Here is a 60,948-nt window from a genome sequence, read left to right on the forward strand (position 1 = left end):
AGACCATGTGCAGAGTAATTTTTTCTATCACCTGATATACACCAACAACTCAATCTTCTGACAGCAGTGCTGCTTTCATTCTCAAAGGGAAAGTAAGTCTCAGTTCTGCAAAGTTTGCCTTCAGCTTGCAGAAAATGTGACAGACCAGACACACTCTTTGTGGGGAAGCATTTGCCATTTATATTTAAAAAATTGGAATTTAACATAAATGGCAAATGCTTGCAAGCTAAATCACCATGCTAGGGGCAAATTTCAATGTTTCCCCCTGTTTTGCCACTGGAGGAGTAGAACTGGTGTCTCTGCAGCTCCAGCAGAGAGAACATTTAAAAGGGGGGCAGGAACACCTCCCACTCCCCTCCCTGGCTGCTGCTCAGTGACCTCCAGCTCTGCTTTGCCCGTGGGCAGCACCCAGCCCTTTCCCACTCTGCTCCTGCATCTCCAGGCCATGTTGGGAGGCAAAATTGCCAAGGCAGGGCTGCTGACCCCTGAGATGAATTACACACAATGTAATGGGGATGGTGCAAGTCCTCTTAGAGGACAAACACCCACGGTGAAAGGCCATCAGGCTGAATGTAGGGCCTTGCTTTGCTCTGCCAGGGAGAGACACTGCTGGCAGCCCTACCTATCATTTCAAAATTACTTGTAGCATTTTCAAATGGATTTTGCAGAAATACTTTTTACTGTGTTAGAAAAAAAAAAGCTGTATATTACACTTTAGGCACTTGAATGTTTGTTAACAAAATCAGAGAGAGGAAGCCTGAAAAATAAACAGATAATGACACGCGGTCACCTTAACTCCAGGGCTCTGGCTCACGAGATCCAGAACATGCGATAAAGATCTCTAACAAGAAAAGAAAATGTGGCTATAGATGTTAGTCATACCTGATTCCTGTTCCTATACCATTACAGATAAATCACAATTTGCATTTATGTCTGACTCAGAAGATCAGCCTAGTCTCAGAGTTCAATCTGTACTCACACCCCTTCTTTCCCTTGATGCTTTTCCTTCTGCCTGGCTCCTGCCTTCTCTTTCTCCTCTGTGCTGTTTTAAGGTAACTCCCAGCTCTTTCTCTTCCACACTGTTTACCCATCTCTCCATTCCTAACTTCTTACACACCTCACACTCTATTTTCATCTCCTAGCTTCCTTGCTTCAGCTGCACATCCAACCTCTTATTTTTTCTTAATTATTTCCTCTGGCATTTTTATCTCCATGATGCTTATTAATCTCCTTACCCATGGCATATTCATACCTTTTCCCATGGCATAGCAGAATCTCTTAATGTAAATATGTATAATCTTTTTTTTCCCTAGTCTTGCAGAACTGCTTCCACAACTGATTTCTGTCCATGAGGTCCTAGGAGAACTATTACTGGTCAGCAGTAGTTGTCTTGGACTCTGCTGTCCTCATCTCCTCCTTCCTCTCACTTTCTGCTCCCTGGTTGCAGGCCTCCTCCCAGACTCTTTCATCTTTGTGACCCATCCTCCTTTTCTCTGCAGGAGAAAGGAAGGTGGTGCAGGCAGGAGAGGCACCCAGCTGTCACAGGAAGGGAGGAGCACCCGTGGAGCACTGCCTTGGGCACAGACTGTGCCCCACTGCTCCCCAAAAGCCCCCGAATGCAGAGCGCGCTCCACCAGCTCGGTGGCCTTTGGAAATCTCAGCAAAATGACAAAAATCAATGGTTCTTAACCAATCACATGCAAACTGAGATTTTCTTTTTTTTTTTTTTTTTTTTGAGTCTTTTAACGTTTTTTACATTTGGATGCACATCTGTGAAACCACAGCAGCAGTGCTGCCAAATTCCAAGTTGATGCTTAAAAGGTGCATGGATGAAAGTAGACCAGTGACGGTGTTCCATTTGAAATTCCTTCTGTAATGGGGATACCAACACTTCTGAATGAAGGAACCAGATTATTATTTTTTAATATGGGCAAAATATTTTTTTAACCTTGTTCTTGAAAATAACTACAGTGGTTTAGCTGGCAACTGCCAAAAATTAAACCTGAGGCAGATGCTTGGCTTGGAAAATACCAGCCCAAACAGTGACAAGCAACTGAAAACAAGATGCAATTATGAGGCACTGGACAAGGTTAAGCAGAGCAGTGGAAGACTTTTAAGTGACCTGCAATGAGTTTCTTAATAAAAACTTTATTGAAGTAAGCAGAATTAAGTCAGATTTCATCTTTTTGGGTGAAGATATTTCCTCTGAAAATAAAAAATGAAAATAAAGGAAAATAATTCCATAGTGTTCTGATGTGAAGAGGGAGAGGGGAATGTGCTCAATTGAGACTGGGAGCAGTATAGTTGAGGACTGGACCATTCTCTCTGGCAACAAAACCAACTTGAAAGATCTACAAAAGTGCAGAAATAAATGATCCAAAAGTATTCTGTGCAGATGAAATTTTACAGAGACAGCAGAGTGAAGGGGGAAAGGAATTGCTTCTGGTGGGATAATGTCAAAGCAACAGAAAGGGATGTCCAAATATTTTGTTAGCTTTGGGGTTCCTAAATATCCTCATCAGTGCAGTTTACCATCACCACATCTCCCACAGCTGACTGTTTGCCCTCTGTGAAAACTGAGGCAGCTCCGGAGTTGCTTCCTGTGTTGAAAGTTGCGATTCAGGGCACGAGAATTGTGAATTGTCATCCCATTCCTCAGCTAGGGACAAAAGTAAGAGGGTCACAGAAGGCCCTTTCCAATGTACAATGAACTGCCTGTTAATTTGCAAGTACAAACAGTTTTTGTCTATAAAATTAATACTTTTAAATACTTCTAGTAGATTTAGTGGGTTCTCTGTCACTTGGCTGTACCATTGCCTAAAAGATACGTTCTTGCTTGAAAATAAATTAATTCAGGAGGTCCTGTGGCCTTTGTTTTGCAGGAAGTCAGAGGAGATGAAAATGTTGGTCCCTGTGGCCATCTCATCTCTATCAGTCTGTTTGTCTGGGATTTTAACAGCAAAATTACACTACTGCTGTAAACTTTCTCTGAAGTAAAAATAGCCTGAAATATCTTGCACAGACTGTGTTTGAAAATTTTTCATTGCATTTAAGCAAAATGCTTCATTTTAATGGTCATGATTATCCAAATTATGGTAAAAATGGTGACCTGTGGTAACACTGGAGGTCAGTATGAAATGAAAACTACTCTAATTTAAAAAAAAATCTGGTTTCATAAACTAAAAGTTGAAAATTTTTGCTAGGTGCTCTTGTTTGGCATACAAATTCTTTTGCCTTTTTAAAATATGCATGTGTTTGTTATGTTTAGATTTCTTTTGGGTTTAATACTAGGCCTGGTCTGGCAGTGTTCAATTCTGGGACCACTGCAGCACTTACACAATGTACCTTACTCTCGAAGGTATCTTATGCTTAGCACATTCTTCCTTCTGATACACTTTCCCCTTTAGAAAAAAAAAAAAACAAAACAAAAAACCCAAAAACCCAGGAAAAATTGAGGTTTAAGGATTGCAGCAAACTTGGCCTGACAACATGATCTAATGATCCACAAAGCAGCTTTCAAAGAGCAAAAGTAGCAGGAAGTTCTTTCATACCGGGTATTAAAAATAGACTGCACCAAGTCCCGGAATGCACACGGCAGTTATGTAATGATTTTTCAGTGACATGCATTAGGAAATATTCTCAGTACATGTTTTTCCTTCCTAGCATCCAGTTTACTTCTCTGAAGTTTGGAAATTCTTCACATGGATGCTTCTAAGAAGTCTAAAATTATAATGTTCATTTGAATAACCTATCAATTAGCCAGCCACATAATGACAACATCTAATGGTACAATTGAAGTATTTGAATTTAATATACCATTTTCATAATGGTACAATATGAAACACATGATGGAATCCAATTTTTTTCCCCCCACAAGTTAGGCTTAATTTATTCCTGGCAATGTAATGATTTTGCACTGGAGACACTAAAAGAGAGAAATCATTTTGGGTACATATCATAAATATTGAGAACACCAGCTCCCTTGGAGCACAGAGAAGTTCCCAAACATTTCAAAAAGGTTTATATGTTTTTGGGTACTTTCTATAAATGGAAAGACTGAGGGGAGACAGAACAGCTCTATCTAGTTTCTACCATGCTGAGGAAACTAAATGGTAAATTATTTTGAAGAATGCCTTCCTCAGACTTCTCCTTAGAGATTTCCCACAGGTCTAGGCTCTGGATCTTTGCAGTATAATTTGAGAAGGTAACAAAGGAGTTGGAAAACAGTTGAAATCTGACTTTTAGGCTTTCACAGTTGTATTGTTTTCTTTAATTTCTCAATGTTCAGAACAATCTGCAACATCCTCTGCCTATAGCAAGAGAATCACGCAAGGAAGGCAGCATTACTTTCTTGTTTGCCAATAACCTTTTCTGCCTTTTCTGTTAAAAACCACAACCCTCCCACAGCCTCTAGCCTTCCATGGCCACCATGAACTTAACCACTAACATTTTTAGTTTCAATTTACACTTCAAACCCAGCAAAATTCCCTAATGGGAAAGCTCACACATCTCTCCCACCTGTGTCACACACAGTGTCAGGATTTCCTAGAATGCCATGTAGCAGGATGTACCCAGAAGCACAATTACATATATTTTTCATCACCCACTTATGTCAGTGATGGACAGTGATAGGAAGCATTATGACAAGTGAAATTTTGTCCAATTTTGCCTCCTACTTACAAGTTTTTCCCAGTTAATGTAGTGGAGATTAAATACCAGGAGATCCTAAATGGTCATTTATGACCATGGTAAAACAGTGAGAGTCTTTTTTTAAGATGAATAGAACTCCAAGTGTTGGGTCTGGCTTTCCTGAGATGTCTTTAAAATATTTTCAGAGCTAAAAATGCTTTTTGTGGAGCAATTGAAGCTCCACGCTGTTCTTTCTGAGAACAGAGAAAAACCTGATCAAAGTACAATCAGATAAAACATCTGATTTATTTTCTCCCTTTAGTGTTCTGGGGAATGACAGAATTAAAATATCCATGTTTGACATGTGAACAAACTGTACCACATCCAAAATACTTCATTTGGGAAAGACATGAAAAACACCCCGAGAACAAGTCAGCATCTTGTAGGGAACCTGTTTGTTTGATAAAATATTAAGAAACATCTTAATTGGCAGTCTGAAATAAAATAAAAAGGGGCATATTGAATTGACATCAAAAATTCATTTTAGAAGAGGTAGGAAGTGAGCACCAGAGCTGAGATGACAAACATGATTTTATAAGATCAAAGTGTCTTTAAGGCCATAAAATGAAAGAAAACCTGGTTATTAACACATTCATTTGCTTCTAAATGCTGTTATACAAATATATTTCTGGGAATCCAGTGCCTAAAAAGTAATTTGTGAATAAGTCAATACTTATTTTTCTGCACTGATACATAGGCAAAGCTCGAGCTGTTTATGAGGGGAGGAACAGGGTTTCATGCATAGTATTCAGCAGTGCTCCCACTTACAGGAAGATTCATCATCCAGCCTGATTAATTTACAGGAACTGAAGCAAACAACAGTCTGTGTTTTCTTACATATTTTATGATTATTTTCATATAAGCAAAAATCAGACTTTGCCCTGGTTATGGAAATTTTAGAGCAAGTAGAGAATTACAGCCTCTTGTTTAATCCAACTCTTCTGGAAGCTTGGCTTCACTCAGTCACTTCTGAATATTTCTGAGTTGTATTTGATATATTAACTTATTTTTCTATGAGATTTGTTGCCACTTAATGTGATATTCAAGGTCAACACTGCAAATGTATTTGTAAATGAAAGTTTCTGGTTTGGCTGAATTTAAAACCTCAAGTGTTTTCTGTCTCCAAGCAAACATGTGAGGCCTCATTTGCATATTTAGAGAAAAAATTATTTCCCCCTCCCCAAATTTGTGTTACTTTGCTTGCAATTTTCCTTTTTTTCACAAACTTTATTCTCTCAATTAAAGTTGCTGATGTGTCTAAATTAACAAGTCTTATTATATTCATAAATGGGGCAAATTTGAGCTCACCTCTGAAACCCAAAGCAAAGCTCTGCCACACCACATTTTCATCTGCTTTCCAGAAAGGCAGGGATTATCCTGTAGCACTGAAGCTCTGCTTTCATGGTGGGAAGGAATTCTGGATTTTACACTGTTTGCTGGCTGTGCACAACAGAAGAATAGACAATACCATCTGAGCTTGGGACAATTAACAGGATGTCTTTAGAATATTTTTATTACGTTAATCTTTTCTTTTGCTTGAGCCAGCATTCCCCTCGAGAGGAAGAGAAATGATGCTGAGACAACTTACTATTGCAAATTAATTGTATGGTCCATTTCCCAAGCATTTAATTTGGCCACAGCAACCTGTTTAACTCAAATGAGTTGTCAAAAAGTGACACAAAAGAGAGGCCAAGTTCTTTAGAGGTGGCCAGTAATTTTAAAGGATGAAGGGAAATGGCTGGCATTATTGCTTTGGTCCAAGTAAAGCCTCTTCTAAACAGGGTGAGGGAAAATCAAGTGATTTGGCCTCACCAAGATTCATGCTACTTGAGACCTTTCAGAATTGCTGAACTTGGACAGGAACAGAAAATAGCAAAACCATAGGAAACATAAAGAAAAAAAGTGTAGCATTTCTTACTTCTCATAACAGATAAGTCTGACAATTAGGATATAAGTTTGGGACAGGAATTGGGATGGGTGCACCTGCTCCAATCTGAGCCACCTACATGCAAGGCAGGTCTCTGTACCTGCATGAGAGCAGAGGTTGACACTTGAGATTTCTTCTGCTTCAAAGTCAGCAAGCTCTGATCTGATCTTTTCCAGCATGGCTTGTGTTTTCATTCTTAGCTCTGGTATTCTAGAAGTATTTCCATGTGTGTAGCCCCTGCCTGAGTCCACCCTTGGTATGTGGACCTCTGTGATTTAGCCATCCTGGATTCCTTAACCCATTGCTTCCAGTTTTCCCAGCCTCCTGCCTGGGTGCCTCTCTCACAGCTGTATGGATTTCAGCTTTTCAAAGTACAGTTTGATTCATTCTCTCAACACAGGAACTTATCTTCAGCATAAATATTTTTGGAACCACAAAGGTATAATTTTATAGTTAAATAATCACATTTTCCTGGGAAAGCTTCGAGGCAGTGGGTAATGCAGATTAGGATTTGGCACTTTGTCAGACTCTCAAGGAATCTCTCTTTCACTGGCAATATTTATTGTTCAGGAAGCAACACTTAAAATTTTCTTTGCCATAGAAGAAGGTGATCTATCACGTCAAAGATGAATTCCACCAGCCTGGTCACTCTCTATTATGATGTATCCCTCTTCCACAAAGCAGATATAACCAAATACCTCTGATAAGGAATTACTCCTTGAGACTAGGACATAGATGCTTCAGTTATAGGGAGTAGAAGACTAATAGACATGAATAAAAATTTGGAATGGATGGAATACTTATAATGCTGCATTTTGAAGATAACCAGTTCCCTTTTTGTTTGCATGTCCTAGAGATGACTTCTTTTCAGATAATTACTTTTCATAAATTTAGATTCCAGAGAAGTATGATTCACAGAAGTGCAGGGATTGCTTTTACTAAGCTGACCTTGAAGAACAGATCTGTTTCATTCTGTGCTTAGTCTCTTCTTTCCTGCCTCCTCTTATCACTTTGGAGCAGCCAGAACCATCAGTGATGTTCCCCCTGCAGGCTCCGTGCTCCTGTAGATGGTGGCCAGGAGCAAAGCTCTTTGCAGGGTCCGGGCACAAACTCCTTCTAAATGTTACTCAAAACCCCTAATCTCATTCTTGGTACCAGATATCCATTCATTTATTAAGAAAAAACACAGCAGACAACTAATGCTGCACTTTTTCTGTTATTCAAACCTGCTGCTAACAATGAGGAAGATGATGTCATTCCCTGGATGTGACAAAGGACTAATATTATATGCAGTAAAAACAATGAGTCAACAGTTTCTATTCCCTTGAGGTCAAACCATTCAGCAGTTTTGAAAGTAGACTGTTCTTTTTTGTGCACAGAGCTTGTAGTCTATTAACACAAAATGTGTAAAATCAAGATATAATTTGAAAAAAAAATTTTTGTCCTTTGAAGGGGAATTTTTCCAACCAAAAGGCAAATTGAAATATCTTACAACATAAACCAACAGATATTTTTTCCCCCCACATATACTAATCGTAATATTGCAAAAGTATTTTCTTTTTTAGGTCAAAGATAGATTATCCATGTTAAGTAATTATTTGTATGATTCTGAGAGGCACTTTGCAGTTCGCAGGTAACAGGAGTATGAACTGTGAGTATGAACGCATAACTAAATAAAATGAAATTTTCTGGAGATATTTTGTAATGGTCTGAAGATAAGAAAGACCTTTAACATGAACAGACAACTGAAAGTAAGGAATGCAACAATGAAAATTTCCCAGATTTTCTGGAACAGATGAGAATTGACCAAATCCTGGCCACCTCTAACCACAGTTGTACCTAGCTCAGGCTGGTGCAAGAAATGTTGTGCTCATACAGGTCCTTCCTTCAGCAACTCTCAAACCTTTGTGGAGGATTATTATCCTGTTCATACAGACCGTGAAACTGCAGCACAGAGAAGTGACAGCTCAAGGTCATTTAAAAGTCAGGAGAGTTTGGAAGAGAATTCAGATTTCTCAATCCCTGTGTCCAGCACTCTGCCCACTGGGCTCCAATGCCTGATAAAGCTCCTCTTTCAAACTGGACAGAACAATTTTGAGGAGTTTCAATTCATAATGTTGTTGCTTTTAATAATTTTATTTGTTGGAAAAATAGACTTGCCTAATTATATGAGGTTCAAGTGCCAGGGAATCCTAGGCCAGCTGCAGTCTCCATTCCTGTGATCCTTGCAGACCAAATCTGGAGACAGGAGAGCAAACTGGATTACATCTAGATGGGCTTTTATGTAGGAAGAAATACCATTTTGCCTGCATTGACACTATCTGACCATGTTTTAGATTAAAATGAGCCTTAGAGTGGAATAAATAATATTCATCATTCTGACAATTAATTGAAATGAAATCTTAGACTCTGAATCCCAAGGAATTTCCTCTGGCATGCTGTCAAAGTGCTGGATAAAGTCTTTTGAGCTTATGCTGACCACTTTAGCATGTCACCTAAAATAACTGCAAATGGCTTCAGGCATAGCCTGTCCAGTAGGTCCCTGGCCCAAGTGATTACTTACCCAAAATGTGGAGGAGTACATCTGGCAGCCCAGCTGGTCAGTGTCCTGACAGATTTATTGGAGAAGATAATGCAGGAGGCGTGGCTCAGTCTGATCTTCAAACTCTCTGTCTTCTGATGCTTAAGGAACTCTTACCTTTTCAAGTATTTAGTATAATATTTAAACCAAATATCTAAGACCTAAAGACATCTCAGTTGTTTTGGGTGTTCTGTTACAGTGCTCAAGTGAGACCAGAAAGCTTGTTAGAGCACTTCAATAGAAACACAGACATTTCCACTAACAATTGCTCTTATAAACTCCAACAAAAATCAGACACATTTCAGAAAAGGCAAAATAAAGAGACTAAAGCAACTTACAGAATTTCCACTGGATGTCTCAAATTAATTGCAAATCCTGTGGCCTGGTATTTTCATTTCCATAGTCACGATTAAAGGCACAGTGATTTTGATGTCATGTAAAGAGGGATGAAATAAATTTCCCATATGAAATTAGAGTCTCCTTTTCAAGTTGTTGTATTTTTGCAGGCAACATGTCTTACTGCCTAATGAAAGCCAAAACCTGAATGTACTACAGGAAGAGTCACACACGCTGCAGCCATGGAGATGTGCTGTTTGACTCCAATGACACACAAAAATATAAATATATTTAAGTTATTATTGTCTATTTAATAGACTTAAGAACTACAAATAAAAATAGAGACTCATATCCTAGTGTGTTCTAAAAAGGATCTTCACCTTATCTTTGTTTTTACAGGTCTCATCCCAGCAATCAGCTGTGAAAACTTGCCTAAGTACTCTCATACGACTGAAGCTGCTCCTTTGTTAAACAGTTAAACAAATTCAAACTAGGGACAGAGATTCCTATTCAGGAAAATAGTGAAGAACTTAATTAAAATTAAATATATCTTAGCATTACTTTGTAAATCAAATCTTAAGCAGGTGATACTTCCAAAAAAGACTGTAACGAGGCTACCCCAATGCAAAGGCATATTAATATCAGGAGGCATCAGCAGGATTATAATTTCAAAATTTTGTAGGTATGACATCTGGAAAAACTACTTCTGTTCAAAGTTAGTTTGACTGTCTGCACAAAAATTTCAGACCAGTAGCATTTAAAATTTATAAAGGAAAATATATTCTCAATGTTAAGTAATAAAGACAGAATACAATAAAAAGTTTTTTCATGAAACTGTGAAACAAATCATTAGGTTTTGCATTAGTTTATGTATGTGCTTGTCACATCTTATCAGATGTTTTTACTAGATCTGTTTTATTATTAGATCTGTTAGTAGGTCAGGCCTCTATTATATGTTGCAGTGCCTGTTTCAAACCTCACCCATAACTGTCACTGCAACAAATCAATGTATACAATATAGCATCAGTACAGCATTGTATTATCGATCTGCAACACTATTACAAATATGAGTATCAATTTAGCTATGGTCCATGGGTCAATATTTTTGATGTATTAATTTCTTTTACAGTTCTACTGTTACTTTCCTCATCTATTAAAGCAGGCAAGAATGTTTCATAATATTAAAAAAAAATCCATTGAGCTGGAAGGCCTTTCTAGAGAAAATACCTGTCTTATTTTCTCTCCCCTGGTAATTTTCTATTATTGGAAGAACAAGAAAGAAACTTAATACTAATTTTAATCTATTTTCCCTGCCAAAACAAAGTAAGAAATAGGCACAGCATGAACAATATGTTACCTGTGTTCTGTCAGTTTGTGCTGTCTGTGGAGAATAAGCTGGCACACAAAATTTGAAATGGTGATTGCATTCCTCTTCTGAACAAATCCATATTCCCCTCCAGGAGGGAACGTGGGTGAGCCCTGGCTGGGTCAGTATTTTCCCTGGGTGCACAGAAAGTCTGAAGCCTACACTTTTCAAGAGAAATGGGGAGAGAGGCTCTGAGAGGGGCCTTGACACACACGGTCTGCAGCTGCAGAGCTGAGGGTCAACCCATATCCCACATCCTGGGAGCAGCAGCAGGAACAGATTCCTCATTCCACACCAAGGGTGGAGGCAATGTGTTCCTCAACAAGGCTGGTTTGGGCATGTAGGATGGAGAACAGACCTGTTCCTGAATCCTAAAGTTAGACAAGGATGCAATTAATCGACATTGTTAGAGCAGCTTCAGCTAAGTGGGTATGGTGGGCCTTCTTATTGAGCTGAAGAAATAGGGCAAGATTTTGCCTGGGATTATTTATTTTCTTGCAGAATACATAATCTGCCTATCAGTTAGATGGAATTATTACCCACTCACAGCAACCCTTACAGCTAGAATGGTATTACTCATTCTCCTTAACAGAAACCTAGCACTGTGGTTTTGGTGGCACACTGAAAACTTATTTTGATCTTCGTTGTGTTTCAGATGGCAATGCATTGTCTCCTTCCTGATCTTGGATTGCAGTTCACACTGAACAAAATAAAATAAAATAAAGAGATTAGAAGTTTAAGTGGATTTATTTGTAAATGCTGGTTGTGGCCTTCCCATAATGAGTCAGCTTTCTCCCTACAAGTCATGCTAAGTACTAGTTAGTAAATTATCTATTTTCCCTTGCAAACGCTGCATTATATACAAGAATAAAATATTGCTTTTTAAACAGGAGTGGATGTTATCACTTCAAATGTGCTTATATGTACTTCCTGTGCTGAGCTCCAGCCCAGCAATAACAATACCACAATTACCAGAATGTATAATCTATAATGTGGCCCTGTGTAAATCAAGCCCCCACTGAGCAGTCACACACATCCTGCAGGATACCACTGCCATCCTCGATTGCTTCCGCTGAGCCCTGCATCTGCAGCAGGATTTCTGAGCCAGCCTCACACCAGCTCCTAACTCACAACACTGCAAGGCACCTCCTCCCAGCAAGGTTCAGACATAAAACTGAAGCAGGTTTTGGTCATGACTGCTTAAATGGGTATCCTGCAGGATACCACTGCCATCCTCGATTGCTTCTGCTGAGCCCTGCATGTGCAGCAGGATTTCTGAGCCAGGAAACTCACAACACTGCAAGGCACATCCTCACAGGAAGGTTCAGACATAAACCTCCTGGAAGCAGGTTTTGGTCATGATTGCTTCAATGGGAAACCAGAAAATCAGGCTTAGGGGAAAAACAGTTTTGATCTTTTGAAAATACTTATGGGATTTCCAATAAAAGCAGAAAATTGTTGCAAATACTGCAAAGGAGAGTGTTCAGGATTTCAACTCGGTTGTTAAATTGCTAAAATAATGCATACCTGAGGTTTCCACACTGTGGAGACTTAGATGTATGATCTTAGATGCTGTCATTCATTCCCTTCAGAATAGAACATTATTTTTCCTCTGTGCAAAATATCTGAAAAGTAAACATTTTTGAAAGAATTGTGCAAAGTCAAAGAAAAAGTAAAGTCCAAACTAAACCAGAAATATGCCAATTTAATTGCAGGACACATTGCAGCCATACATTCAGAACAATCTTACAGGAATACTCTGACAATGTCAGTGTCATGATTCAGTTAGTTCAAGCTAACTCAAAAGACTGACTCAGAAATTAAGTCTATTGACCTGTTCATGACTTTATATTTTTAGTTAGTTCTCAGGTTAGATACTGACTTTTTCAAACAGATATTGGAACCAATACAAAGTTTCAAAATACTGTAAACCACTTTTAAATATAATTTATAGATATGATCCTTAAAAACAAAATAGGTGGCCACTGTGTTATTTGACAACTTTTATAATTGTACTCAATAAGCTTCTAACTCTCATTCTGCTTTGTAACTGGGGGACAAACCATCTTTCCTGGGTATACATAATTTCCACTGAGTCTCTTACTAGCCAGAAGAATTTTAATATGTTTTAAAATAATAATGTAGCAATATAGAGGAAACATTATGCACACCCTGTTATTTTTCTCTTTCTGATACAGGCCTAGCAAAGAGAGATTCTAGCTGGAGGCAGGTCAATGCTTGTCTGAACGGTATTTGAAGGTATCCCTTTTTCTTGCTGATTTTGGTACAAAAATATGTAATGAATAAGAGATTCAAGCTTCATTTGTCCACTGCAGAAGCTGACAGGGAGTATTTCTTGTGCTAGCACAAATACCTGGATTGCAGAGGCCACTGAGGGGAGCAGGGCAGGGGTGCAAGAAGCACCACGTGGCCAAGGGTAGCTGAAGAACTGACACACACCACCTGAGGGCATGGCCAAATCCTGCTGCACTTCTGGGACATAAAAATCAGTGCAGTCATCCAGATCCCTACAAACAACTTTTCCCTGGAAGTTTTATTGTCTTTTCTGTACTGAACACATGATATTCTACATTCCCTGTTACTGCCTTGTACCTTCCCTAGTCTGATCTTTTCTAGAAAGATGCTCAGAAACTTGAGCATCTGTGCAGGTCCCTCTGTAAGCACTTCATACCCTTTGGAATTAATAATCAGCTGTAGATTAGCATAGGACAGGGAGCCTGGCCATCCCTGGCTCTAGAGAAAACTCAGGAAATTCGGGTCTGATGTGCCACAGCCTGTCCAGGGTAGGTAGAAGCTGTCTTGGCTGAAGGTGTGGATGAACTATTCTGCTTGTCAGGATTCAGGCTGATTCCTGCTGAAGTGACCAGATAAAAACATGAGACACATGCCAGTGTTGGCACAGGTAACCCTGCTAGGAAATGCACAGCTCTTCATCAGCCTGTCTGCTAAACCCTGAGCTGCCTCTTCATTTCTGTGCAGGATTTGGGACAGTCACAGGCATGTGGATGCTGCTCTCACTCAGCAGACAGACCCACCTGAGCTCACACAAGGGGTTTAAAAAAAGAGCTGCAAACCTGTGATATTTGGCTTATGAAATGATTATTAATTCTTTCATGATGCAGATACTTTAGTCAGTTACAAAAAGCAGACAGAATTATCAAATTACTTTTGCCTTATTTGTTGCAAACTTCTTAGCTGTGGCACCACCTTGTGGACATTGCTATGTGGAGGGAGAACTCGACTGGTGGCAACAAAAGCAAGCAAACCAGGCATTTTGGAAAAACAGCTGTGGTCACACATGCTTTGCTAAAGGAGAGTAAAATAACTGCATTTTAAAAACTATTCCTCAAAATCCACCTACGAAATAAAATATAAAATAAATATCATCATTAAGGTGCTCAGCTGTCTTTGCAGCTCTTACCAACTCTTCTGCCTGCCTGCTAAGAGGAGAGGCAGCCTTCAGAATTACTTTTGTTCCTTCTCAATTGACTAAGTAGCAGCATCCACAGCCCAGTTCTGTTCTTGCTGTACATGCAGACATGAATTTTACACCTATCCCAAGCAACAAGACTTGCAAAGTCAAAATCATAATACTGAATGCTTGGAGAAAACCTTGGGTCCCACTCCATAAATGTAAAGTCAACAATGAGATTGGTGTCCAAGCTAAGCCAAAAGAAAAACAATCTCTGACAAAGATAAACTGGAGGGTCTTTTAAATGCTTGCTGAAACACAAGCCAAACAAAAATAAATTTAAATTCCACTCTCTTGGCCATTAGATTCTCACAACCATTTGCAGCTGAGGTAACGGGGTTCCTGTTATAAACTCTCTTATCAGCTATGGCAAAGCAGGAAAGCACAGGGGAGCCAGGATTTCTAACACAGATCTCCAAGCTGAGTGCAGCACACATTCTCTCTGGGTGTGTCTATCTGAGTAAACTTGGGCAGCATGAAATAAAACATTGAATTGTACTTTCTACTTCTCTCTCTTCAATAACATACAACCTGGTGCTTGCAATAGAATAAAGTGCAGGAGGAGATGAAGACTTGGAGCAATCTCAGACTTGCTAAAATGAAATACTGAGCACAGCAGCCAGGGAAGCCAACTCATGTCCAGTGGAGCTCATCCCTCACTCTAGAACAGACACTACTCTTGTTGCAGTTGGTGTCCTTCCTCTGCAAACAGCAGCATTGTACCTGTTTTAGGAAAGAACAGAGAGTAAAATGTCATCTTTTTTTCATTATAAAATTATCTTCTAAAATATGACAATGACAGCACTACTTTTACAATTCAGATATTTAAAAAATGGTTTTTAGAAATGCATTTTTATTTTCTCTGTTCTTCATCTCAAAAAGATGAAGGAGTTTATGCTGGTATTTTTTTTTTCCTTTGGCATATTCATACAGTAAGCATTAAAGTTATTTTATTTTTTGTGCTTGGAAATTCCTTTGTATAAGTGCAGTGTTTTGAAAAAAATATAGAGCTTTCAAACTCTTGGTGATTATTCTCAGACATCAACCTTTGTTTTCAATTCAACTTAAATATTTGTTTTGGAAAAAAATCAGGCATTGGCTATCCCTTACTCACAGTGAATGCAGAGATTCTCTTTCTCCTTAGGCACCATTAATGTAATTTTGTTCCCCATTGCAATTAGTTGCATAATGCATTCTCATTAATGACTCTGGATGGTTCTGCATGGAAGTTTTCATCCACAAAATTGCAGAAGCAGTTACTGTAAACATGGGGTGAGTGACACAGAAAAGACTGAACCAAGTTTATTCTTATATAGAACTCAGTTTTAAAAAAGATCTTATTTCTTATTGTTTTCTGAGCACATGAAAATGTCATATTTGTGTCCATCACATTCAGCTTATTTGCTTTCAGAAAAGAAGCTAAGAAACTGAGGCAAAAATAACCTTAAATCTCCAAAATGGTACTTTTCCCACAGACTTGGATCTCCCTTGAATATTTTAGTTATCTCTTTCCTAAAAGCCAACAAAGTAACATGGCACTAGATTAAAATAATTTTCTTTGCATTTCTGCTAGAACTGATTTCTTGCTGAATTAGCATATCAACTCCAAAACCAATTTCCACAGCATCAGTGACCTTATGCCACTTTATGTATTACAGCAGCAAGAGAGAAATGGTTTCAGAGGGCTGTAACAGTTTAAAATTATTCAGTATAAATCCACTTACTGAACTGGTACATGCAGGAGAAAAAGCCCTGAAATTATGTTGCTAACCTGTATGGCCTAAAGTCAGATTTCTGCATTTTTAAAGGCTGCAGCAACTGACACAGAGCTGTGGTGGGTATTATCAGAAAATGGGATGGAACAAGCAGAAATCTGTTCAGGCTGGAAAGTCCTGGGAGAGAGAGAATGAATGAGGAAGCAGCAGCACCCCCAGGATGAGATCATGGGGGACACAGCCCTCTGTGGGAACAAAGGGACAAGTGGAGAAAGGGACCAAACCCTACACACAAACATTTCAGGGGGTCCTTTAATAAGGAGAATTTTCCAGGTGAAATTCAATAAGTCTGCAAAAAAGGATGGATAAACCCAGACTCTCCAAGCTGAAATGCAGAGCCAGCTTGGTCTGCACAAAAACTAAGTGCACAGCTCCCTAGCAATCAAAAGACAAGGTAATATTATTATGTTATTTAATACTTTTTACAGGGAATGAAGGTTGCATAAGCCTCTATGCTTATTAGACATTAGATTTAATTTCCTGTATTACTGAGAAATGGGTGACTTGGAGCTCAGCCAGCTTGGATAGATATAATAGGTTACACATTTATAAAAGGAAACCAGTACAAGTAGGAACTGCTGCTAGAGGTGTCAATTTAAAGTAATACTCTCCCCCCAAAAGCCCCATCCCACACAGGACAGAGGAGACTGAATCAGAAATGTGCTGTAAGAGCATTAAGTCAGGGGAAAGTGGTGCAGAGACAGCAACCAATGACTAAGTACATTTGACCTTCATGTGTTATTTCCTTCTAAAATCTTAATTTTGTGGTTTCACTAAGGGCTTATCCCTAGCAAAATTTGATGTAATAATTATCACAGGTGTTGTTTATACATTTATGCCTTGGTCTGCCAGACCCAATGTGACTCCATATATTGATAATAAAGAAACAGGTTATTTTCTTATTGTTTCACTTGCTGAAGTGCAAAACTAAAATGAAATAAAATGCTTTGTAATCTATTTATTTCCTAATTACTTGTGCAATGTTGGTCAATTTCTTGTTTTCCAGTGTGCTTTCCTTTTTCCTTAGGAGGCAATATAAAAGACAAAGAATTTTCAAAAGAAGGAGAAGCTGGGAATTCTCAGTATTGCAAGTTAGCTCCTTGGCATTTTCATAAAGAAAAACCACAGGTGAATCTTCCTACCACTATTCAGATGATTAAAATAAAATTATCTTTGCCTTTCAGCATAAATCTTGTTTCAACATAAATATTTTTAAACTATGAAAGCTCTTTTTGAATTTCATCTTCCTTCTTATTCTGAAGATAGTGTAAGAATAGTTACAAACTAAGTGCCATAGAATATGCAATGTAATGATATATTTTGATTTTACCTTGCTCAAATTAGGATATTTTCAACTCCTTGAGACATGGTATGTACATGGTATATACATACCATGAATATATTCAGTTTGATATATTACTGAAGTAATATATCAAAATAGATTGCAATTTGTTTATATCAGAACTAGAAAGGAAAGAAAGTGTGGAACAAACAAGCAAATAAATTCTGCACTGTAAAGCACCAAGCATTAATTTCTAGAGTAAAATAGATGTTAAGATTTTACAGAGCAAGATTAAACTAAAATAAACATGTTCAGATAGGGAGAGGTTGTTAGCATCTGCAGTCCAGCTGAAGTGAGGGAACATTATGGGTATTCAGTGTCATTAAGACCCAAGTAATTTCTATTTTGTATTTTCAAGTGAAATATCACTCTGATGAGACATTCTGAGTACTTAGCAGCTCCCATTATGCCTTTTCTGGGCCTCAGCCATCTGGATGAATTTCTGGGGTCACAGCCTTTGCTCTCCTTAGGATTCCTCCACAGCTGAGTTGCAGCTAAAACACTGACAAGGCACAAGCAAACTGCCTCAAATATTCCCAAATATTCTGGAAGCATCTCCAGAGATCACTCAGCCCAAGCACAGCTCCAAGCTGGATCACCCAGGGCAGGGTGCTCGGGACCTTGCTCAGTTGAGTTTGGAATTTCTTCAATGATGTCAAATTCAAACCTCCCTGGGAGCACAGGACAGATGCTCCTCTTGTCCATCCTCATGGCTCTTTCCTGCCCTCCTTCCAGCATGTCCAAGTCCTTCCTGCTGTGGGGAGCCCAGAACTGGGCACAGCTCTCCCACTGAAGCCTCCCCAGTGCTGGGCACAGGGGAATGATCACCTCCTGTGACTTCCTAGCAATGCTCTTCCTAAAGCAGCCCAGGATGCTGCTGGGCCTCTCTGCCAATATAGATGTTTACAGATGTAACAGAATTTTAAGGACATGATGAGTTATGTATTTCCAGGGTCTGCTCTATATCAAGGAAATACAAACTATATTATTTTGCTAATACATGTTTTATGTCAGTATCAGGGATTGTATTTATGTTCTCATTACATGATTTCCTAAATAACTGGCCCATTAAAGCCATTGTTTGGGATGATTACAGAGTGCTTTGTAAAAACATCTGTGCACAGATTTCTAAAGGTAACTCTGAAAATCTCTAAATGCAGACCAGGGTATGTTCACAGGAATGAAGGCATCTTGGAAACTGCAACTCTAGAAGACAGGAATTCTCAATTTCATTGTGTTGTTAGTGTTAAGATCTAAAGATAGCAGATTAATTAGTATTCTATTTAACTCACAGATAACCTTTTGTAGCAGTAACATCCAGCTTATAAACTTCCACAGTTTCCAAAAGCACTCCACACTGTTTCAGAAGCCAAAAATCCAGTTCTCCCTAATGTATTCCTGAGAACCTTCCACTTCCTCTGCAGCTGCCACAGTGTAACTGTGGACAATATACTTATGTATTGACAACACACAAATTTTCTGTGGAAAAAGGTCCATAGACTTTCCAGTGGGTCCTCAGGCAGCCTAAAGCAATGAGATGGTCTATCAGATTTGTTTGTCTTGGCAAGGAAAACAGCAACCTTGTTCTTGAAAAATCTACATTTAGTTCCCCATCTATAAACAATTTTCATCAGTTCTTCCATCTGCAGTATAAGTCTTTGTTTGGCAAACAATTTGCAATGTTTCTTGTTATACATGTCAAATTGTTTCTGTTCTGCATGAGCTATAATGACTTAAAGGACCAAAGTTCCATGTGGTGGAGGGAGTTTGTTCCCTCTGAATCCAGGGGTACCTTTACTGCCCTGGTTGGTCCATGATTTCTTTGCATTTCTTACAGTCTGTGGCTGCAGAAAACAGGAATAAAATTCCTTCTCATTAGTGACATAGCAGTACATGAGCCAACACACAGCCTAGCTAATGTCCTTTTACCTTCTGGAATAGTTTAAAGCAGGATGCAAAATATTCTTGCAAAAATATACAAAGTCCTTTCCATCCACTTTCCTGTAAAGCTATGCCAAAAGCCCTGGGAAAGCCTTTTGACTCCAGTCTACATGCTCAAAAGAAATCTGGGAGACTGGCAAAAACCCACAATATAATTAGGACAATGCTGGGACCCAGATTAACATTATGGAAAGCAAACACCTTTCATACCACTCCCAGCTCTCACATATCCATGCTTAAGGGAGATTAAAATTCAGATGCTCATGAGCAGAGTAGCTCTTCCCAAAACAACACTAGATTGGCCCAGGTGGCCACAACCTGCACAGTTTTTCATGGACTGACTTTCAAACTGCCTCATGGCTGCCTCAGTCTCAGAGATGTTGAATATCTTTCTCAGCTTTTTCCAATGCAGACCAGATGTTCTATTGTGATAATTCTCTCATGGGCCTTTACCATTTTGACTCTCCATCAGCTAGGGATCCAAAGAGACATTACTTGAAAAACAGGAACCATAAAAGAGCCAGGAACTTATAAATTAAAACATAAACATTAATTTGTTTTCCAAAATACAGATGTCTTTTGTCAGTTCAAGCCTTGATCTCTCCACCAGTTAAAGGCAGCAGTTGTTCTGTGGAGGCATGCACTGGAAATTAGCCAACGGGCATTAACTTTTGGTTCTGATTGAACTGAGGAAAATTTGAAACAGAAACACAGAATTAAAAGTTGTGATAGCAATTATTGCCTGATAACATTTTAAAATGCTCATGCCAATACCAGAAGAAGTATCCCGCTATAAGGAACTGTAAATTACAGAACCTTTTTGGATGAGGCTCAGGAGAGATTTGGGGTGTCCTTGGTGACAGCAGGGGTCTGTCCTTCTCCTCTCCTGGATCCATCCCTGGGGAAGGGCATCCTGTGGTGGTGACAATGGGGTCACAGCAATGTGCCACCAGCACAGCTCTGGACAAAGGGACTGGGCTGGAAGAGGAAGGGACACAAGGCAGAGACAGCTTTAAAGGAACAATTTTATACATTACAGACACAAGTGCTCAAGGTTCAACTGCAGAGATTTAGTTTTGTATTGGCATAACACATCCAGCCTTGTTTTCAAATGGCCCCTGAAAATCTGTCTTTTTTAATGCTAAATCACTTGATATATCAGTATTATTACATCTCTTAACATTTTTATCTCAATAAAATTTTGAGAATATTTAAAATAGCAGAAAGGCTACAGGCAACCAAAGAAAACATCTATAAAAATGTGCATAATAAAGAGATAAGGACGAAAAATTACTTTCTTTTTTTAACATGACCTACATGTGAACTAATTTTTTATCTTTAAAAAGTAGCAATTCACAAGTCACACCTCTTCATTCCCTTTGAAATCAATTTTATACACCTACACAATTCTTCTGACGGTGGATTACTGCAGGTTTACACTCAAACTTTGAGTTTCCAGTTCTGCTGTATTTTCTTGAAAAAAATCTATGAGAGATAAACACTACTCTGCAACTTTTAGCAAGGAACCCTCAGCAACTGAACATTTTATTATACCTAAGCAGGGAAGGTACAACAAATTGCTCTTCTTGATGTAATCAGTTCCCTTCCTTCTCATATGGGTATAAACAAACACCTGTAATTTATAATACAATCCAATCCAAGAAGTATCACTGAATGATACCTTTTTCTTCTACTCCTTCAGAGACTTTGCTTTAACCAATAATTACTTTTTCTAGAGCCTTCTGCTCAGAATAAGGCAATAGTCTGTCCTTTACACCAAGACCTGTCCTTCCCCTGTACTACAATGCACTCACCTGGTGGAGCAGGGATTGAGCAGCCCTTATTCCCTCTCTCAACACTGCTGGAATAAATCCTTGCTTTCCAACACCCTTTCAGGACAAGCTTTACATCTTCATTTTCTTTCCCTAGGCTGCAGCTCCTCTAGGTTTCTCACCATACTAATATCTGTCTGTACTCCTCTTGCTGAGTACACCCCTCTTGCTGAACTGTTCCTGCTTTATTATTGAAGTGCAGGGAATTCTAAGTAGCTGTTCCCACTTCATCTGCTCTTCCCTTGAGGGGTCAACCAGCATCTGCTGTTCTCTGTCTCCTGAGGAAGAAAAAACTTGCACAGAAAGGAGCTGCAAAGATCCTTTCATGGCTTCACTTCACACTGAGAAAGATTTTGATTGCACATGCTGGTTCCAGCAGAATTTGCTCTCAGGTAAAAATTGTAGTTCTGTATATTGCTGTTTTTTTAATATTCTCTTCCTTAAGGAGAAGACGGAGGTAAAAATTTGGAATATACATTTTTCTCAAAGGTTTTGCACTGGCTCAGACAATACATCAAAGATACCCTTCATCAAAAATGTTGAATTCTATTCCAAAAGAATATGAGAAGCAAAAGGAGTCAGATATTTCTGTGAATTTTTTAGTAATATACTGATAATGTGCATTTATAGTTGTACCTGTTAGCTTATTAAGGAAGATGATTTTTTCAGATCTATATATGTTACAAATGAGCCATTTATAAAATTCCCAGACTACAGAATGATTCAAATCTAATTATTTCAACATGAAACAAAGTTATTTTAAACTTAACTGTGAAATGGCAGATGTTCACTCATTTCTAAGGATAATTTTAAATAGTAAAATGTATTGCAACTGGTATGTCTTCAAAGTGAAGATTCATCCAGACTACTATTGATAAGGACTAAGAAATTATTTCCTGGCTTTGCAATGACCAAATTCTGAACTTCTGCCTCTGTTAACCCCCTTGCTCAGTCAGACACCCAGATGTAGGAATAGCAACCCCTGTCCTGCTCCCATCCAAGGGGCTGCAGTGGCACCCTGTTCCCATGCCAGAATCTTCTTTACTCTTGGCATCCCTTCCAAATAAACCACTCCAACCAAACTTTCCCTGGATACACCACCTGAAGTGGCCACAGTTTCAGCTGGAGGCACTTCTGCCAACCTTTCCCTAGATGTCGCCACAATTTCTGGCTCCTTCATTACAGCCTTAATTACTACATGGAAAACTATCATGAAGGTTCCTACTTTCTTCATATGGAAGAAACAGAAAACTATCCTAGAGCAACCCAATTTCTTCAGAGCAACAAAAAGACATTATAATTATATGTATGTATTATTCTATTTAATAGAACATATCTACCAAGGTCACACTGAAATCTGAAATTAGCTTTTATCACAGGCTTGTTTTCACACTCTTTTTACTTCCTACTAAGTGTGTTGACTCACTGAGTCTGAAGCTGCTGACCTCATCCAGTGCTGAAACAATCTCCTTAAGGATATTTCCAAAGTTTCCAGATTCAGATTTTCATGCATAGTTTGCTATGCTTTCTCTCTTAACAATTTTTTCAAAGGATGTCCTTCTGCCCTTATATGATTTTGCCACTTAAAGACTCATTTGTACTATCCAAGTTCTACAGGACACTATTTTGGGAATTCAAGGCAGGATTCAGGCTTTTGTTTTAGCTGATTTGGACTTAAAACAGCGCTCTGAGGGCACCATCCTTGGTTCTACCCCAGTGTTAATACCTCTCTGCAATTCTCAATTTCTTCCTGTGGAAATAGTCTTTGGAAAGCACATGTTGATTTCTACACACGAATGAAGTTTCCATATTTTCCAGAAATATGAAGACTCTCCAGTCTGCAAAAATTACCAAAATATACCAGATATTTTCTAAGTATTTCAAATTTCAGTTGTGCTGAAGTAGTCATTGATTGGTTGTCCACAAGATGGGGCTTCTACAACAGAGATCTTTATATACAAATTTAAGATTCTGATGTAAAACCCATGAATGGCACCACAGTTGATAGGAACATACTTTGAAATTTTGGCACAGGAATGGTCCTCACTGCATTCCTCATTTCTCATGTAAAAACAACAGCTCCTCAGGAAATCAAAACAGCAGCAAGTGATTTTATCTTGTCCTTAACCCTTGCATGGTGCTGTGTACAGCTTGTAAGCCCGAGGCAAAATGCTCCACTGCAATCACCCTGTGTCTTGCAGATTCTGTGCAGTCCCCATGTCTAAAGGAGTGTTTGTGGAACAGCACACAGACCAAAACACCAAATGGTGTGCCTGTGGCTTTTGAGATATTTTCTAAGTCAATAAGCCTTCAGAATTTCTGAAGCAGCCTGCAAGTCCACTGCTAAGATGATAATGCCTCCAAATAAAAGTTAAAGTAGCTCCACAGAGTGTGTAATTTTTGTAAACTTAACTGAAAGAGGGAACAGTTTGCTGTCACAAAAGCTAACTGTAGGCATGCACTTCACAATAAATGAAAAGAAAAATAACTTATTCTTAGACACAAAAATTTCTAAACATTACAAAAAATAAAAAAAGAATAGACTTACAGTACCTTTAGCTGTCTTGTTTCACTGTGGTGTTTGTTTAAACAGTATGTTCTGCTAAAAAAAAAAAAAAAGGCCTTTCTCCTCTTTTGTCATGTAAGTAAACAAGCAAGATTTTCATGTCTTATAAGAATCTCCACACAGCCAAAATCAGAACAGACTAAGGAATTGTACAATTACCTTCCTGTATTCCTTTTCATACTGTCAGAGGTTTAATTTATGATAACTTCTGTTTTCTGCATGATATAGTTGTTTTCTAGAATTTTTTTTCAGGAAGCACAGTAGCGTTTCAGCATGCAAAAGCAAATACTGGTACAAATTTCCAGCCTGTCCCTGCAAGAGGAGGCTGTACAAACACAGACTAATCAAAAAGCAAAACTAAATGTTAAGAAGCAACATTTCTGGCCAGAGGATAAAGTGAATTTCCCAAGGGCAGTCATTCACAACCACCTGATACTTTTAATACAAAATCCTCAGTGGCTCCTTCTCACATTCCTTCTGTTCAGTCTCCAGTAACTTGTCTGCTGCAATCCAGCCAGCTAAGCTGTCACAGACCAGAGCTTCAACAGGAAGTGCAAAATAGTACCCTTCAGAATAATCATCTGGAGAAGCAGAAAATAAGAAAATGTGAGTAGGCAGGAATTACATGGAGAAGGATAGGGAGTGACAGGAGCTACAAACTGCAGGCAATAATGTACTGGGAAAAAGGAAGGACACTACATTTGATCAATGGCATTTTTGTACACACTAAGTAATACTCCTTTATTAAACACTGAGGTTTTAATTGGATCACTGTGCAGCTTGGGGTGACATGCTCACTGGAAAAGTGGACCAAAGAATGAGGCTGCAGGACAGTGAAACATCTCAGAGAATTAAAAATCATGATTCATAAGGAAAAACTGAAACAAAGCACTGTAAGAGTTTTCAGATATCTAAAATTGCTTTAGCAATACAAACAGAATACATAATAAAGAGTTTGACTTTCAGCAATATTACAGGAAATTTTGTGGAGCAGCAAGGGATTAGAACACAGTACCTATAGCCATCACTCAGTATCCAGAAAGAGTTTCAACAGTTTTCTGTCAAGGAATGACAAAGACATAGCTGATCTTGGACTTGGGCAGAGTTGCCAACCAGAGTTGACAGGTCATACTCCACAGGTTCTCATGAATCTGTTCAAGTGTCATTTTATCACTATTTTATTAAAGAAGACCTACAGTTACCTACAGGAAGAAAACAGAGATTTTAGGCTATAGGGAAAATGGTGAAAAAGAAAAAAAACCAGGAAGAGTATGGAGAAGGTGAACGAGAGGTGTTTTAAATTTTGCAGCAGAATGCATATTTAACTAAAAATATTAATACCTAAACTCTGTTTCAAAGAATTACCAACACTTTGGATACTACCTTACTGCTGCAGAGAACTGGAGGAACAAGAAGTCTAAAATCTGGCTTCTGGATAACTGTGGATAGAGTTGACTCCTTGCAAATTCAGGAAATACTTGAACACAGCAAAAAGTGAAGCCCCAATTAAAATTTAAAATTAAAATTTAAAACATTGATTTCTGGGTATTGACTAACCAGTCACTTTCAGCACTTGTTGAAAGCCAGCCCAACACTTGTGTCCCAAAGCCTGTCAGGAGGACAAGCTGAATGCCACACGTGCTGAATGTGACATGTCAGCACGTCACACTCTGCTGAAGCACAACAGCTCTCCTGCAGGAATTGGGATTTCTTAGTACTCTGCTATTGGGAACGTCCCCACTCATCCTACTTACCCAATTTTTTACCTACTTTTCTTCCTGGCATTTTCTGAGGATATAAGGAAGAGTGAGAATCAAAATAACACAGCAGTAAAGCATCTGCTGTAAATCACCTGAGAGAAGCAAAACATCATAAACCAGCCAGGAACCTTTTGGGGTTATCTCCATATAATCTACTGCAACTAAAACCATTCCTGAGACATGTGACCTAATCTGCCTTTCAAAGCCTTCAGCAAATGAGATTCCCAGATAATCATTTTCACTGCCAAACTACATTTTCAATTTGAAATAATTTCCTAATATCTACTTTAAATCTCCAAGTCCATCACCTTTTGCCCTAGACCCACTGAACATAAAGAAAAACTGATTCCTTCTCTGTCTGCAGAGAAAAATTTTATATATTTGAAAGATCATTACCATTTTTCCCAACACCCTCCTTTTCTTCAGACTAAACAACCCCAATTCTTTCAATCTTCCCCCTTAGATCATGCTTTATAGGTCTCTGATCATTCTTGAAGTTGAGACTATGGCAACATGTGGTACAAGGAGAAAAAGGAAAATTGATTCCTACACAAAATTCCCCAGGAAGCTGGGTGACAGAGGGTTGGTTTGAACAGGTTACTTTTGTATGATGACTGTCTGCTTTGTTGCTTGGGTGTTTTAGTCCCAAAATACATGTTTTTTCTCTTCTTTGCAGCTCACAGTGTAGGTGTCCCACTACACAGAATAGGCAGGCATTACACTCCTCACTGAAAAAACATTTTGGACCTGGGGAAAACCATTATTATGGAAGGCAAGTTATTCTTGCCAGTCATGGAATACTTCTCCTTACCAAGATGGTATCTTTTGGATAAATTGATATAAGTGGCATTTTTGCGATACCAGGATAATTTAGGCAGAAGTTTAAGTAATTTTTAGAAACATGAGTAAAATCCTGCATCACAAAGTCCATTTCAGGGAAATATATTAGTTCCATAATTGCTTTCTAGTGCTGCATTCACTCTGTCTCAGAAAGCAATATGCAGTTGTAACATACACTGAGAAACGTCTACAGTTCAGCTAAAATCAACAAAACTAAAAATAATCATGTGCATTTTAGAAGATGCCATGTCCTTTATAACCAGATAAATTAATTCCACCATCCTCGTAATCAGATTCACACACATAATGGAAGAATGTAATTTACTTCCATTCTTCAGAGGTATACAAAGTCTTTTTTTTTTTTTTTCCTTCCAGAAAAAGGTTTTAAAATTGCATTGCGTTCTATTCACCAACATTACCCAAGCAAACAGAGTTATCTCTGTACCTCTGGGTATCATGGCATGGAAAGATTGCACTCAGAAGTCAACTGGGCTTCTGGGTATGAATTGGGAAAACAATCCTATCCAGAAGAAAGATAAGACCTAATGAGAGATGATAAGTGCTGGGAAAATAAGCTTGATGGAAGAAAAGGAAGTGAAAAAACTTTTCCATGCTGAGGACAGAAAAGGTCTTTCAAAAACTTTTGTTAAGCATGACATATTAAACATATCCAAAATGTCATCCAACAATAACATGAACATGGACCATGTAAAATGGTGTTATCAAAGGGTCTTTCATCTAAAAATTAGGCAATTTATGACGTTAATTTTGTAGAGGAAACTCCTAACAAGAAGGACTTTTTATGTCCTCAGTGAATTTTAGATTTTCAACTCAAAAGGAAATGAATTTTTCAACAAAACAGTTCATCATCTCTAGCTACCTCATATGAGCCTTAAGAATACATCAATATGTCACTCGCTTCCTCTCATATCAAAAGCCTGTAAAATAAAACATAAACTTTCTCTGCACACTTTAAAACTTTTTTTTCCTTGAATTTCCATTCTGTTTTGAAAGAGAGAAGATGCTAGCTGCCAGAAGGTGGTGAGGACAGACCCACGTGTGACATTGCTGTACCGAGGTGGACCAGAGCAAGAATTCTGTACACTGGCAAACTTCAGAACATGAACATTTCCACCCTGACAACAGACGACAGCCAACTGTTTAAATGTCTAAAGGAGAGAAAAAGGTTCATTGACTTGTGTTGCCAGTTCTGTATTGATATTAGTCTGACACAAATTTTTGTATTTGCATGATCTTTTCCATCTGCAGTATTTGTGCAGCCCTAAACCACAATGAATCTTTCTTCCTCTATAGGAGCATTTGAAGGCTTTAGAAAATCCATTCTGACTATTACTTGTTCCCCAGACTAAGTAGAGGAAGTAAAAACCAGAGAGAACTGAAGTAAGCAGTTAAACTGTCCTATGGTTCTGCTAAAACAAAGAAGCCTTACTCATAAATGCCATCCTCTGAGGGATCCCATCTCTCTGCTTCCTCGTCCCCAACCTGCAAAAAGTGTGGTAGCAAAAGGAGTAGGCTCACAGCTATACCTCAGCAAATGCAGGGATATTAAAAGACATTTATGAACACTAAAATTTTTCCATTTTTTATCTCCTGGACCTTTGTACAACTTTTGAGCCAGTGGTGCAAAGCCACTATTAATGACCTATCTGACAAAACAGGAGTGAATGGCCAGGAAAAGCAGTGAGTGCCTTCAACCACCCCTACTTCAAAGAATCCAGGCATGACTGGTAGCAGCTCTTCCCCTTCAGAGCACTCACAGGTGCAGTCTGTCTTGTTGCAAGGCCAAACACGAACCTCTGCTTCCTCTTTGGTCTCTGTGAGTCCACCATGGTCTCTTCTGGCACTTGACAAGTCTGCATTTTTTTTAAAACATGCCCAGGTTTGGAGCATCCTCTACCTACTAAGGGGAAAGCTGTAACTGGGATTAGCAGCTATTCCTTCTGGAGATCAGCCTCAGGGTAAATAAATGCAACATCTCTACCATGAGATGCAGAGGAAATCCCACCTATGTCCTGACTGCATGTCAGGATGAGACCAGTTTGCACTCTGGTTTCCAAAGAAAGGCTATTTTGGCACGTCAGCCAGCAGGGAGGCACCACAGGTTTCCATAGGACCTCCTCACTGTGGAGGATCAAACTGTGATCACAGCCTCACACACAGCACAGTGTGACCTGTGGTTTTCACTGAACTACATCAACGACACAGGCCTGAGCCTCACAGAGGAAACAAAACGTGACAGAGCAGATAACTCAGTCTTTTAGCTGCCCATAATCTCCTTCCCAATGGTGCCACTGCACAACTGAAAATACCAGTGACAATGCTGGAGTTCCATCACCAGGTTCTCACAGCAGACAGCTCTGACATTGCCTTAACCTTGAAATCACGGCTGGGTGAGGCAGTGGTTCACTGGATCCCCTCCAACAATTGCTTGCCTAATTCTATTAAACCAAGCCAACAGACTCATAGGATAAACACCCAAATGAGCAAGCCATGTACAACAGTCATTATTTACAATGCACCACTGCAAAGCCTCTATCTTGAGCAACAGTCACAATCCTGCCCCATTTTCAGTTTCAGTTTCCTTGTTGGTGAATAGAAAACCCTGAAACCGTGTTAGAACACCATAAATGGCAGCAATCATAGGCTTTACACCAGGGTTGTTTAACTTATGCATTGATAAGCAGCAAAACAAACCACCCTAAACAGTAATAAAATGAAATATACAAGAATGAGCTCATAAGGATAATCAGCAAAAACTCTGATCCCAGACTGAGGTCCACCAGCAAAAGTTGTGGGGCCAAAAATGTCACTGTGAACAACAGGTCTGGAGATACTGTGATCCAAGAGGTGCAAAGCAGGCACGAGCTGTATCAGCAGAGAACTCAGTGATAAGCAGCAGCCACGCTGTACTGCTTTACAGACTGGACTTTGCAGCTGCTCTCTACATTTGCTTCACCTTAAAAACCACTTCACTTTAAAAATTGGATTTCAAAGTATTTTCCATGGTGTGAATCTGAAGGCCAAGGGTGCATTTTGGGGAACCAAAGGACCATAGTATATTCCACTCTGTGCGGGTCAGTGCTAGCACACTAACACAGGGACACAGGAGCATTCACTGTCCTCAAATTTGCATTTATCAGTACTTATCTATACTTATATCCAAGTAAGGATATATTTTTATGAAGGGGAAAAAAAGGAGCTAAATATAGTACCTGCTCATTGCATAAAAAACCTTTAGAAATGCAAAAGCCAAGTGCCTGCTGCTGGTTTTGCTCCACTCTGGATTCACTGCCCTGTGCCTACCCTGACCGTGCCCTCGGGTCACGCCAGAGACCAGCACGGCGAACCCGTTCCCTGCCTGGGGACCCGCCCGCGGGGAACCCTTGGGAAGGTCCCTGGTCCGCACAAGCCCCTCAGCCGGGCTGGGCCGGGTGCTGCGGGGTCCCCGCTGCCGTCCCGCCCCGCCGGGCCCGAGCGGCCGCCGGCTCCGCCATGCCCGGAACACAAACAAACACCGCGCTCGGGGGCGGAGCGAAGCGGCTCCCACCATTTTGGGGCCGGGGGAGCCCAGCAGGCGGCTGGGTCCCCCAGCCCGTCCCGTCCCGCCTCGTTCCGTCGGGGGCGGGCAGGGCTGTCCCCGCGGCGGGGCCGGGGGGCGCGGAGCCCAGCGAGGCCCCGCGGCTGCTCCCCGCGCCCGGCGGGGAGGGGTGAGAGGAGGAGCCAGGGCGGCCCGTGCGACAAAGCCCAGTGCGCAGGGAGCTGGTGACCGGGAAGCAGAACCGCGCCGGGCAGCCGCGGGGCGGGCGGACCCACCGGAGCCCGCTGCCCCACGGGGGGTGGGAGGCCCGTCCTGCCGCCCCCCCGGCTCGGGGGTCGGGGCGGCTGCGGAGCGGAGCGGGAGGCGGCCGGGCTGCAGCTGCTAAGCCGCTTAGGGCCGGGGCTGGCATGAGCCTCCCCGGCGGGGCGGCTGCGGGCTGCGCGCTGCGGCGGGGAGGCTGAGGGCGCGGATCCGGAGCGGGAGGAGGCGGAGGGGGGGCCGCGCTCCCCCCGGGAAGATGGGGAACTGCCTCAAGTCCCCCACCTCGGATGACATCTCGCTGCTCCACGAGTCCCAGTCGGACAGAGCTAGCTACGGAGACGGGGCTGAGCCGGATCAGGAGCCGCCGCCGCCATATCAGGTAGGGGAGGGGGCGACAGCGGGGCCGCGCCGCGGCTGCCGGGGGTCGCGGGGCCGCTCGCCCGGGGGCCGGCCCGCACCGCCCCGGAGGCCGCCGCCTCCCCGCCGCCGCCGCTCCGGCGCTGGGCGGCCCGAACCTCTCCCTTTCCGCCCGCACGTAGCGCAGGGGAAGCCGCTTTGTCTCGGCCGGTGCCGGCGCTCCGGGCGGGCGGGAGGCGCGGTGCCGCCGGCGGGGCGGGGGGCGGAGGGCAGGGGCCGCCCGGCCGGTGCCGCGTCCTTTGTTGCCGCCGGCGGTGACATCACCGTCTGGCGCGGGGACGCTCCGGGACGGGGACCGCGGGCCCTGCCCGGGCTTTGCCCGGGCCCGCTCGCACCGCTCCCGTATTTTTAGCAGCATCTGATCCTCGCTGAGTAACTCCCCCAGCGCAGGGGATCCTGTTTCCCTCCGTCCTGTGGGGCACCGGCGGGGAAGTGTTTCCCATTGTTCGGTGCGTTTTTTGGGTTTTTTTTTCCTGTCTCTGAGAGAATCTGTTAATTTACATCTTGATGACGAATCAAGGGGGAAAGAAGGAAAAGGCCCGGTATTTGCTTTGGTGGCTTTGCTGACAGCGGAGGATAGCGCCGATGTGGAGCGGGGATGGCGATGGTGTGAAAGCCTGCGCTTGGCCGCCTCTGAAGGGATGGACACAGAAAGGGAACCTGAACTTGGGGTTGCACTTGTCTGCCCCCGGAGATCTCCACCCCCACCTACAGAAATGTGTATTGACCTAAACAAGCGGTCTGCAGCGCTCAAAAATGAAAAGGAAAACCATCCCGCGGTAGAACTGCACGTTCTATTCAAGTTTTGAAAGTATTTTCCTGTCTGGGATAATAGCATGCATACATAGCAGAGGCATCTGCAGAAACGGCAGTCGAGACACACATTCTGGGGGGGTGACTTGAGAGCTGTATGTTTTCTAGGATGGGAGTCATTCCCTAATTGCAGACCCTGATATATAATTAACAAAATTGCAGGAAGTATTTAACCGGACAGGCGTGTAATCTATAAATGCTTTAGCGAGTTCAAGAATTCCACCCTGGTAGGAGCCCCGTGAGTGTTGAAGAGAAGCCCTGCACGTAGCAGCTTTTGCTGGTGCCCTGAAGCTGCACTGATGTTTCTTGGCAGTGTGTGCCTGATTGTTTTGTTTGGGTGCAAAAGCTGAATGCCAGAATAAATTCTGTGATGTGAGGAATTTTTGTGTTCTGATTTCTGAACTATGTTTGCTGAAGTCCAGTAAATAGAAAGTGCTTGGTGGCAGATCAAGTTTTTTAAAGGTTGTGTTGTTCTAAATTAAGCCTGAATGGTCCATGAGGTTTAGATGTTCATTGTATTTTTGTCAAATCAGCATAAAAAGTTTGTTTGTGCAATTATTGCATTTATATCTCTGATTCTAAGAGGACTTGAGGAGGTTTTTTGTTTTCTTATTCTTCCCTTTGAAAGCAACCTGTTAGCTCTTGTGAGAGTCACCAATTAGGTTTATACCTTATGCAGGCCTTCTAGTGTGGATGTTGGCATAGATAAGGACTCTTCCTCTGTGGTCAGAGGTTTTTAAAAAATTTTACTTGATGAAAAAAAACTTGTCTGTAAGTGTGGATGGTTGACTGAGAACCCGACAGACAGTAAAATAAATGAACCCACAGGTGTCTATTATGGAGTAAGTGTATTCATAGCAAACCTTGCCTCAGCTGAAGAAGCTGTGCAGCATCAGGTGATGTGCCCACAGGCGCTTGGCTGTGTCAAACATCACTGTCTGTCCTGAAAACTCCTCCACTGATCCTGGCAGCTCCTAAAGCTTCACCTTAGGGTAGCCTTTAGCGTCTCATAGTCAAAATCAAAGCTACTCTCTCCACAGGTTTTGAACCACAATGGATTGTGACTTAAAAAAAAAAAAAAAAGCTAGATAGGCCTTAGCTACAGTATTATGCAGCATTTTGTGCACTTAAGAGGTTGAAGGGATTTATCATTTTAAATTAGTTAATGTTTACAAGCTACACAAAACTCTTAAGTACGAACAATTGCTGATGCTCCAGTGTTACTTTTGTGCTAGAAGTAAGTCACCCATTTTAATTTCAACTTCAACTGCTCAGAGTCGAAGTTACAAATGGGAAAGTTGTGCCCTTCTTCTGGTAATTACTTCTTTCAGTGTCTTAACCAGAGTTAGTGTATAATGTGTAGACATTAGGAATCAAAGCAAGGAAGGGGATAAAACAAGTTTGAAAACTTGTGGCAACTAGCCTTGAGAAACTGGAAGGTGAACAGTTTTGAAGCCAACTGCTGAAATTTCAGCTGCGTATTTTAGAAGAGAGTTAAATCTGATGTGTCTGTTGCTCTTTGGTTTGCAGCAACAGTGTGTCAGCTTCCTGAATAGCTCTTGCAAGGTATGCAAACTAAGGGAAGGAGGTTTGCTGGGGGAAGATAGACAGTTGTAGAAGATGACTTCTGTATTATTTTGACATTTAAAGTACTTTTTTGTGTTCTGAGAGGATTATGCCAGGGGTGTTCATGTGGCACTCTTGTTATGCCTTAGTGTTTATTTACCTATTGAGTTCCAACTGCAAAATATAACCCCAGTAAAAACTGCAGTAGAGCATGTCACATTCCTTTGATCAGTGAGTGCTCTTAAACTGGTTGTGTAAAATTCCTACTTCCAAAAGTCAGGTTGAGAATTGGATTGAACAGTATGGACACAGAATAATGGGGAATAACTTCATTTGAGAGGCTCTGCAAATACCTGTCTCTTGGTTCCTGTGGCAGTACCTGTTACCAGCTGCTGCAGAAAGGCCTCAGAGAGGAAGCATCTTTTTAAACAGGTGTCTGAATTAATAAGAAAGTGGCCCATTAAAGCATCAGATATTTTCCAGTGCATTGAGCTTAACCAGTAACACAAGAAAAAAATGAAAACACACCAAAAAAAAGAATGTGTTTTCATAGCACGGAGGAAGGAAGTGATTTCAAGAGTGGACCAACATTTTCATCGACAGACACTAATTTTGAATGCCTCCATTTTAGAACCCAGAAATTACAATTGCTTTCCTAAGTGTTAAGAACATGCAGCTCCATTTTTAACCAGGGAATCTGTGATTAGGAAGGAGTTAGCTTTGGTTTTGTTTTTTTTTCCTCAAGTCCTCAAAATTGAGTATGCTTTCAACTTTGTTTTCCTTTTTGGTGTACCACTTCTTCACCATCTGTTGGCAATATGCCCTCTGCTGTTTTTCCACACAAGTTCAAGGTTTTTTTTTCAGTTTCTCTTATTCTAGTAGTTCTCCTCAAAGACTTTTTTTTTGCAGAACAGATGTGTCACTTTTCTTAAGTCTCATATTTCTGTTGTTAAATAGTTCCTTAATAGCTGTAGGAAATAATTTGCCGTTTTACTAAATTTTGGAATTTTTATCCAGTAAAGTACAAAATGCTTTGCACCTTTTCTCCCTAAGTTTCTGTAGAGTATTACTGTGGACAAAATACACTGCAGTCTTCTAAAAAGGATGTATGACACTTGCTAAATTACTTAGCTAAAAGCATGAGAAATAAGCACAAGATCTTGGTGTTGATAGTAACCTCATACAAGCTCTTTTGATATGTTGATGTGGCAGATGGACTGATAAAATATTTTACCTGCAGAGCTCCAGAGCACCCTCTGGTACTTTGTACCACCACCATGTGTTGCCTTACAGGCCAAGATAAAATGTTTCAGTAGATGTAGTGGATTTTTTTCTTTTTTTTTTTATTTGGAGGGATTAATTTAAAACCTTTTGGCCTGGATACTCATTTGATTTGGCTGTAGGCACAAAATGAGACGAGAGATCACAAACAGGAGCTTAACCCAATGCTGTGCTCCCATAATCTTCCAAAAGCTGTTGGGGACAGCAGGTTTTGAAAGTGTAATTTAGGATGTCTCATGGCTTCTCCTGAAGCTGAGGTTGCTGCAATAGCCTCCTTGGCCTCCTCTGAGCTGAGTGTCACCTGTACACAGTGTGCATGTCCTCGTCCCTCTGGCTTGCCGTGCTTCACTCCAGCTGCTCCCGGTTCAGGGAGGTGGCACATCAGCCTGTCCTGGCAGTGCCACAGTGAGGAGCACAGCAGGTGCAGCCTGGAGATGCTGAAGGAGTGCCCAGTTTGAACAGTCAGAGAATCTTCCTGAAAGAGCCCACTGCATTTCTGTGTGAACCTTGCCCTCTGGATGGGAGTGTTGGATGTTTTCTGCTCAAGAGAGAAACCAAGCCTTTGTTACTCTCTCCTCATGACTTAAGTAATATGTTGCATTGGTGTTCTGATCCTGTCTTTTCAAAGGCACAGCAATTAATATAATTAAAAATTGCTAGCCAGATGAATTCTGATCTAGGAGTTGCACCTATTTATAGAAAGAGCTGAACAAAAAATTCCCTTGGGCCCTGATGGAAATGATTTCTCATCTGTGACTGCTTGTATTGTACAAGAAAGGAGACTGTGGTAGTGTAACAGGTTATAATCTACCATGGAGTGGCTGTAAAAAATCTGGAACTCTTGATCTATGTTGGAACAGCATAAAAAGGGGAAAGATGCAATGGGAAAATGTTGCATACAGAAAGCTCTCAGTGAAAAAAAGCAAACCAGATAGTAGGGTTACTTTCATATAAGAGAAAGCAGCATATTTAAAAGTTGCCTATGCATGTCTTGCCCTTTTTTCTGCTTGTCCTCCACATCTTGGTGATGGTGTATATGAATTACAGTTGCACTTGTGGATGTCAGCTGAATATCACTCCAGTCCACAATTCCTGAGTCTGATGGAAACTTCAAAGGGCTTCAAACTCTTTGTTTTTGTTGCTGGTTGGTCCCTTCTGGCAGCAGTGCCCAAGGTGAAATTCAGCTGCAATGAGGAGGGAAAGTGATGGAGGAGCTGAAGTTGAGAGTTTGCTGCGTGGATAAGAAATGGTAGAGTAGCCAGTGGTGTTTGGTGCTTCTCCTCAAGGATGACATTGAATTACATAAGGTCTCTCAAGCAATCTCAGAAATGAAGTGTTTTAATAGTTTTCTGGAATAACATTTTATCTGTGAAAGACTGAGCATTAAGTGATAAAGTCACTCCTGATAAATAGTTATGATGTAGTTTAGACCTGCATTCAGAAAAGCTGTATTACATGTTTTATGCAGCAGTTCTGGTAAATTATTTGTATGTGCAATGCAATAAACCTTTTTTTAATATCAGTATAGGGCTATACAGTTCACTTTCCATGCAGAAATGAAATATATGTATTATGAATGTCATTATAGTAGCATTCAAGATTATTTGGTTAGTGAACAATATGCCATGACACTTCTTATTCTTTCACAGCTGAAGAATTTAGCAAGTTGTCTCAAGAATTGTATTGCTGGTAATCAGTTCTAGGTGAAAAGTTTCTTGAGGGTACTAAGTCTAAACTTCCTTTCTAGACAACAGTTAGAAAAAGCCTGCACCTGTATTTCCTGTCTCAATGCATGCTGGTTTCAGCATAGCCTGCCACACTGCCTGATGGGGGATGTCTTTCATTTTGCTGGTGAAAAAAGCTGGTGGGGCAGAGGGAGAAGAGAGGAAGGAAAACAGACCTGAAAGTAAAGGATAGTGGATGGTATCACAGAGTTAGGTAACTTCAGTCTTGAAAGTACCCATTCATGAACAGTTTAAATGAATATTTTAATTAATATTGGTTGAATATTGTAATGCTTTATCTGCTTAAAATGGATTTTAAACTACAGTTGGTTAAAAATGTGTTAGGCATGGCTGGAGGAAGTGGGAAGAGTGTGCTAATGTTTGAGTTCTCTGTGTTACCACCTTTCTTATAAAATTAGAGCTGGTTTCTAGATTCACTGTTGTTGAGTTGGCAGTTGGTAAGGATCTGTTCCTAACCACTCTGTCCAGAAGATCTTCCAAGGGGCATTATGAAAAGAAGATAATATATTCATAATCACATTTAACAGAGTATTGGTTTCTGCTTCACGTGGATTTCTGCAAGAAGTGTCTTAAGTTGGCTCAAGGTGCTCTGCAGAGTCTATCCCCATTGTTGTCCTGTGTCCTTGCTCATCACTTCAACAAAGGAAGGAAGCTCAGCTTGATGAGCACTTCTGCAGACCCTGTTAATGGCTGTAGTCAAACCGGTTGCAGAATGTAAGGGAAGGAAACTAAAAATAGCACCTCTTGCTTGTGGCAGACTTGTGTCTTCCAGTTCTTGTGCTTGTCCTTGTTTCTGCCTCCCCATATGCACAGGGAAACATATTTGTATTTTGGAGAAGTAATAGTCTGTGGAGTAGACTAAAGCAAATCAGCCATGATTCTTCTATGAGAGAATGAAGCAGTTCCTCAGAGACCAAAGAATTACAAAATGAGCAGGTTTTTAGGGATGTCATGGTTGAGCAAGAATGAAAAATTTTTGGGGGAAAAAGCTGAAGAGTCGCTATTCTGTGGACTCTGAAAGGCAAAGCAAGCTTCAGTCTCTGCTTACAGGACAAGAAAAATTGGCCCTAACATTATGAAGGTCTCAGAAGCAAAGATATGTCTTGCTCCCCCCCTGAAGGTAGGATGTGTTTTTGTAGAAGATGTTGTGATGTTCTGCCTGCCTCTTGGGGGACAGCCATAGCAGTGACCTGTCCCAGCAGAGCTAGAGTTGTGTAACTTCTTGCTGGGTAAAACTGCACTTCAACCACAAAAACTCCCAGCCCCAAGACTAAACAAAACAAAATCCACCAAAAACCCCCACTCTAGCAGCCCTAGGGTAAGCCATCATCATCCTTATTTAATGTCTTCTCTTCTGTTTGTAACTTCAGCAGACCACTTAACTGCTCTGTGCTTTAGTTTCTTCACTGTAAAATGAGGAGTGAAGGAGTAATAAAGTTTATCTTTAGTGCAGGCATGCTTAGTAATTTAATTCAAGTTTGTAAAGTGTTCAATGGTAATTTGATTTTAATAAAATAATGTTCCTCTATTACAAAAGGAACCTCTGTGGAAATTTATGACAAAACTGATGCTGGAGAGAGGGAGCTTTATCAGAAGATCTGTTTAAGGCAGTAGATAAGTCTCCTAAAATCTGTTTTGGAATCTGATAGTTCAGCATTTATTTGGCAGCCTGCATTCCAGATGCTTGATTAGTAGGATGAAGAGTCTGTGGAGATGGTAATAAGAAATCTTGCCTAATCAGGGTGATGAATCTTTGCTGTGCTGGGAGATGATGCATTCTTTTGGACAAGCCAACCCAAACATGCAGTACCACCCTCCCTAAAATCTAGGACCACCATACCTTTAGGAAGCTCTTCCCGTCTGTTTCCCGTATGTACCTTGGGTTCAGTGCTGTGATCAGCTGTTGCTGGCTGTACATCTGGAGTCAGTTTCTGACCCACAGAAAATAAACCCACTTTTATGTTTTGGAGAGATAATGATCTGTGGAATGGACTAAAGCAAGTCAGCCGTGACTTTCCTATGAACTAATGAAACAATCTCCAAGAGACCAAACAGTTAGAGAGAGCCATTATTTTATTTACCAGCCCCTCCATAGGAATCTGCCAACCACTCTGTTTCTCATCAGTGAAGGAGAAGGTCAGAATGCTGGTGGCATAAAAGCTGCTGGGCCAGGATCCACACACGGTGACATGGACAAAGAGCAGATGCGTGCGGCGACTGGAGGAGGAGATAAAAGCGCCATCCTTTAACGGCGCTTGCGTCAGCCAAATCACAACCAGCTGGGTTATGGGCTGGGCATTTCTGCTGATCCACCACAACGCTCACATGTTCTCTGTGCACGTTTGCACACCCTCTGTCAAAGGCCAGGCTGGTTTTTGAGCCTTCTCGTCCTCCCTCTGGTTTTAGCCATTGGTTTAGTTGAGGGATGATGTAGAGCTGAGGTGCATGGGGGAGGACTGAAACTGTTGGAAGGATGAGAGAAACTGTGACTCAGGAAATTCAGTTCCTCCCTTAGTCCCAGCATGTGGTGATGAATGTGCAGACTATTATCCTTGCAATACTGAAACCTGTTTCCCTTGGTTGTATTTTTGGACACTGGAGTGGCCTCCATGTCCTCTCATCTGCTCTTTACTCAGAGGGAGCAATCTGTATTTCTAGAGGCAAGGTTCAGGAGCAGTCCTTGCATGTAGTACCTGCACTCCAAGGCCAAAAGCTCATGCAGGGACATCTTCATCTTCACTTAAAAACAAGTCTCAGCTGGCTGACAGGGCTGAGTTTCCCAGAGTTTGGGACTGTAGCTAGCCCACATGCCAGTGGAGTTTGGACTGCTAAGAGAGGTCCTAGAAGCATCAAGGAACAGCCTGGTTTATGACTAATAAAATTTAATGAAGCTGCTTGACTATCCAGTTGTAAGCAAAAAATGAGTCAGTCTGAGCTGGTTTGGACAAAAGCAAGGAATTGACCATCTTGCAACCACGATTAAAACCATTACATCTACCACATGCCACCAGTTTCTAATCTGTGTCATGGCAAAACTGCATTAGAAGAGAAAATCAGACTAGAATATATCCCACAAATATATTATAACATAACTACTGTCCAAGTATAAATAGCTCTGTGGAGACTATAAAGTGTCCCTGTAGTCCTCACCACTTTCACTCTGTGTGGCTCTCTGGATGATTTGTGTACAAGCTCTAGCCAGAAGGAAATGGAGCAATATTTCTCTGTATTTATTCCCGTAAGATGTATCTTGGTAGTAGGGATACAAATCTCTTATGACTCTGTGTGAACACTGCAGAACTGGATGAGGTTGGGTGCTCTTGCCCTTTCTGTTTCAGAGCTGTGGGAGGCTTATCTAAGAGATCAAAGTGCATCAGATTCCATTATTTTGGTATCTATGGGACAGTATAATGCATGAATACTCTGGGCCAATGCCTGTGTCTGACTTTTATTCATCTCTGTAATTAAAGCCAGATCCAGAGCTTGTTCTGTGCACTGAACGTTAATCACAGTGTTTTATTAACACAGTTGTCGAAATCTTTAATTCAGACATCGTGTAATTTTGCAATATAGATTAAGACTAGTATTTATTTTGCCTGAATACATTAATTTTATTTAAAGTTCAGAGAGAGAAGAGATTGCTCTCAGGTTTTGAACAAATGAGTGTAAGCATTGCTTGACTGCAGACATACCAAACTGCTAGACTGGTTTGGTCTGCACTGTTGCTTAACAAAAAGCAGTGGACTGCTGTATTCAGTGGAAAATACATAAAAGGCTCAGCAAACTAGTGCTCTAAATTCAGATTTAGTTAAGACACTGAAATTAATGTTTTAACATCTGTAGACTTTATTTTATGCTCTGTAGTAGTACTTGCTTAATTGCCATTGCCAGTTTCTGATGTTTTGGGATTTCCCTTGGTTGTTTTCTGTTTAAATATTATGATTTGGATTGCAGTTGCATCCATTTATCTTCAATTTAGCTTATGAAATATGAGTAAGACATTGCTTTAGTTTCTGCTTCACAGAGTTCTTTAATGTTGCATCTATATACTTGGAGACCTTGAGGCAGTTGTGGATTGTCCCATGGAGAATGGTGTCCTTTAAAGTGTATAACTCTTCTTGGAAGGGAAGAGAATCAGTTTTAAAATTCAAGCAAATACTTAATGTTAAATTAACTGTTAATTTTTTTCTTGGTTAGTGCTTTTTCACCTTCCAGTTTCTGGCTCTCCAAGTCTCTGTGGGCTGTTTTGATTGTGCTCACAAGAGCTAATGAAGTCCCCTCTGTAGTCACTAAACTGAAATAAAGGCCCACACCTCGACACTTTTTAGGGATCTGCTGATTGGAAGCAGGCGAGGGGCACTGCACAGGTGGTGCTGCACTGAGGTCTCTCCCGAGCTGAGGAAACTTTTCCTGCCCTGGTCACCTCTTCAGGTAGTGGCGCCTTCATGTGCTGCAGTGGCTGAGCTGGCCAGGTACCCCAGGGGCTGGGCTGAGTTACATGGTGGCCCTTGGCCCAAACCTGAGTGAGATGCTTGGTTATTCTCCCACCTGCCCTCAGCTGGAAGTGGGAATGTGGTATTTAATCCATCGGAGTGGATTCATATGAAAGCTAGCCTGGGTTGTGTGTAATCATTCAGCCTCCTGTAGGAATCACAGATAAAATGCAGGGAGGGATTTTATATTATGTCTGAATATAGACAAACTCCCTGAAATTTCTGAGACCTGAAATTGTGTTTACTGTGTGGCTAAACTGCAGAAAGTAAGTTTACTAAAGAATGCCCATTCTTTCTGTAAATATAGTGAGTTTCTCAGTTTAAAGTGGATGGAGTCAGGTATTCAGACAGTGTTTCATGGCGAGTTTTGTTTTTAAAAGTCCTTTAGGAAACAAAAAAATACTATCCACACAAGATTTCATGCTCCAAGTAATCTTTTATTTCTTTTATAAACTGTATTCTTGTTCAATGAGTAACCTGGTTTTTTCTGCCTCCCAGAAGAAGCAAGATGACCTAGATCTAGAGGTTCCTGGGAAAAAGTTCACTTCACCCTATATATAGTGTCTCCTGAAGTGTCTTTATGTATCTGTCATTTACTCTGAGCTGATGAACTGAAAAAGAGCTGAAGTTTTAGGCTGAGGTAGGAAAGGAGGGTGTTTTATCCCTGCTTTTTTGGGGAGGTCTGTCTTATGCACATGTCATGACTGGATTGCAGCCAGGTGAAGGCCGGACTGCCCAACTTCCAGCTGTAACACTGAATTTCATGTCTCTGTGTCTCCTGAATGTGCTGCAGCTGAAAAATGACCACCTACCTCTGTTAAAGGAGTGAATTGGATCCTGCCTCTGTGCCAGGAGGAGTTTCTGCCCAGGACTCAGAATGTGATATCCTGGGGTCACTGTGTTCTTTGCTCCGGTCAGATCACGCAGATGGAGACTCCTGCAAGCGGCACTGGTGGCACAGTGGTGTTTTTATTGGAAAGCAAAAACTGGGAAAATGGTAGTAACAACTACACAACAGATGCTACCAAACAGGCTGTTGGTGTTGAGGGATCAGGCAAGTGTTTCCACCTCAGGGTGATGAGTCAATGGTGAAGTGTACTGCAGGCTGAGGGAAATCTGCCCGTCCTTTTGTCAGCAGAAGGCTTTTTTTGGTGCAGGAGCGTTTATCTGAGTGCATCAGCAACTTGAGCAGTTTGGACTTCTGCAGCCTTTCTGAGGAGAGAAGGGTACTTTCCAAATCCCTACAGAAAGTGCCCCTGCCTAAGGACACCACACACTCCTCTCCTGGGGCCTTCCCACACCAGAGCCAGTGCTGGTGGAACCCATTGGTGCTCCTGTGGTGGGCTGTGTACACCTCTGGCATGTGGAGAAAGCAGCATCTGTGTTTGTTTAACTCGATGGCAGGATCCTGCTCCAGCACTTAAAAATAATGACTTCAGCAGGCCCAGCTCAGGAATGAGCACAGCCAAAGCCTGAGGAGGGGCTCAGAGGCTGTCTCAGTGTTCAGCAGGCCATTGGCTGAAACCAGACAAAAATGAGGTGTGCCTTGTGCTCAGTGCTGTATGTGTAGATGTTTCTGGGACAAGGAGGTCTGACCTAATCAACCACTGCTGCCAAAAAGGCATTGTTTAGCTTTTCCCTCATGTTTTCCACATGCAGCCATGTTCTCTGCAGTCACTCCATGGTGGCTCTGGTGCTTGGTGGGTCAGCTCATACCATTCATGTGTCTGAAACGGGTTGTCTTCTTCTTCTGGTCAGTTTAGTGAAATGAACTGACTTTGTGGTGGACATTTGATTTATCAGCACTCTTTGCCACCTATAGATTGCATTTTACTTAGTGACATCTGTGGAAAGATCTAGAGGTGTCAGATATTAGATGTGGGCTATTGCTACTAAGTATTAGAGAAGTTTTGGCTTTTCCATGTTGAAATTAAGGCTGTACTTGGACTCAGCTGTGTACCAGAGCATGCATAGGATAAGCGTCTGGTACTGGTTTGGGCAGTGAGTGCAGTTTGGAATGGTCTGTGCATGAAATGCAGTAAAGTTGCCATTTTTAACTTCAGCAGGGTGGTGATTTCAGTTGAAGGGATTTTACTGCTTCAGGACAAATGTCTGATGTGGACAAAGCCTTAATTCTTTATTTCTTAAATGTGATCTTTCTGCTTAAAAAAAACTCCAAAACCATTAAAAAATAAAAGAAATAATCTAAGTTTGTCTACCACAACCACCTTTAAAGATTCTTGAGTTTTCCTTGCTATTTTTCTTGTTAAAGAAGTTTCATTAGTGTTACCTAACAGTTCATGAGTAGACTTGGTCAGTGCAGGAGTGTCTGAAGACTTGGGCAGCCTGTTCATATTGTGCAGCAGCCTGTGCTGTCCCTTGGGCACAGCTGACCACAGTAACATCATTGATCTGCATCGTGGCTTCTGCTCTGCCTCTTTCCTCACACAAACCTTCCAGTTACGATTCCATGGATGGTTTCCAAAGTCTGAATGTTGCTTGGCAAGCTTTGTCACTGCTGTTAGGAGTTTGATTACCTTTGTGCATATGTATGTGAGGGCTGCCAGTGTCTGTGGCTTTTAATAAAACAACCTCCTTGTAGTCGAAAATGTTTAGAATTAAAAAATTACATAATTGTGCAAGAGCAGGATCTAGGCTGGCTGCCTCCATTTGACTGTCCTGTTTTATATGTTGTGTCTCCTTATTCTAGTTTGGCATCACTCAGAGGAGGCCACTGATTTCTTGTTGAAGTCAGTCTTACTTAAGACAAATAAAGGGACAAAACTCTGTTTCAGAAAATAAATTTGAGAAACAAATCTTGCTGATTCCTCATGCATCCACTCATGCAGCATTACCAGTTCTCCTTGCTGGAGTAATGCTGTGCTCTTATGTAGCTTAATCCCCCTTGCTCAGACCTTTCTGTTCAGCTTTCTGAATTCAGAACCAGGAACACTGAACATGAGCAATAAATACCATCTGTACACAGTTTTTTTGCATCTCATTAACTGTGTTGGGTCAGGCTTAGTTTTTGACTTGGAGACCTACCAAAAAAACCCTCAAAGCCACAGGAGATGGGGCTACTGGGGCAGAGAGGACACCCTTCCTTGTCAGTCATATTACACATTGCCACAGCTGTGGGGCACTGCAAAGCTGCAGAAATTGTTTTCTGAATGAGACCACTAAGGTTCCTTGGATTATTTCACAGAATATGCTGGCCAGGTTTCAGTTTGAATACCGTTATGCATTTCAGTTATGCATTCAGGACAGAATGAAACTATTTAAATTAGAGCAGTAGCTAGTGCCCTTTCTGCCTTAAAAAGACTTAAGTAATACAGCAAACTAAAGTAAGACAAATACAATTTAAAATCCTAATTGCAGAGTGGTTACCAGCAGTAAAGTGCCTGTGGATTGACACAGACTGCAGTAATGCCATGTACACTTGTTCACTGATAGCCTTAACGTTTTGCTTGCCATGGGCCAAATCCTCACTAGTGGTGCAGCTGCCTGGTGCTACTCAAGCAACACAAGTGGAACTTCCAGCTAGCATGTGTTCAGCAGAAAAAACTTTATAAATGTCTTTTGTTCAGCCCTGCCTTCGTTCCTGCTGCTGCCTGTAGATTGTGCTGCAGGAGAAGGTTGGCCAGGAACATTTGTGCTCCACTGTAGGTATCTTCCACCAGTGGGCTATCAAAACCCTCCATGAGATCTAACCAGAATTCCTAATGGAAAATTATTTTGCCCAACAATTTATTTTCTCACATCTAAAGCTTTTGTTTTATTAGTGTCTTAAACTTCCAAGTAGGCATGGCAGTGTTTGCTGACTTGGCTTCAACAAAATGAGCCTTGGATTTAATGAGCGTTATCTTTTGTATTTTATTTAAATTAGCTTTGGGCTAAACATGACAAACATTATTGCTAGTTTTTACACTGCATCAGAGACTATATTAATTTGGATAACAACTGTTTTCAGTACAGTCTTGAAAATTGCATATTAACAAGTCTGTAAATTGGACTGGTTTCTGGTGTCTGGACAAGGGGATATATGGATAATTTTGCATACACTCAGTGAAGTTACTTTCTGCAGACCATGGATGATTTTGAAAGACATGGTCAAGCTTTGCCCTGTTGCCCCTACAGGGAACCTCTTCAGATCAACCAAGAGCTAAGGCTCAAGAAGCTTATTTCACAAGTCTAGATTATTAATGTAAATTTGCACCTGTTATTCTTCTACCAGATAGGTCTTTAGTTGTTTCTCTGATGTTTACACTCCTGATTTATTTAGAGATCCTATATCCCTTTCAGCCTTTGTTTTTCTGGGCTAACACTTCTATTTTTATTTTGTTTATTAGCAGATATGATATTCAAACAACTTGGTTTTCCTGAAATCAAAATGTCTCATCTACAGTCAGTGAAACCAAACAAAAACAACAGTGAAAAAAAGAAAATATTAAAATAGGGCATGTGTTAAGTGATGGAGGGAGCATTGACTGACCACTCAGCATCTTGCAGTGAATTTTTCATGGGGACTCATGGTAGAAGTTAGAGACAATACTGAAATCCAGATCTGCAGAAAGTGCAGCTCCAAGGGGTGAGCACCTTTTCATGTGCTGCTGGATGTTATCCTCTCTCACTGGGGTAAACCATTCCATAACATGGATGAACACCTGACCAGGAGTGCAGCTCTACATGGAATAATACAAAAAAAAAATAGAACCAGACCTGTAATGTATTTCAAGGCTAATTTCAGTATAAAGCTTGAGCAGAGCAAAGAAATTTTCTTTAATCTCTGATTTCGAGTCTGAAATTATTCTGCAGGGTACTTGCTTATGGTATTCAGCAGACTTCATTTGATGAACATTGGACTCCTTTTTGCCAAAGTTCATGGAGAAGGCCATGCCAATCATTTTCTGCCCCCAAGGAAGAACACAGAGCTGCCCTTCTCCCAGAAGGATCAGTTTATTTCCGTTTCTACTGTGTGATTAAAAACAAGTGACAGAACAAAAAATTGTTTGCTGCAGTAAATTCTACTCAAATCTTTACTGCACTGGAGATTCACCCATAAGAAAGGTGGTATCCCATTCAAAGACAGGAATTCAGGTTCATCTTGTCACTTTGCCTGTTTGGTTCAGCAAACCTCCTGGTGTTCCCAGGGAAGCACATTCCCTGACTTCACTTGCCTGCAGCTGACCATGAGGAGACAGAGTTTAGTGCTGTAGCCTTGCAGGAGTGGCACTAAAGGCCATCTGCTTCCCAGGCTGCACCCTCTGCCTCTTGGAGAGGGCTCCATTCAGGGATCAAAGGGTGAGCTAGAAAGTCTAGACAGTTAAATAAAATGTTTCATAGTCATTGAGTGATGATATTTCTGCCTATGAAGTTTGAGCAGTAAGCTGCTTTTTCTCTTGGGGCTTATCTAGGTACTACAGTTACCTCTGTAGTTACACCCTAATAACTCCCAAGGTAACAACTCTAGATGTCCAGACTAAATGTCGTAAATTAAATGTAAAGAACTCACAAGTTTTCTTGATAGCTGTTTTGCTGGGGTTGTGTGTATTTTTCTTTTTTTACCTCCCAAAAAAGCTCAGTGTTACTCCATTCTGGTGTTTTGTCGTGACTGCAGTTTGTCTGTGTGAGTATAAACTGACAAAACTTATTTTAGTGAGCGTGTAGGTTGCAGCAGGACATGGTTATTCCACCCTAAACATTAATGCAGGAGCATACAGTGAGTACGAGTGTTTCTTTATATTTTCATAAAGCCTGAGAGTGTTGGTAGCATAATGTTCATGACATTGGGCTCTCATTTCTGACTCAGGGGGACAGCAAAAGTAGCATGAACCTCACCCAGAGTGGTGGAGCAATGCTTCAGTACAGGACCCAAGCTGTATCCTTGTATGTGTGTGTAAATGTTCTTGGTAAATTAGAGCTTTTAAATTTGCACAGACAAATTTTGTATTTCCATGAGACTTTCTCAACTCCAGCTGTAAAACTGCCTCCTGTATGTCACTGTGTTTAGTGTTCAGGGTTTCTGATGTTCCTCACACAACGTGAACGACGGGTTGTTGCGTATGGATGAGCTGAGGCTGGAAATCTCCAGGCTTTGCAGCTGCCCTCATGTGGGTGTGTCAGGGTGAAATGGGGCTTTGTCTTCCAACCAGTCAGTCCATATTCGGAAAAATTACTCCTCTGTTCTCATGTCCCTCCTCTCAAACAGTTTTCTGTTCTTCTGAGATTTTGTGGCAGCCTGAGCCATAATTCAGGCAAGTACTTAAGTACGTGCTCAAGTGCCATGTCCCTGGTAGTATTTGAAATCCTTACTAAGTGTGCTACTGGGGCTGTAGTGGGGACATTGGTAGATTTTATTGGTCCATGCAGATGAATCCATTGTGGAAACTCCCAAGTTTTCCTTCAGAAAGGCAGTTGCATGTAAACAAAGCCCTGTCCTCCATGACAGTGGGTGTAAGCAGGGGAATGGTCTGACAAAACAGGGGTTTTTCTTCATCCCATTGCAGCTGAACAAGATGAAATGGGAGCTGCAGAGGCTGGGTTGGGCTCTGTGCTCCTCATCTCCCCACTCACCTTTGCAAAACCTTGGACCTGCTTCAGTTCCTCCTTCAAACCTCCTATTCTGAAAGCACCTGTGCTGAAACGGACATGGGTATTTTTGGTGTGAAACCAGCCCAGGCAAGATCCAAAGATGAGGGTAAAAAGCCCCACTACTATGCCGTAGATTGAAAAGGCTGATTAGCCAGGTGTTTGCATGTACAGTTAGTGGAAGAGGTTGTACCTTATTTATCTGTGAAGCTGAACGTTTACAATTTGTCCTGCTTGCACCAGCAACTGGCTGTTTCATACATAGCAGTGAAATGAATCCGTGTTGTCTGGTGACACATTAAAGGGATGACCAGGTGCCCATTGAACTGTCTCTGTGCAATTAAAACTTCAGAATAGTAGGAAAAATGTGTTCTGGAAATATTTCACTTGTATAACCAACTCCTGAGAGAGCTATTTATGATTTCTCTACCTGTTCTTGGCACAGGCTTTTTTTCTGTTAGGAGAGGTTTGACAGTTGCATGAGATCACACTTGGATTGGTGCCCTGCGAGCTGAAAACGCAGAGTCATTGCTTGCGAGGACAAGACTTAGCTGGAAAAAATAGAAACATTGCCCTTGTGTTCACTGCTAATACTGCATCGAGAAGTGGAGCTCTGTCAGGCTTTAGTGTGCCTTGATAGTCATGCAGTCATTATTTGCTTATAAATAGAGAACTGCTTTAAAACAAAGCCTAACAACCCAAGAGATTTAGAAATATTCATTTAATGCCTGGGACATTCCTTTAAGATTAATAAATGACTGGATGAGATGAGCTGATAGGCTGTCTCTGTGCCTGTGGCTATTTACAGCTGCTGCTTATTAACTCAGAGATGAAATAATTAATGTCATTATCAAATGATGCTAAACAAATAGATCACATTTTTTGTGTGTGCTCATTCTCCCTGAAGTGGGAGATGGCAGCGAGTGGGCGCCTGGGGGAAGCGTCAATGTCCAGACTATGGAGTGCCCTGAGCTGTGCCACTTGTGCACAGCCCAGCAGTTCAGGGAGCTGCTGGCATCAATTCAAACCCCAGTTCCAGCCTGAAGATGTGGCTGAAATCACAGAAAACCCCAGGCAGTTTCCCAGGATCTGGTGGAAGAGAGGGGCTGTTGGCTGGGTGGGTGGTAGGGACAACTTCCCCAAGCCCCCTCACCACCAGCAGCGCACAGAGACTCAGGCTGTGCTTGGGGTGCCCCAGTGCATGGCAGGTGTATCTGAGGCTTTCCTGCAGGCTTATGCACAAACATGCTTAAAAAAAACCCCAAAAAAGCTGTGGTTATGCTGTTGCAAAATGCAGCCTTCATGTATCCTTTAACTGGCCTCAGGAAGCCTCCTGGCCGCCTGTGCACAGTCCCCTGCTGCACTGAGGCTTCTCACACACCTTGATCTCAGGGGTATCCACTGTCTATTGGAAATTCAGATGCCAATTAGAAAATAAAAAGGCCTGTGGAGCTGAGTGTACCATCAAACTGCCAAGGTGTGGCAGCTTTCTGCTTGAGCAAGCATTCGTAATTGAGGATGGCTTTGTTAAAAAGGCAATTAAAATATTTCAAATTGAGTACAAAGTTATGATGCAGTGAAGTATAGCACAGATTCCTGGATTTTGGAACAAACCCTGCTGTCATGGGCTGCCTCACTGACACAGGCTCACAGCAGGTGCCCCACACCAGCAGTATCTCTGCTGCAGGTTTCCCTGCTCTGTAGTTACATAGACCCAGCTCATCACCAGCCCCATCTGCTTTTTGAAGCTCTTCTGCAATAGTGTGTGGACTGCTGCCCCTTTTTCCCCCCCAAGTCATTTATCCTTAGTAGAGCAATCTGTTTTCTCTCCTTTCCTTATGCTGTGCCAGAGCTTTTTACTGCATGAGATTCCCATTCTCCTGAGTCCCTGTTTGCTGTGAGGCCTGATGGAAAATTCTTCTGTCAGGTGTGGCAGAGGTTTGCAGTGTGTGAGAATCCTGCACTGCAGAGTCCCTGTTTGCTGCTTGTCCTGATGGAAAAATGTTGCTCAGGTTTCTGCTTGGCTTCCCTTGCTGGGGGAGCCATTGCTGTCCCACCTTCCCAGGCTCTGGCACAGCTTGGCCTCATCAGCTGGGCCCCAGCAAGGGGAAGGTCCCTGTCAAGGTTTGCAGCAGCCCTCTCCTGTGTTGCCTCTTCTGTGTATTTTGGTGAGGTAACAGACTATAAAAAGAACAGCTGTGTCCTCTTTCAGACCTCTCTTTGGTGCTTGCTTCCAGCTGGGTGGCTACAAAAAGGCATTTTGTGTCATGGGCTAGGACAGTGCATGAATGAGGGGCAGATGGTCTGAGGGAGCTGCTGCTGTGCCTGTTTGTTTGTGTTACCTGTGTTACCTCTTAGCTGAAGCTGAACTGACACCTCACAGGGACTTTACATAAGGATGATGTCCTCAGTCTGGCTGGGACTGTTGTGTCTGTTCAAGTCCTGTTTTAGGAACCTGATGAAGGAGGACCTGTGGTCCTTGACAGGATGCTTTTGGATGTCTGTGGAAAGGAGCTTTAGGCAAGGCTGTTAAACTGCATTCTGGAGAGTCCTCTTTGCCCAAGGAGGGTGCTTGTCATGTGTTGAACAGTAACGCTCAGCCTAGAGATGAGATAATTTGTCACTTGATTTCTCCGATCCTTTGATATCCTACTCAATCTTTTTCTAAAATCCTTTCCTAGTTCTGCATAATATTTCTCTGCTATGTGCTGTGATGTTCTCATGAGTTCAGACTAGCACCCTTAAATACACACATATACATGTCTGTTTACATACTGAAGTACAGCCTGTATTTATGTCTCCCCTGATGGATTGACTGCTCGTGCCTTCAGCTTATGTGCATTTTCATGTTAACTCTCTGGCTTGGCCCCTTGTCCCCAGTCTGTTCTCTTGGCTAATTAGAACCAATTTCCATAATTTTGCTATCTTGTTCCTGAAGTCCTCAGAAGGGCTGTTTTGTTCTTAGAATTGCCATCAAGCTGACCTAATTCTTCCCAGAAGATATATTTTAACACTGCTATTTTTTAAGTGTTTGGAGTCAGGTTTTCACGATTGGCTTGAGTCCCAACAGGGGCACTCCTCCCATTTTCCTCTTGTGTGCCTGTCCCCAGCTTTCCCAGCAGCTGCAGAGATCTCACTGGCAGTGGCCATGGCTTGTTTGCTTTCTGTGAGGGGAAGTCAGAGCAGTGTCCTTGGAGCCATTGCAAGGGACGTGGCAGCACCCACAGTCCTGAGGCAGTGCTGTTCTAGACCAGCTGCACTCAGCTGTGCCCTAATCCCCAAATTCCCTGAAATGGCACCATGAGCAGGGGCTGCATGTGCTTACCCAGCTGCACTGAGTCTGTGGGTTCAGTAGCAGTTCAGGGCACGGTGTGCACTGCTGTTCACTCTTAGTGCCTTACATTCCCTACCTGAAGTCCCTTCTATCCCTGTACTCCTCCCTGGGAATGCCTGTGCAGTGATCCATCCCCAGCCCTTCCCACAGAGGACGTGCACACACTTGTCAGAGTGGTGCAATGCTGGGAGCTCTGGGCCAGGCCATGTCTGGGGTGGCAGGAGCACGTGTGAGCTTTGTGTGCCCGGGGGTGAGTCACAGCCTCGGGTGGCAGTCACAGCCTCGGGTGGCTTGGGCTGTCCAGGACAGGTCCCACGTGCCCACATCAGGGAGCAGGGCAGGCTGTGAGCAAAGCCTGAGCGCGGCTGCACCCAGGGCCTGGCTCGGAGAGAGGCACAGGCTGCCTGCAGACTCTGTGTGTTCCCAGGATGATCAATACTGCCATTTTTTAGCTGTTACCCCTTCGATTTATACTGTGAACAAGTTGCACTGACTGATATTTACCCTTTGCAGAAAGCAAACATCTCTAGAGGAAGTGTGAACTATTCTGTGATGTCTCTGTGGACTGCTCGTGTTCTGTCACCTTTTCCATCATAGCTTCCCCCCTCTCTTGTGCTTGAATGCAGCCTCCAAAAAACATGTTAACTCCATTCCTTTGTTTGGGGTGTTCTTTTTAATTTTTGCTTCCTGCTACCCAGCAGTTCCACAGCAAGAAGTGAGTGGCACTTGGTAGGTTCACTTCACCTTTCAGCAGAGGAGACAGTCTGGGGTATTTGTTTTCAGCCTTTTCCACCTCAGAACTGTTTTCTTTCCCTAAAAACTTCAGGCTTTTATTTGCTGCTTAATCTACTTCTCAGTTTTCCAGCAGCCATCTCACTTGAAGCACAAGTGCTGTGTTTAATGCAGCCATAGCACTGTAATAACTGCTCTTGTCAGGCCTATGGAGGGGTTTCTGCAAAGAACCACTTGGCATAAGTGGCAGAGAACATGTACCAGTCACACTCATGTAGGGTTGCTTATGGGGCAGGGTGGTCCACATTCACGTGCTGTTTTTCCACCACCAGCTGCAGAATTGGTTGCTGGCCCTTCCTGTTAGACTTTCTCCCTGGCCAGCTGCTTTGCTTTGTAGTCTCTGGGGTTTACCAGTCTCAGGAGGCTGCATTTTGTGCCTGAGTGTCCTTAATTTAATGTTTAGGTGCAACTGTTCTTTCCTGGCTTTTCTCACTGCAGCAGCCTGACAGAAAAGTGTGAATTTTTATAAATTGTTTATGTATCTTTTCCTTCTCAATAGAAAAAGAGGCCTATTAAAACACGCTGGGAGCTGTAACAAGAGGGCTTTGTTATCTCTCAGAAGTTGTGGCCTGATGCTGTAAGTTGAGCTGTCAGTGAGGTTGTCTGGAGGGAAAGAATCAATTCTCTGGTGAGCAATTTACTGGTCTGGGACATGTTTGTGTATAAGTTACTGACTTTCCTGAAAAAATTCACACTCTGGTGTTTGATGGGATCTCTGGAGAAAGGAACAAGGACACCTAAAACTGACACAAAGCTGGTGAACAAGAAATCAGCAAGTGGAATCATCAGTAGCCAGTGTTGACGCCCTTGAGTCAGAGAAACCTGCTGTGCAGCCTGGAAATGTAAAAACTGGCTGTGTCAGGAGATTGTGCTTCCAGGGAGTAATTACTGCTTTTTAATTACTGCTTTTCCCCTACAACTCTTTCTTGCTAGTCTTTTGTATTTAGGTTTGCCTTGATGGTTAATCAAATTTCAGAGCAGGTGACTCTGCAGAGCTGCAGGTGATTTCCATCTGCCAGGTGAGGCTGAGTTTTCTCTGGCCAGGCTGCACGGGCACTGCCAACTGTTTGTCTTGGCAGTAGTTGATAGCCTTTTTGGGTTTGTGTGACAGCACAGGGATGAAACTTGAAAGTCCTTTTCTCACAGCCCTTGTCACTGTCTAGGAAAGCAGCAGGCAGGATACATCTACTTTGTACCTCCTCTTTCTGTCCCAGCCCTATTTTTGGTAGCAAAGCTGAGCTCAGGGACAGGTGATATTTTAAGAGTCAGCAGTCAGGAGTCACTTTCTTTCATGGTTGCTACTCTTTTCCAAGTCTTCAGATTCATTTATTTCTCAGTCATTTCAGTGGAATAATTGTGAAGAATGCACAAGACAGTTTTACAGTTTTGGTTATAGTGTGAATGAGGCTGTGCCATCTCTGCAGAACCACCACGGCTTTCACCAAAAAACACCTCTCTGAAGTGTGATCCATGATTCAAAATGGGTGTTGCTTCTCAACTGGAGTCAACAGCTGGAGAAACACAGCACAGATCCTGCAGGTTCCTCTCCTGTGTGCAGAGTGGTTCCTCGGTCTGTTGTATTAATTACCAACTATATTTGCAGTGCCCATTTCCTACAATGCCAGAATTCTTAGTAATCTTTCCTTAGGAGCACCATGGTGGGAAGTGTGTGTGCACATGTGTCTGATCTGTGTGTCCCAAATGTCCCCTCCAAAAGGGAGAGGGGACGTGAGGGGATTTTTCTTTCAGAAGAACTTTTCTTTCAGAAGAACTTTTCAGTCACTCATACTGAGTGACTGCTTGTAAGCAGAAATATAAAAAAATTGGGTAACAATTTCATTACATGATGTTTTATAGCAATTGCTATTCACCTTTATAAATTAACTGCTCTCTTCTGTATGGCAGAAAAAGGCTTTTATACTTGGCAGGCTGCTCATAATATACTAAGGATTATTAAAGTAAGCTGTAGTTGCTCTATAATGCACATTATAATGGCACGTGGTTTTACACTAATGTGTCTTGGGGGAGGATATTATTTCAGAATGTGTATTCACATATGGATGGAGTTTTGAGTTTTTTCACCCTGATCAGAATGACATTCACAGAAGAAAGGTCCCTGGACCATCATCCCAGCAAGTTCTTTGTAATAAAGTGGTGAGAAGAGAAAATTTCATCAAATTCAGCAGGAATTTTTGAAACAGACCTCGAAGAGCGCAATTTTTTTTTTCTCACCTCCTGACTTTGCATTTATAAAGTGGGGTTGTTCATATTTAGGTGAGTTATTTGAGCTCCCTGCCCTCCTTAGAGGTGAGAAAGCTGGGGAGCAGCCAGGCTGAGCTGTGTGCAGGGGTGATGAGTGCTGCACTGGGGCTGCTGTGTGTGAACCAGGGCAGCTGCCTTCAGACATCCTGCTCCAGGCAGGACATTTGCAAGTCGAAGGGATTTCAGAGCAGAGCTGTGGGAACAGCTGGGGAAATGCAAATGGAACTGTTATATTTGCATTCATTAATTAGGCAGCGACCGCAAGGAGCGTAAGCGCTACAGCTGCTGGTTTAAAAAGTGTGAAAAAGATGGAGGATAACGTAGTTAGGGAGGTGTTTGTCTCCTCTGTTGGACTGAATTAACAGATACACCGTTGATCTGGTGATAAAATGCAAATTCATATGAGACACACAGAGAGCACTGGATTAGGTGAGGAAGAAATTTTCAAGATGGAAACATGGCAGAGCAATCAGTAGAGAAAGCAGGAGCTGTAGACAGGATCTCAGGGACAGCAGTGAGGCTTTAACCTTGAACTATTCGGTGTTAGGAATTATTCATCTCACCTTTGACCATCATGAAAGGATAATTTGGGCATGTTGGTGCAATTATAAAAACAACAATCAAAAGCCCTGATAACATACTGCTGATATGTGGCGTAGAGGGATCTTAAAATAATCTTTATCCAGGGATTAAGAGTTTCTGATCTACCACTGACCTGTTTTCAGAGTATTACAAATTCATGGTACTTGCAGAAACAAGACAAAAAGGCTGTAAAACAAGAGAAAAGCAGATTTACAACAGCATAAGTTACTAAAGTAAGTTGCATTGATGAGGAAGTTTCTAACTAAAAACCATGCTTGTTGAAACCTTGTTTTTCTAGTCAAGAATCCAAAGTGTGCTTGGAAATCTTTTTGTAGAAAGTTTCTGGACCTTTTAGGCCATGTGTGAAAATGGTTTTTTTTCATTAGGAGTGAGAAATGCAGACCTCCAGATGCCCTCTGATTTTTTTTTTCCCCCAAGAGGAGGAGGAGCTGGGGTGAGATGGAGACACAAACACTGCTGTAGTCCTTGAGTCTGAATTAATGCTGCTGTTTTTAAGGGCTGAATAAACATTGGGAGTGAATGATTTCTGTGCACAGAAAGCCAGGGAAACTTGTGCTGATACCACTGACTTTGTGAACAAAGAGAAAGTTGTGTGTCTCCAGGATTATGGGCATCTGAGGTGTTTCATCATTACTAAATTCTTATGGGGAAAAATAATTGACTAAAGCAAATTAAGTGCCAGAAAGTGATTTTTATTTCATTGCCTGACAGTGATATGTGGATTTGATTATTTGTTTTGGCCTTTTCTAGGGGTTTTTGCACGAAGTAATAAAGTTAGCATGAAATTTCATCTTAGTTCGAAGTGCCTTACATCTTTATCAAATGATAAATAACACAGACTTTGGCTAGAAGTTCAGTATTTTGTAATTTTGTCTGCAAAAACATTTTCCATGGTCGATAAGAGAAATGTGAGACACCAGAGCAATAAATTCATGCTTGTCTTTGGAGTAAAATAATAATTACCTGGGTAATACAATCTTTTTTATATACACCCATGTCAGGGGACCCCTGGCTACAAATGTGAGCTGAGTGAAATCTCGACTCGCTTGAACACCCACCCTGGAGGAGCAGGACCTTGGTCAGTGAAAGCAGCTTTTATAAACTGTGAAGGATTGGCAAAGGGGTGATAAACCCACACAGGACCAGCAGCTTGGAGTTATTGTTGGGTGTTTTAACTCCCAAAATCGCTGCAGAGATTGGGATGGGGAGAAGTGCAGGGCTGGAGCTGCCGCGTGGCTGCGGGCTGGGCCAGCTGGGTGTGTGCCCAAGGGGCTGCCAGGGGCAGGAGCCCAGCTCCGCTCAGGGCTGCTGGGCAGGGTCTCCTGAGGGAGCTGGGCATGTCATTTTGCACTCAGAGAAACCTGGGCTCTCAGACTCTCAGGAATAAGTAGTTCCAGATAGCTTCAGAATCGTACAGGTATGAACACACCTTTTCTTTTTAGCTGTTGGAGGGGCAAGGGCTGGTTTGAAAGGGTCAGTGCTGGTGTACCCTATAATGTGACGCTGCAACGTGTGTGGCTGTGTTGTTCATTTCCCTGGTACATTGATGTGCAGGGCTCGGTTTGGGCAGGCTTTTAGCAGCAGTCGGGAGGGAGTGATCAAAGATCAAAGTGCCACCAGGCAGGGTGTTCAGTGCCCGGGGATCGAGTGGTCTCTGTGGGTTATTTACAGTAATTTGTTCTGCATTTTTCACAACAGCCACACCAACCCCAGCTCTCTGCATTCACCAGTGTGAGGATGTCGTGGTGAAAGACAGCACCATTTTCACCCGGTTACTCCTCTGACAAGAGGTTCTTGTCTAGAATGTGAAATTGTAGAAGCCCCCAGCTGGCGACTGTAAATTCCTGCCTTAATGGGCTGTGTCAGACGCGTCGGGGTGGCTGTGCCGGGAGGGAACCTGAGCCTGGCTGCCAAAGGGAGGAGTTTCCATCCAGCCCAGAGTCGGGAAAGCATCGGTGTGCTTGGAAAGCATTGGTGTGCTTGGCACGCCGGGGGTGCCCAGCCCCTGTGCAGGGAAGGTGACACCCAGGGGAGAGGGGCACTGCAATAATGCACAAGTGGCTTCTCAGCTGCAGGGTCCCTCAGTGGTCACTCACAAGTGCCTGTAGAATATTAGAACAAGGAATGAGGTTTTGTTCTTGTCTGGCCTATCATAGCCGGTTTAAAAGTTGTGTTGATTTCCTGTCCAAAACTTATCCAAAGCAGTTGTTGACTGGGCAGTGTGTGACTGTTGCTCAATTCAGAGTTGTCCAAATGTGACTGTTCTAACTCACAGCAGATTCTTACTTAAACTGTAGTTTCTTTTTGTTGTATCATTTTTGCTGAGATCATCAGTTTGCTGTTCCTCTGCTACAGACATTCACCGTCAGTTTTCATTGCTACTTTCAGACATTTTGAGGATTTCTTGGATCTTTTGTCCTCCTGTTTTTGCCATTCATTGAATTTCTGCATTATCACTTGCAGCCATGGCTTCAGCCGTGGGAGCTGTATTAAGTTCAGCTCCCTCCCCTCCTCCTGCCCATGTTGGGACCAGCCTGTGCTGTGCCTGTGGTTTGTTGTACTGCTCCTCCTCTTTTCCTAGATGGGAAGGAGGGTACATCCCTCTCCAGTGCTGATTGTTCTCTACATCTGTGTAACCAGTGAAGGAGGTAGCAGTAATGTCCTGCTATTGCTTCAATAACCTGTTCAAAGAAGTCCAGCAAAGCCTCGGGGAAAAAAAGTTACTGATAGTTTGTGGTGTTAAGTTCTTGAAACATAAAACCAGAACCAGGCTGTGCTTCGAGCTGAAGTGTTCAGTGCAGAGGATCTGCAGCATTTGTCAGAAATGCTTTATTTTGCTGGCACCAAAGGTTGCAGTCACTTTCTGAGTACTGTTCTATCTGACAGGCCTGCCCTAGGTTCAGCTGGTGCTTTTCTCTGTCCAAAGGATGATTAGAGAATGCTTCAGATAATTTAAAACACTAAAAGGCAGCTAATCCAAAAGAATTCTGTGATTCTGTGAAATATGATTCAGAGTAGTAAGGAAATTAATCACTTGGAGAACCCCTGGCATTCTGTCTTTTGAACCTTCTCATAATTCCTCTGAGTCCTGCCAGGAAATGAGAGGGGGAGATCTTAGGCTAGCTAAATTAAGAGATGACTCTGAATTTTACCCCACAGCTGAATTGCCAGTGGCAGGCACTGTGTTCAATGAAGAATTGCCAGGCAGACTTGTGTCTGTAATTAGCATTTCTCACCATCAAGGCTTCTGCTGCTGGGTGGCACCAGCAAGAGCTGCTCACTCCTGGGACAGCTTTCTCCCAGCCTTCCAGGAGTCCTGTCTGGCTGTCCACGTGCTGTGATTCCTGGCAGTGAAAGGAGAAGAGCTTTACTGGGTTTGACAAATGCAGTGTTACATGTGGGAGGTGACCTGTGCTGCCTCAGCTGCGCACACCTGCCCTGGGCTCAGCTTCCACCAGCGTCCTCTAAAACAGCAAATTTGGCATTTGCCAAACAGATGATTCTGTGCATTGTGTGTCTGATGCAGCAGGTTTATTTTCAGACACATCTATAAGTTTAATTTTTTTCTGCTGTTTAGGAAGAACCATTAAAATGGGTCTCTTGCAAGAAATTGCCTCCCTGATAATAGCAGATTTATGGCTACTGGCCAATACTGTCCTAATAGTGTATCCTGTTCAAAACTGGTGTTTATGTACCCAAAAATGCTTTAAAAGCAAGTAAATTAAATACCATGTTAATATAAATGTTAGTGAAAATATCTGATCTAAAGTTCATTAATATTCAAAAGAAGCTTCTCAGAATGTGGTTAAGGAAGGACTATATAGCCTAATGGCTATATGTTTCCTGTATTTATTTTGAAAATATATACCTCAAACATATCCATAGTTGAATCCAGCTTGGGAGAACTTGTAAAGTCATATTAGTGTATGAGAAGAAACACAAAAGTTGGATTACTTACTTAAGCTGTTGTTTGTGCTGTCCAGGTTACATTCTTTTAACACATGAAAATTAAATTTGCAGTTCTAGATTTAAGCTTGTGGCCCAAAACAATTCACATACATTTTAGTTATTGCAGAGGAAGTAAAACCTTCCTCTCTAAAAATTTTGAGAGTAAATTTTTGAGAGTATCCTCATTTTCCCAGAGAATTCTTCCTTAATGCAAAAAGAAGATAAAATTTATAGACTCTACTTTCAGATTTGCAGGTGCTGGGGGCTCTCCCTAAGCCCTTACAGTGCTCAGTTCTGTACCTTAGCCCTTCACCAGGTGCCTGTAAGGTTCATTTGTCTGCTGGCTTGTGGAGTTTCTTGTCCACGTGTCTCCTGTATGAACAATTCCTGGAGATCAAAAGCTTTTGCAGAGAACAGCCACGAGCAGCTCCTTGCTCAAATACTGCCCTCAATTCTCTATCCTGTTCCCATTACAATTATAGCCCCAAAACTGCCAAGTAGGAGTGGGAGTTCATACAAATATTTGTAGGGCTGTGAACTGCACTGTGCTGCGGAAGGCTGGGAGAGCTCTGGGTGGTTTTTCATGGCCACATTTTGCTTCCAGGAGCAGGTGCCTGTCCCTGTGTATCACCCCACGCCCAGCCAGACTCGTCTGGCCACGCAGCTGACGGAGGAGGAGCAGATCCGGATCGCGCAGCGCATCGGCCTCATCCAGCACCTGCCCAAGGGCGTCTACGACCCCGGCAGGGACGGCTCCGAGAAGAAGATCCGAGAGTAAGTCCTGGGACAGAGGGAAGGGATGTGGCTGTGCCCATGGTTTGGGATGCTACCCTGGGAAACCTGGGTTTGCCTTCTTCTCAGGGACTGTGATTTAATGGAGCTTTTTTAAAAAGAAGGCTGATGTGGGGAGTAGCATCCCTGCCGAGGGCAGAGGGTTGGAACTCTGTGGGCTCCAAGATCCCTTTAACCCAAGCCACTCCATGCATCTGAGGCTCTTTCCTTTACCTTACACAAGTATCTACAAATACTAAAAGCATCCAGGAATAGATATTATACTGTTTTTAATTTCCAGGTTGGTAACAGCAAGCTTAATATTTTATTTTTCCTCTCCAGATGTGTCATTTGTATGATGGACTTTGTTTATGGGGACCCTATCCGATTTCTGCCGTGCATGCACATTTACCACCTGGACTGTATAGATGACTGGTTGATGAGATCCTTTACCTGTCCATCCTGCATGGAGCCAGTGGATGCAGCACTGCTTTCATCATATGAGACTAACTGAGCCAGGGTTTCTCTACTGAACCTTCGAGGAGACCATCCACTTCAATGGGTTTGATCCTTTTGTCATTCAGCCCAAAGAGCCAGGAATTAGGAATTAAGATCATGCACAAAGTATACATTTCCTAATAAATAAATAAAAAAATATTCCTGAATGGCTGCAAATATTGGAAAACATAGTATTTTAGAGACTATAGAAAAGTAGGTTGTTATTTTTAATGTAAAGCCTTGACCCACCATTGTCTTTTAATGTTTGTTCTTACACCCATATATAGGAATTGTGTAAAGTGTTACAGCAACTGTAAATGTTTAAACTGCGTGTATCCAATTTTATTAGCAGCAAGATAAGAGTATTTTTTTCCTAAATAAAGTAACCAGTTTTGTTCTGATTCTTTTCACAAGTCCTGGCATTTGGGTCAAGGCTTTATTGAAATCTACATTTTATAACACTGGCACAAAGAAATAGTTTTAAGCTTGTTTGCACAGTTCTTTTTCTTTTTCTTTTTTTTTTTTTTTCCATTGGAGATGGAATTCATTGCCTTAGGTCTTTTTAATAGTGTATTGTTATTGTTGGGCTGGCTCTATGCTTGAAAACCAGTTTATTTATAACCTGTTAAAAGTGCTATATTTTGTTTGCAGTTAGGAATATGCAGACTTCAAAGTGATCTCCTAGCTTATAAGCAAACTGAGATGCATTATCCCTTTTCTACAAGTGATGCAGATTATGAAGAGATGACACAAGTCCTCTGGTTTCATGGGGGTTTTTTTATAACTTCCTTCGGTTTTGATGAAATAACAGTCCTTAAACTTTAATATGTGACATTTAACTTGATCAGATTAAAAGTGGGCCAGATGAACAATAAATAGTTAAGCTGCCATAACTGGAAAAAAAAAATATTTGGAACTAATCTAGTGTTAGCATTGATCACTTATTCTATTTTTTTCTCCCTAAAATGGTTGTCTTGGATAATAGCAAATGGATACTGCATCTCTCGTTCTTGTAGTTCTTAGGTTATCAGAAGTTAAGAATAAACATACTGTATCTCAGTCTCCTGTATTAAATGTATCTGTTGAGCCCTGCTGGCTGGCACATCAGTCCACCAAACAGGAATGAATGCAGAGAGGAGAAAAATAGACTTTGTTCTGCACATAAATGCAAAGTTTATATAAACACAGAGTGTCAGGGTAGCAGTGGAGGGGCAAACAGTCCTGCTATAGCCAGAATGACACAATTCCCTGATTTTTGTAGCAAACAGAACGTGCTTATTAAGAGAGGCTTCAGCAAAGATTGTAGCTGTAAAGACCTTTTTCCACTTAGCATGATTTTCTCCTTTTTTCTTCTCCCTCACTCCCTTGATCTACCTTCTGTGACTTCTGTGCATTCAGTGCCACCCTGACACAGTGAGAAGCCCTGGTCTCATGAAATGAAACACAATCTCAAGTTAACCACAGCAAATTGGGGGATATTCTTTGATTGTGTTTCAGATGTAGTTTGAGTTCTTGATACAAGAAGTTGTGTTTAAAGACCCAGGTCCTTTGAGGACTTTTAGTGCATTT

General features: G+C 41.8%; 1 protein-coding gene and 1 long non-coding RNA gene across 3 annotated transcripts; one reads left to right on the forward strand and one right to left on the reverse strand.

Moving 5' to 3' along the window:
• Nucleotides 1-12,584: 12,584 nt before the first annotated feature.
• Nucleotides 12,585-23,883, reverse strand: LOC118689828 (uncharacterized). Of its 2 annotated transcripts, XR_008508541.1 has the most exons (3): nucleotides 23,831-23,883; nucleotides 20,267-20,428; nucleotides 12,585-15,115 (listed from the first exon to the last, which is right to left on the reverse strand). It is a non-coding gene; the product is annotated as an uncharacterized LOC118689828 (long non-coding RNA). The 2 variants fall into 2 exon arrangements; XR_004980685.2 differs by lacking the exon at nucleotides 23,831-23,883 and having other exon boundaries at nucleotides 20,267-21,794.
• Nucleotides 23,884-30,068: 6,185 nt separating this feature from the next.
• On the forward strand, nucleotides 30,069-60,438 carry RNF11 (ring finger protein 11). The gene is made up of 3 exons (XM_036387488.2): nucleotides 30,069-30,647; nucleotides 58,715-58,884; nucleotides 59,224-60,438. Exons 1-3 carry the CDS (start codon nucleotides 30,525-30,527, stop codon nucleotides 59,393-59,395), a joined length of 465 nt encoding a protein of 154 aa, XP_036243381.1. The 5' UTR covers nucleotides 30,069-30,524; the 3' UTR covers nucleotides 59,396-60,438.
• Nucleotides 60,439-60,948: the final 510 nt, after the last annotated feature.

This window comes from Molothrus ater, chromosome 9 (genome assembly GCF_012460135.2).
Source record: "Molothrus ater isolate BHLD 08-10-18 breed brown headed cowbird chromosome 9, BPBGC_Mater_1.1, whole genome shotgun sequence".
Classification (NCBI taxonomy): Eukaryota; Metazoa; Chordata; class Aves; order Passeriformes; family Icteridae; genus Molothrus; species Molothrus ater.

Coding starts and splice junctions, on each gene's coding strand:
- RNF11 (XM_036387488.2), top strand. CDS start 30,525: ATGGGGAACTGCCTCAAGTCCCCCACCTCGGATGACATCTCGCTGCTC. Junction 30,648..58,714: donor AGCCGCCGCCGCCATATCAG/GTAGGGGAGGGG, acceptor TTTTGCTTCCAG/GAGCAGGTGCCTGTCCCTGT. Junction 58,885..59,223: donor TCCGAGAAGAAGATCCGAGA/GTAAGTCCTGGG, acceptor TTTCCTCTCCAG/ATGTGTCATTTGTATGATGG.